We start from the raw sequence: 68,741 nt of genomic DNA, 5'->3' as shown, positions 1-68,741 counted from the left end.
AAGTCAAACCAGACTCGACCGGTTCCCGCCCATTTTTTAAATTAAATTTTAAAAATATTAAAAAAATTATTTAAAAAAATTAAAAAAATTAAAAACTTCAAAAATTAAAAAATGTAAGGTTTGATTGGAATTTGTCATCTCTTGCCTTTTTAGTGTAATTAGACCTTTATTTTCTTGCACCTCGATTATATTGCATGTTTAATTTACATATTTAATTATGTTTGATTGCACGTGCTAAAGTTTACTACAATTATGATTTTGGTTGCAAGTTGTTACTTTAATGTTTGCGCACCCGCATGATCACTTTACATGTTAGTGGATAAGTGTAAAATCAACCCAAACTGCCTGACAAAAATCTTTTCTCTTAAAATGAACAATATTAGGTATCGAAAGGGCACTAATTGGTCAATTAGTGTAATCAAGTTCCCGACTCTAGATTCTTTAGTTGCGTAGAAAGTGAGGTAGACTCCCATACCTCACTTGGTTTCTAGTCAACCCTAATAGGCTAGTGGTGACTCCTTTTTGCAAATTTTTTAAGAATACCCCAGTGTTACTGAACTTAGGGCCCAAGACAATTTAATAATGCCTTGCATGATTATTGTATGTACCTAAGTCTTACTATAGTAACTAATTTAATCTCTAATGTGCATAAATTAATATGGCCAGCCACCTAGGCCTTATTTACATGAAATTATGACACATTTACTAATTTATTTCAATATTGCTGCCCCCTAGCCAATTACAAGCCATGCAAAAATGGCTAAAATTCCAAAATATGCTTAAAATAGCCTAAACTAGGGTCATGATGAAGACTATTCTCCTTGGCCACTAAGATTTCATGCAAGAAGAGTCTTGAACAAGCCTAGATCTTCCTCCTCATCGTTTCCTATAAGTTGGCAGCCCCTACTTCTTCTTCATTTTTCTTCATCTCTCATTTCTTTTACACTCTCTCTCGCCAAGCACCTCTCTCTCCCTCTCACCGTCTCTCTCTCTCTCTCTCTCTCTCTCTCTCTCTCTCTCTCTCTCTCTCTCTCTCTCTCGTTCCCTCCTTCTCATCGCAGTTAACCAACAACCTCAGGACACTCTCAAGCTGACGGCGAGCCTAGAAGGAGGAAACCGAAGTGCTACGATCATCAAGGCAAGGAGAAGCGGCATTCTCCTTATTCCTTTGATCTTCTTGGGAATTGGTTTTGTAGAATAGGAATATTTGTTGTTGTTCCCCATGTTTGTTTGTTTTTGCGGCTTTGCACGTGTGCTGTGATGATGAAATAGAGCTGTTGAGATGCTGTGGAAGTGTGTTTTGAAGGAAAAAATGACATGCATATTGGTTTTGAGGTTCGGATTGTGCTGCATGTGGTTTTGGTATTTGTGGTTAGCTTGTAGGAGTTTTTCTATGATCGACGATAAATTTCGCATGTGCTCTGTATGGTTTGATGGTTGCCCTAAGAATTCATGGGATCCATTCGATGCAAGAATTTCATGAAATCATGCACTGTGGATTGGATTTCCTGAACTGGAAACCGATAGACCTTATCTATTTGTTAATTTTATGGAGTTTGTTGTGGTTCAAATTTGAGGCTTCCACATGAAGGTTGTACAATACATCTTGATATACTTATATATATATTAGGTGATATGATTGGTACGAAGGCCTACTGATTAGTAGGAACAGTGACCTGATTACCTTCCTGAATTTTTATAAAATTTTCCTCTTCGATTTTGGACTTGCTCCCTTCATAAAAGTTGTAAAGGACATTCTAATTTATAATATATCCAAATTTCTAGATTATTTTGATATGTTTAAGGCTGTTAGATGAGTATATCTTGAAGATCGGACGCTCTGTTCTAGTGAACCAAATTCTTTGTTATTTTTTGCAACTTGCTGCTCTTTATACAAATTGTGTTGGACTTAGTTTTCTTCATGAAAATTGTTTTTTTTTAAAGGTATCTATAGCATATTAAAATTTTAGAATTTTTTGAGTTCATTTATTATGATTTTGATTTCGATTTCGATTTCCACAGCGGTGCAATTCTGGTCGGTCTTGCCTTTGGTCCGAGTTTTATTAAATTTCTATGGGAAGACGATGGAATCTCAAATTGTGGTCTACTAATGATAGTAACTACATTCATTTGGCTCCCAATGGAATATATTTGGCTTTAATATATGTTGACACCTAAATTATTTGTTTTAAATTAGGTTTCTTTTATTTTTATTTTTATTGTCTTTTTTTAAATAAAAAAATCAGTAAAAACAAACAAAAAAGCAAAGCAAAAGCCCAGCCCTTTTTCCCTTTCTCTTCCCCTCCGCGTGGCCCCTATGGCCCATTTTCCTTCACCCTTGGCCCGGCCCTTTTCTCTCTTCTTCTTCCTCCTGTCTTCTTCTTCCTCGCCGCTTGCATCTCACGCGCGGTGGCCGGCGACGCGCGCGGGACGGCCTACGGCCGAGGGGAGTAGGCCGACGTCGGTCGGAGAGGATAAGATCGGGCACCATTAATGCCGAGCGAGCTTCGCTAGAAAGCTCGATGGGACACCGGTTCAGCCGAGCGGAACCGGTGGGCAAGCCGAGGCCGGCGACCGAGCCCCTCCGTCGACCGGAGTTCCTTCGCCTATAAATAGGTGGCCGCAAGCATCGTCGGAGGGCGTGGCGAGCTCGGAAATCCTTCACCGAGAGACATCGGGAAGGGTTGAAGGGCGAGCGCGAGAGAGCTCGAGTCGCGAGCTCGCCCACCTTCCACCGAGAGACTTTGGGAAGGCAGGCGGCGAGCGACTTCGAGAAGGTCGATCCGGCCGGTGGAGGCTCGGATCTGGCCCGAGTGAGAAGAAATCAAGGCCGAGGAAGGTCCGGCCGAGATCTACGCAGCGATCTGGTTCTTTTTTTTTTTTTTAGCTGCCGTTGTTGCCGCCGAACGCCGTTCGCCTCGACCAAGTCCCGACGCCGTTGCCTCGAAGGGTTTGTTGTCATGTTTCCCACCCCCCGCAGAGCCATTGTCGTGATCGATCCGCCGAAGCCGCGCTAGATTGAGAAGCTGAGTTGCCGCCGTCGTTGCCTAGTCTTGCCATCACCGTCGTTGTTCACCGCGACCTCCACCATTGCGAACCGCCCTCCGCCGTCGCCGTTCCTGTTCGAGAAAAGGTAAAAAAGGGCATCATTGTTCATCGTAGCCGTTTTCCGTTGACCTAGCTGTCGTTGCCGTCGCCGTTGTCACCTCCGTCGTGCCGCCACCGTAGTCGCCGCCGCCGTAGTCGTCGCCGCCGTAGTCGCCGTCGCCGCCAAGCACCTCGGTTCCCCCTTCGGCGCCGCGGATTCGCAAACCCTAGTGTTTGCGATTTCCGGTCGTCGAATCGGATCCGGGTCTCGTAACCGGGTAGGGTTTCACGAGATTCCGGGCGGCGGGAAGCCGGGTCGCGAGAAGTCGGGTTGGACACGGGTAGGGTTCGCTAGGGAGTCGGGTCGCGAGGTCGGATCGGATCCGGGTCGTCGGGCCGGGCCAGCGTCCCCGAGCGCCCGCCACGCGTCGTTTTAATAAAATAATAATAATAATAATAAATAAATAAAATGAAAAATCCAAATTAAAGGCAGCGCTTTATCCTCGTTCGGGTCGGTTTTTATTTTAAAATAATATTTTAATAATAAATAAATAATTTATTTTCCAAAAAAACAAAATATATTTTCTTTTCGAAATATATTTAAAAAAACAAAAAAATATCCAAAAAAAATTATTTTCCAAAAATATTAAAAAATGTTTTAATTTTCAGAAAATCGAAAAATAGTAAAAAATGATAAAAATATTTTATTTTCCAAAAAATCAAAAAAATCAAAAATATTCCATATTTTCCAAAAAATGCCAAAAATCCAAAAAAGGCCAAAAATTCATGAAAAAGCCAAAAAAATTTAGAAAAAGCCAAAAAGACTTGTATTTTCCCAAAAAATACCAAAAAAATCCCAAAAAAAAATCCCTTTTGTGTCCAAAAATTAGAAAAAGACCTAGAAAATGTTTTTCCTCCCAAAATGCATGGAAAATCCCTCGAACATCCAAAAAAAAACCTCGGGGTTTAAACAAGATTAGGTACCGAAAGGACATTAGTGATTAACTAGTGTAATCAAGTCCCCGATCCTAATTTCTCCGGTTGCGCAGAGTGAGCATTTCTCCCGATACTTCACTTGGGTTTCTAATCAACCCACCCCAAATCGATTAGAGGCGACTCCAATTAAAAAATTGATTTACAGGTTAAAAACTCAGACTATTAAAGTCGTGAATTGGTGGACTTGGGAGAATCCAGGCTTAATAAATTCAGCCGAGCCATTAGCCTCCTTAGGCGCCCGTAACTCGATTCCGGGCGCCGAAAAAGAGGTCGCGACAGCTTGGCGACTCACTGGGGATTTTGAAGACTTAGGCCTTCTGTCTTGTTTAATATCTTTACTGACTTAGGTTTTTTTATATATGCAGGTCGGTGGCTTAGATTTTTAATCTTGCTTAAAACAAATTATCTTGTGATTACAAACCTTGTGCATGCTTTACTTGTTTTAAACACTACACATGGCACACACAACCCGGCCGCCGGACCTGGGCCGCCATAGGATTTCTAGGATGGTGTTAAGAGAGATACGACCTCGAACGCGAGACTGCGATGTAGAGGTTGCCTTTCTTTTCTCCGAATTTCTTAGCCGAAGTTAGGAGGGTATACTGCTAACGCAAGACTGCGACTGGCGGATATCATTTTAATTTCAACAAACCTTCTCAGTTAGAAATCGAGCCACATGTCCCATTTGTATGTCTTTGTGCTTGCCATTTTCTTTAAAAGCAAAGTGATTTATTTACTTTTACTCAGTCTTTCTGGCTCATGGCAAAATACAGTCAGGTTGTGTATTCCCCACTCTTATATGCGATGGGAAGAATTGATATCCAGTTCATTCCTACCCCCAAGGGAGAGCTTCTCAGATGGTGGAAGTAGTTAGATCAGCCTGGCCAAGAGTGCGTCAAAGCAATAATCAGTCATCTCCTCCCATTGCTCCAAATCAATATCCACTCCGGAGTCATGCAGGCACTACCACATTTTTGGTGTCCTGAAACATCTACCTTTGTGTTTGGAAAGTTTGAACTGACTCCAACATTGGAAGAATACAGTCTCGCCATAGGAATGCCCTTGGGAAGGGAGCTCGCTAAACCACCATTTGGCATCGACCCTATGGTCAGTCTATCACGCTTTTTAAAAAATCATTCGGTAAGAGAAATTGTTGGAGCCAACAATAATGCTTTTCCACTATCATCCTTAACTGAATGTTTTGAAAAACAATCAATGACCCAAAAAACCAAGATTTTCATATTGGCCTTCTTTGGACTTATCATCTTCCCATATAGAAAGAATGCCATAAATCCTTCAATCGCATGGGTAATAAATCAAGTTACTTTCGGAGCAGGATATGTAAACATGGTTTTGGCTGAAACCTTTTATCCTTAACCGTTTCAAGGACCAAAAAGAAAAAATCATGAGGGCCGCTCCAGAAATTTTACAAATGTGGTTCTTTTCCCATATCAAAAGATTTGGGCACCTCATGCAGATATTTGAAATCAACGAGTTTAAACACCCATTACAAAAGTTTCAAACCTTGAAAAATATTCTCCCAATGAAGAGTATTCTCGGTGGATTAACTTGCTAAAAACCCGGTCCCCGAGACATTCCTATGGTGAGCTAAATGGTTCATTTGGGAGAGGCGCTTTGCACTTAATTATTACAACCCCATCCCGTTCTTGGGCCTCTCCGGAGCTACCTCATATTATCCATATAGGGTGGCTCGTCGGTCAGAGGTCCTCCAAGAAATCCCGCCACCGCTCAAATCGGGGGGTGTTCCGAATCTTTTCACCCGTACAGACTACAACTACTTGGAGGAGATCCGCATAATTCAGAATGCATGGAGTAGATGTCACACTGAAAGGATTGTTGTGCCCAGAAGGTTAAAGGGACAAGAAAAAGTTCATCATGCATCAACATTCTACATCCTCAACCATATAATTCCCAAGGAGCTGCGACCGAGTAATCCCGATGTAGTTGATAAACTTACCCCATGGACGAATCGAATCTCTTGAAAAGAGCTTGGAGACAAGGAGGAGACACGTATCGAAGCTAGTACAAAGAAGCAAGCGGCTTCACAAGACTGGAGCTTCCCATCGCATATAAAATGGGCAGCGGGACTTTTGATGTGAATATTCCTAATGTTAATATCTAGGGTCGTTTTGACTTGTGTAAAAAGCCCTTTTGGCATTGTATAAATCTCCTGTTAATAAATAAAAATGACGTGACCCTTGCCATGGGCCAGTGTTCCATACATTTCCTGGCTTATGTTCTCTCCATTTTCTTTATGCAGGTAATCACATCATAGTCGTATTCGCCAAATCCAAAAGATAGAATGGCCGAAGAAAATGTACCAAGCCGTGTCGAGATTATGGAAAGTGAAATGAAGCAAGTCTTCAATGTGCTTCAACTCTCAAAGTAGATAGATTCCATCCAAGGCAAATTGGCTCCCGCCCCAGCCTCAATCGAAGTATTGTTACCGCAATCGTCTACTCGAGGTGATCAAGGAAGAGATACCGATGATAACATGCCCGAATTGGAGGAGGATACGCACCAAATCGTAGTCGAGAAAGCAAAGCCCGACAGTTTGTCTAAGACTGAACATGACAAACGCCTTGAGAAGCTTGAAGAGAGGCTAAAGCAATTGCAGGACCTTCAAGATCCTACTCCAACAGACCTCTCCATCTACTCTAAGGTCAATATGCCGGAAAAATTCAAAATGCCTGAGTTCGAGAAGTACGATGGCACGACCTGCCCAAGAGCTCACTTGCAGATGTACTTGGTTCGAATGACCCAAAGACGTTAATAATGAACCTTTAATGATCCAGTTGTTCCAGTCAAGTTCGATAGGTCCCACCACGAGGTGGTACATCAAAAAGAACATAAACCTCATCTAGACATGGAGTGAAGCAAGTGAAGCATTCCTCAAACAGTACAAATTCATAATGGACATTACCCCTTCTCGTGAGGATCTTGATCGCACGGAAAAGAAAAAGCATGAATCTTTCAAAGAATATGCTATTAGATGGAGGAATCTCGCCGCCCAGATCAGTCTGAGCCAACCGACTTTGAATTGAGAAAATGTTCATCAAAACCCTCCTTTTGAATACCGCAATCGGATGGTGACTACGATCGCTGAATCATTCAATCAACTCATTTCGGTGGGAGAGCAAATTGAGACGGAGTTTAAGGGACGGCTGGTTCACCGAGCCCGCACACTGTCGGCGAAGGCTCAACATGAAAAAGATAAAGAATCCTTGATTGATGTCAATGCCACCTACACCGCAAACACCGGTCACCCCCCGACTGTTCAGACGAGCACAGGCCAACAACAGACTAATAACCATCCACCCCAGCGCTACAACAACTGAAGACAATTCACTCCGCTTCCTGGATCTCCCTCCCAGGTTTTGGCAATCCTTCGAAACAAGAGCCTCCTTTCAACTGAACCAAGACGACCCAACGTTGAAAGCTTCTCCAGCTATGACCCGTCCAAAAAATGTGACTATCACATGGGAGAAGTAGGCCATTCAACCGATGAGTGTTTCATCCTTAAGCATCGAATCCGAACTCCGCTGGATACTAAGGCCTTCTCATTCCAAACCGCGAAGCCGAATGTCCAAAGCAATCCGCTCCCCGATCATGCTGACAAAGTAAACATGATATTCGTTACGAAGCCGGTCGGATCGAAATGTCAATGCACATATGGTTGACATCTATTGAGGGCTAGTAGAAACTGAGTATTATCCGGATGATGAAATACCACCCTTTGCAATAATGGAGGAAAGGGTATTAAGAATGATAGAGGCCGGAATAATCGTGTACGTCGGCCACACCAGCATAGTTTCTACCATATCGCAAGTCCTCATCAACTGGGAGGAAGAATTTGCTACGCTAAATGCGGAAAAGGAGAAAAAGGACTCAACCTCACCTGAGAGCGTCTTTGAAAGGAAGGAAGCCATTGTTCAAGCATCAACAACAGAAACAGCTATAGTCATCAAGATTCCCCTGACCTTACAAATACGAGTACAACAATGCGTACCATGGTCTTATGACCTTGATGTTGGTTTAGTCACGAGATCTGGCGAACCTATGCTCAAGCAAATACTCAGTCTGCTAAGCCCGTCACTGATGAAGAAGCCAAGGAGTTTTTGGCTATAGTTAAGGCTAGCGAATATAATGTGGTGGAACAGTTACGAAAGTCACCAGCACAAATCTCTCTGCTGGAATTGCTTCAGACATTTGTCAAGCACCAGAAATCCCTCATGAAAGTATTAAGTGAAGTACATGTTCTTGAAACGATTGAGCATGACAAACTCGAGGAATTTGTCAGTACCATCCTTCTAAAGGATCAAATGGCATTTTCTGATGAAGAAATTCCTGAGGAGGGTAGAGGACACACCAAGGGTCTCTACATATTAGTCAAGTGCAACGCATCTCACGTCGCTCGAGTACTGATTGACAATGGATCTGCTCTTAACATATGTCCACTAGCGACACTCTGTCGTCTTAAAGTAGAGAGATCATGGATCCAGGTACCCAAGACTTCTGTTCGAGCATTCGATGGAACAAAGAAGGAAACAGTGGGAGAGATCGAGCTCGACATTCAAATTGGCCCAACCGTATTCAAAATTTTGTTCCGGGTGATGGATATCCCCACTTGCATTCAATTTCCTCTTAGGGCGCCCATGGATACACGTCGCGGAGCGGCCTTCGAGCCTCCACCAAAGTGTGAAGTTCGTGGTTGGAGGAAAACGATCACGGTCCGAGGAGAAGAAGATCACCGCATCTACCACGAGATGGCCATTCCTTATGTTGAACCTAGTGACAAGAGCGAAGCTAGCTATCAATCGTTCGAGCTCGTGTCTACTATACACGAAACTCGAGGGACTTTGCCCCCTCGTCCCGAGATATCAAGTGCTGCAATCATGGTAGAAAAAATCATGGTAGGATACGGTTTCCTTCGGGACAAGGGATTGGTAGGAGAGGCCGGGGCATTCGTCGACCTATTGAAGCTCGGAAGACCCTATACTATCGGTTTGGGATATTCCCCAGATAGAAAAGCAAAGAAAAAAGTCGGCCTTGTATATCCCCGTCTCGAGGAAACTTTCCCGGGCCCAGCCAAGATGATGCATGAGGAAGAGGAAGTGGATACTCCAAAATGGTTCAACCCCGAAAGCGTGAAATTGCCCATAATCCAGGAAGACACAACTTGGCCCTCACTTATGAAAAAGGAGGGGCCAGATGACATGACCACCATGTTCGAGGACATTTTCATAGGTGCCATTGAGGAAGAGCAATTAGAAGAGACAAAGATAACTTCTCGTTCATCCGGCTTCGACACCAAGTCGAAGAATTACGCGAGATCAGTACACCATTTGACAGAAAACTTTGCTCAAGCTACCCGTGCATTCCGCTCTCGTCACAATGAGGAGCTAGTAGTAAATGAAGAGGACCCTACTGGCACGACCTGGCGAGGGGCACGGCTACCCTTATCCCCAAGAAGCACACGACCATATTCGCCTCTTCCTAAATCAATGGCCATTATTTTCCCCATCCTCCTCGAGCAAGGGGTAATTGGCAGAGAACTGAACCATCCTACCTCGAGTACTTCCTTGATTATGATCCGTCCAAGCAATGTGATTACCATTCGGGAATTAGGACACTCGCTAGATGATTGCACCATCCCGAGAGACAAGGTTCAAGATCTTTTGGATGCTTTGGGTATTCACGTTCCGCTCTCCATGGCCGTGTTTTGGCAATAATCACCTCCTCGTGGTACCCGGCACCCGTACCATGTTCCCCGAGCATGCTAAGGAGGCGCATAAAGGAGAAGCAATCATAGACACTTTGGGCCAACCAAGTGGTAAATTTGACTACTATGTCAATTATTCAATTCCCAAAGTTTCTATGATCATCACCACAACATCATCCCCGATGGATGGGGAGACGTGGATGATCTCGAAATCCACAAAGCCGGGAGCACAAGGAGACGTGGGTCAAACCGGTATGAAGACTTCTTCGTGGCGCTATCAACGAGGGACCGTCGAGGAAATGGGTGCAGGCCCGCTCGAGTAGAATCCTTTTTAACTCCTTTGCATACTCCCCTACGTGGGAGCTTATACATATTTCTTAAAGTCTGGCTTGTTTTGTTTTCAACAACAGTTCCACTCAAGGAACTATTTTTTTGAAACCACCCTGTAAATTCGTCTACTAATAAATAAAGTTGAAAACATTTTGAGGGCATGAGGAGACACACCAAACCGGCCCGTTGATGATAGTCAGCCGTCAAATGAAAGAAGAAATCTGAGGCCCGGGTCTTTAATCTTTAAAAACAATTTATCACCTTTTCAAAAGAAAGAAGCATGCATGCTACTAACCTTATTTGTTCCCTTAGCCTATCTACTCTATGACACAGAATAATATAGCGGGGCGAGGTATGGGAACGATCCAAACCAACACCATAAGTAGCCACGATAGCAATTCTGATGACTCAGATGATGATTTTGATGATTCCGACGAAATTCAATGGAATTGGAAGCGCCACGAAGAAGCAAGGCCCCCTACTACTGAAGACACCATAATTGTCAATTTAGGCAAAGCACATAAGATCAAGGAGATAAAGATTGGCGCAAACCTTCTGAAGAAGAAGCCGCAAGCTTAATTGCCCTCCTAAAGAGATATCAAGATGTATTCACATGGTCTTATGCCGATATGCCAGGCCTTGATCCAATGATCGTGGAGCACAGCTTGCCAACCAACCCTGATGTGGCCCCTAAGAAGCAGCGGCTAAGAAGAGCTAAGCCTGAATTGTCAAAAAATATTGAAGAAGAAGTAATGAAGCTCCTGGCAGTAGGCTTCCTCGAAGTCAGTTGGGTGGCAAACATTGTACCAGTAAAAAAGAAAGATGGTCGAATCCGGATTTGTGTCGACTATCGCGATTTGAACAAAGCAAGCCCAAAGGATGATTTCCCGCTACCTCACATAGATGTTCTTGTGGATAGTACTACTGGATTCAAACTTTTCTCTTTCATGGATGGGTTCTCAGGATACAACCAAATAAAAATGAAGGAGGAAGACAAGGAAAAGACGGCATTCATTACTCCTTGGGGAACTTTTCACTATAAGGTCATGTCTTTTGGCCTAAAAAAACACTGGAGCAACCTACCAATGTGCCATGGTCACCCTTTTCCATGACATGATGCATAAAGAAATTGAAGTATATGTCGATGACATGATCGCCAAAACCAGACATGGAGAAGACCATGTGAAGACCACGAAAATTATTCGATCGACTTCGCCGGTTCAAGTTGCGCTTGAACCTAGCAAAATGTGTGTTCGGGGCAACTTCTGGCAAATTACTTGGATTCATTGTGAGCTGTAAAGGGATAGAAGTGGACCCGTCAAAAACTAAAGCGATATTTGAGATGCCTCCTCCCTCGACTGTGAAAGAAGTCCGGAGCCTCCTGGGAAGATTAAATTACATTACGCGATTCATTTCCCAACTTTTTGAAACTGCAAAACCTTTCTTTAAACTTCTCAAGAAAGATGCACAAATCGAATGGGATGATGACTGCCGACTGGCGTTTGAAAATTTAAAGCGGTACCTGATGAAACCCCCGGTTTTAGTACCCCCGACTCCAGGACACCCTTTGACCCTCTACCTTACCATCAACAGTGAATCCCTAGGTGCAATGTTGGCACAGAAAGGACCCCATGATGGGAAGGAGCGAGCCATTTACTATTTGAGTAAAAAGTTCACAATATCAGAACAAAACTACTCCAAATCAGAAAAAACCTGTGCTGCATTGGTATGGGTGTTGCACAGACTCCGGTTGTATACCTTGCATTACCAGACATTCCTTGTAACTGAGAGTGACCCAATCAAGTATTTGCTTGGTTGCCCGGCCTTGGTGGGAAAATTGGCCAAATGGCAAATCCTAATCTCAAAATTCGACATCCAGTGATATCGCAAAAATCAGTTAAAGGTCGGGTGATTGCCGATATGTTAGCAGATTGCCCTAAAGAAGTACGCGAGGATCATTCCCAGCATGACCGAATTTCAACAAAGAGAAGAGGACACATGGACTAGTTCTTTGACGGAGCTGTAAATTTGTCGAGTTCGAGCACTGCTTGGGCGGTCTTGATATCCCCAAATGGGCAACATTATCCCGTGGCTGCAAACCGATGTTTCCATGCACCAACAATATAGCCGAATATGAAGCATGCATCCTCGGCCTACAAGCGGCTATTGGAATGGAAGTGTCAAAACTAAAAGTGTTCGGTGACTCCACCTTAATTATCCTCCAGGCGTGGCGAGTGGAAGATGAGAGACGCCAAACTAGTGCCTTATCACAACTACTTGGAAGAATTGGTAGGAGAATTCCAGGACATCTTGTTTGAATACCTACCTAGAATTCATAACCAGTTTGCTGATGCACTAGCAACACTATCATCTATGTTACAAGTCACAAAGGGGTTAGAAGTAGAGCCTTTGAAGATTGAAGTCCGACAAGACAGCCCACCTTTGCATGACTATAACCGAAGAACCCGACGGGAAACCCCGTATTACGACATCATGAAATACATCCAGAAGCGTGGAATTCCCTAAAGAAAGCACTCCCTCCGATTGAAAATACCTTACGAAAATGGCTTCGAGGTTCTTCGTCGGTGAAAATTTGTACAAAAGATCATATAACTCGGTCTCCGCTAAGGTGTGTGGATGCAAATGAAGCCACACAAATAATGCAAGAAATACATGGGGAGTATGTGGCCCTCACATGAATGGACATATGTTGGCCAAGAAAATAATGAGATTGGGTTATTACTGGTTCCCTTTAGAGAGTGATTGTGCTCGGCATGTGCGAAGCCGTCATCGTTGTCGATTCACGGGGACAAGATAAATGTCCCTCCAACCGAATTGCATCGCTATCTGGAGCCGTGGCCATTTTCAATGTGGGGTATTGATGTAATTGGCCCAATCAATCCGAAGGCATCAAATGGGCACCGATTCATTTTGGTCGCGATCGACTTCTTCTCAAAATGGATCGAGGCTGCATCCTATGCAAGCGTAACTGCACGAAACGTTATGAAATTCATCAGACGTGACATAATTGCCCATTATGGCGTACCGAAAGCTATCGTCACTGATAATGGGTCAAACCTAAACAACAAGTTGGTTGATCAATTGTTTTCTGAGTTCAAAATCCAACATCTGAACTCGTCCCCTTATCGTCCACAAATGAATGGAGCCGTGGAAGCCGCCAACAAGAACATCAAGAGAATTCTATCCAAGACAGCTGAAAATTACCACGACTGGCATGAGAGGCTACCCTTCGCACTAACAGCGTATCGAACTTCGATTCGAACTTCCACTTTGGGCAACACCTTTTCCTTGGTTTACGGCATGGAGGCGGTTTTGCTCGTAGAAGTAGAAATCCCTTCCTTGCGAATTTTATCCCAAGTAGGATTGTCCAAGGAAGAATGGACACAACAAAGGCTTGAGCAACTGAATATGATCGACGAAAAACGACTGAAAGCCCTCTGTCATGGTCAGTGTTACCAGCAAAGGGTAGCTCGATCGTTCAATCAAAAGGTGCAACCCAAGCACTTCGAGGTAAATGAGCTAGTCTTGAGAAAGACGCTGCCAATCTTTCCAGAGCCCGGAGGCAAGTTCGCCCCAAATTACAAGGGTCCTTATGTAATAAAGAAGATACTCCCCGGAGGAGCCTTGATTCTAATTGAAATAGACGAGCGGGAATTCTCCAAACCAGTTAATTCCGATGCTGTAAAAAAGTACTACCCTTGAAAGATGTTTATTGTCTGGCATTGCCAAGCACTTCTCTATCAGAATGAAAATGCCTATGCACCTTTATATATGAGTGATGTATTTACACCATCATAAAAAATGTGTGTTTGACTCAATGGAAAAAATGAATGGTGATGACCGCCTTTAAGGAAGTGTCATAAATCAAGAAGCAAACTCGATGGCATAACTTGAGCAAATCAACATTACCCAGCAGACGCGTAAGAGTAATCCTGTCAATTTTGTCCAGCTCGGTGTAAAGGATGCGTCATTCAGAACCACCTGTTAAAAGAAACCTTCGTCCTCAACAATCTTAGAATCTGGAAGCCTCACTTCTTGTTCCGGACACATGCTCTTGCAAGAAGCGAAAGAAAATTCCACGAAGAAAAGCATTGAAAATCAATCAACAACCAGCAATCATGCATACGGGGCCACAAGTAGGAAAGGCTAGCAAAAGGAAAGCATTGAAATGTAAAAGAGGCCATCAGCAACTTTCCTAAGAACCAGCACAAATAAACTCTGGGGGAAAGGTAATTTGGCATCATTTCTAACACTCACTCTCGAACTCATATTGACAGGAGGCATTGGAATTCAAGAGCCGATCAAATGGTTAAACAGGGGCAAACCAAGTGATCCAAGCAAGGAAAAAGAAACAAAGATGCCCGATCGATTCCCAACCCGGCTGATCATTCATGTGTCATATCCCTAATCAATAGGGACAACCATCGACACCCCTTTAAGAATAACCCTTTTGATGTTCAAAGCTTAAACAACACCATTCTACTAATCCTTAAAGCTGTCAACAAGGTCTTTTTGAGCAAAAACCATTCATTTGTTTTGAGAGTACAAACTCTCTCATGTTTAAAATACTGCATGTCTTTTCCAAATAGATTTTGCATGAGGATTTTGTCTGTCTAAATCACTGATTCCATTGAGAATTATTAGAATAGACAACTAAATGAAGAATATAAGATTAATTGAGCATGCCGGATGAGGCGCGTTAGAATGATGAAAGGCAAGCCATATCCTACACACAATTCCCCCCATCTATACACTTGTGAGATGAGTGCGGAAGATTCCATGGCTGCGGGGGTAAAGAGTTCTCTCGCGAATGGTACGATAACCAAAATAGTGAGAGCATTCCATCGCTCACCCAATTGAGCCCCATACATTGGTGAAGCTTCTCTCATACCCTCGTCAAGAACCACCCCACACTGGGGCAGAGCAGAAGCGAAGCAGCATCACAAGGTGAGAAGAGAGATAGAAATTTTCTTGTTCGCACTTGCATCAATCTTCAGGTGTCTTTATTGCATATGAGCACTCGCGTTAATTTAAGTGCCCTAGAATGACGAAGAGCAATTCTTTCTCTACGCACTTGTATTCATTGTACAACCCAAGTGAGTCTGTAATTTTACCCTCACATTGAGACAAAACAAAAGTTACTACCATTTAAACATCATAGCTCGGAGTGCTAGCTGAAGACGAAGACTCAAGAGTCTAACAACAGTGTCGTGATTGAACTTGCCTAGGCTAGTTCCTCTAACGACAAAGAATGAAAACAGGGGGCATAAAAAAGCAAAGTGTACTGCAAGAGTAAGGTCAATGCCCATAAAGAAGAACTGGAATAAAAATAGCGGCATGAAAAAGCAAAGGTGCTCGGTAAAAGCAAGGCCAATGCCCCCGATCAAAAATGCAGCCAAGAAAATGTTGTCTGTTGTGGTCCATAGAACCTCCATCGACAAGAAAGATCACCGGTGACAAATGCCAAGGCGATCACCAGCTCACCCTTTTACACATGAATCAAGCCTACATTACATCCCATTGTAAAAGTCTCTTCGACTAGGGGCACTTCAATTAACGTAGGATTTCATATGTCTATAAGCACCACTCGAAGAAGTACGAGCAAGACTATTCTATCTCTTTTCGCAGGGTTCTTGACTTGTAAACCCGGAGATGATCGTGCAACATTTTCGTCCATCAACTTCGACCTTGATGGTCCCCTCTGATGAGCCGTTAACCAAGACTTCATCATAGTTTCAACAAAGACCTCTCACATTAGTAAAGTCGTACCACTTGCGAGAATACTCAGACCCCTGCTGACATGATGACAGTGAGAAGTGTGGTCCTTATAAATCCTGCATCAATGGTCAGGATAGCATTTTCCATGAGAGTGAGCAAAAAGTCCTTTCAGACTGAAAGTCCCTCATCTGGCATGCTCGAAGCATCTATATTCCGAATAAATGTTGTCTTTCAAAATCTTCCCAAAGTGGAATTCGAATGATACGGGCCGACAAAATTATCATGCACGAATCTCATTTGAACTCATGAATTTATAGCATATACAATCATGTGTGCATATTGTGCAAATAGCAAACATACTCTCAGAGAGCAGAGATATTGCCAGGTAAGCATATCCCTATCCACATTTGTCTTAAGGTATCTACCACTGTCTAGGTACTCTCCTCTTGACACTCGACCTATTCGAATTGTCTATTGAGTTTCGATGCTTGCAACTGTCTTAGCATCCCATTGTCTTTGAGTACCGGCCATCGTCCGGATACTCCTTTTTCCTGACACTCGACCTATTCGAGTTGTCCCCAGAGTATCGATACTTGTGACTGACCAAGTATCCTTTTATCGTTGACCACCTACTGCTGTCTAGGTATCCATATTGTCTTTGAGTATCAGCCACCGTTTGGATACTCCCTTTCCCTGACACTCGACCTGTCGAGTTGTCCCCAGTATTGATACTTGTGGTGACCAAGTATCTCTTGGAATACCTACTACCGTCTAGGTATCCCCATATCGTCAAGTACCCACCGTTGTCCAGGTACTTCCTTTTCATGACACTCAACTTGCCCAAGTTGTCCCCGAATAATAGCAGTTGTTCAAGCATTCCACCGTTTGTGTGCCCGCGCCTACCTGTATGCTTTCTTACACTTGGACCAACTGAGTGGTCCCAGGTTGTATCATTAAATACTTGTGTTCATCCAAGTATCCCAGTACTTTGTACACCCGTGGCCATCCAGGTGTTCCACCCCTTTAAGTGCTTGCGGCAATCCAGGTAAGCCTCGTGCTACATTCAAATTCTCTTTACCAGGAGGTGAGAAACCTTCACGAATATCCAAGGTACGTCCTTGATATTCCAACTACCAGGAGGTGAGAGACCTTCAGGAATATCCCAGGTACGTCCTCGATATTCCCTTTACCAAGAGGTGAGAGACCTTCACGAATATCCTGTGCGTCTTCGATATTCCCTTTACCAAGAGGTGAGAGACCTTCATGAATAAGCGGGGCACGCCCTCGACATTCCCATTACCAAGAGGTGAGAGACCTTCACAAATATCCAAGGTATGTTTTTAATATTTCCAATTATCAAGTACCCTTCGATACTTGTGAATGTCCAAGTATCCCCCAAGAATTCATAATTGTGATCATCCAAATACCCCTTCAATGCCTATGGTCAGCCAAATACCCATTTCGACGCCTGCAAAGGCCCAAATATCCTTCATGTTAGTACTTGTGAATATCCAGGTACTCTTTAATATGCCTGTGAATGTCCAGGTATATCCCAAATCGATGCCCTGAGAAAGGTCAGCGCATCCGCCCGAGAAAGGTCGGGTTCCAACTGGTGTCTTCGACAGAAGTCAGGCACCCCACAAATCGATGCCCTGAGAAAGGTCAGTGCATCCTCCCGAGAAAGGTCGGGTTCCAACCAAAGGTCATTGACGAGGTCGACACCCTAACAAATATGATGCCCCGAGAAAGGTCAGCGCATCTCCCGAGAAAGGTCGAGTATCAACTGGTGTCCTTGATGCAAATCAGGCACCCACAAATGAGATGCCCTGAGAAAGGTCGGTGCATCTCCCGTCAAGGCGACCGAAGAAAGGTTCGGGTCCTAGACAAATCATGGATTGTTTTAACAAAAAATCAAGAATGGTTCGGGTCCGAGACAAACCACCGATTACTCCAAAAGAGCGATCGAAGAATGGTTTGGGTCCTGAAGGAGCAATCTCCCGTCAAGGCGACCGAAGAAAGGTTCGGGTCCTAGACAAATCATGCATTGTTTTAACAGGCGACCGAAGAATGGTTCGGGTCCTGGAGAAGCAACTTCCCGTCACGGCGACCGAAGAATGGTTCGGAGTCCGAGACAAACCACCGATTACTCCAACAAAGGCGACCAAAGAATGGTTCGGGTCCCGAAGAGCAGTCTCCCGTCAAGGCGACCGAAGAAAGGTTCAGTCCTAGACAAATCATTGATTGTTTTAACAGTGACCGAAGAATGGTTCGAGCCCCGAAAAGCAACCTCCTCATATCACCAGGTAAGATGACGCCTTGATACTTGCCAAAACTCAGGGTTCACACCCTATCTCGCTCACTCCCGGTAAGTAACTACAGGTATCTTCTTATCTGTCTTAGTATACGCAATGTTATATTGCTCATTTTCTGCATAGGACACTAGGTCCTAAATATCATATAATCTATTGCATATGTATAGACAAAATTTAGGTATCAGGTTTGTCTTTGAATGCAACCTCTGCGAACTCACCTTCAAAGAGGGGCGGTTGTTGACACCTAAATTATTTGTTTTAAATTAGGTTTCTTTTATTTTTATTTTTATTTTGTCTTTTTTTAAATAAAAAAAATCAGTAAAAACAAACAAAAAAAGAAAAGCAAAAGCCCAGCCCTTTTTTCCCTTTCTCTTCCCCCTTCGCGTGGCCCCTATGGCCCATTTTCCTTCACCCTTGGCCCGGCCCCTTTTCTCTCTTTCTTCTTCCTCCTGTCTTCTTCTTCCTCGCCGCTGCATCTCACGCACGGTGGCCGGCGACGCGCGCGAAGGACGGCCTACGGCTGAGGGGAGTAAGCCGACGTCGGCCGGAGATGATAAGATCAGACGCCATTAATGTTGAGCGAGCTTCGCTGGAAAGCTCGATGGGACACCGGTTCAGCCGAGTGGAACCGGTGGGCAAGCCGGAGGCTGGCGGCCCGAGCCCCTCCGTCGACCGAAGTTCCTTCGCCTATAAATAGGTGGCCGCAAGCATCGTCGGAGGGCGTGGCGAGCTCGGAAATCCTTCACCGAGAGACATCGGGAAAGGTTGAAGGGCGAGCGCAGAGAGAGCTCGAGTCAGCGATCTTAGCCCACCTTCCACCGAGAGACTTCGGGAAGGCAAAGGGCGAGCGATTTCGAGAAGGTCGATCCGGCCGGTGGAGGCTCGAGATCCGGCCCGAGTGAGAAGAAATCAAGGCCGAGGAAGGTCCGCCGAGATCTACGCAGCAGATTTGGTTCTTGTTTTTAGCTGCCGTTGTTGCCGCCGAACGCCGTTCGCCTCGACCAAGTCCCGACGCTTGCCTCGAAGGGTTTGTTGTCGTGTTCCCCGCCCGGCGAGCCATTGTCATGATCGATCCGCCGGCCGCGCCAGATCGGGAAGCTTAGTTGCCGCCGTCGTTGCCTAGTCTCCCGTCACCGCGTTGTTCACCGCGACCTCCACCATCGCGAACCGCCTCCCGCCGTCGCCGTTCCCGTTCGAGAAAAAGGTAAAAAAGGGCATCATTGTTCATCGTAGCCATTTTCCGTTGACCTAGCTATCGTTGCCGCGCCGTTGTCACTTCCGTCGCCGCCACGCGTAGTCATCGCCGCCGTAGTCGCCGTCGCCGCCAAGCACCTCGGTTCCCCCTACGGTGCCGCGGATTTGCAAACCCTAAGGTTTGCGATTTCGGTCATCGAATCGGATCCGGCCTCGAACCGGGTAGGGTTTCGCGAGATTCCTCGGGCAGCGGAAGCCGGGTCGCGAAGTCGGGTCGGACCCGGTAGGGTTCGCCAGGAGTCGGGTCGAGAGGTCGGATCGGATCCGGCCGTCGGGCCGGGCCGGCGTCCCGAACGCTCGACCACGGCGTCGTTTTAATAAAAAAATAAATAATAAATAAATAAATGAAAAATCCGAGTCGGGGCCGCAACACGGGCCCGTCCTCGTTCGGGTCGGTTTTTATTTTAAAATAATATTTTAATAATAAATAAATAATTTATTTTCCAAAAAATATATATTTTTTTCTTTTCGAAATATATTTTAAAAAAACAAAAACAAAAAACAAAAATATCCAAAAATATTTTATTTTCCAAAAATATTAAAAAATGTTTTAATTTCCAGAAAATCGAAAAATAGTAAAAAATGATAAAAATATTTTATTTTCCAAAAAATCAAAAATCAAAAATATTCCATATTTTCCAAAAATGCCAAAAATCCAAAAAGGCCAAAATTCATGAAAAAGCCAAAAAAATTTAGAAAAAGCCAAGAAGACTTGTATTTTCCCAAAATACCAAAAAGTCCCCAAAAAAATCCCTTTGTGTCCAAAAATTAGAAAAGACCTAGAAAATGTTTTTCCTCCCAAAATGCATGGAAAATCCCTCGAACATCCAAAAAAAACCTCAGGTTTAAACAAGATTAGGTACCGAAATGACATTAGTGATTAACTAGTGTAATCAAGTCCCCAATCCTAATTTCTCCAGTTGCGTAGGAGTGAGTATTTCTCCCGATACTTCACTTGGGTTTCTAATCAACCCACCACAAATCGATTAGTGGCGACTCCAATTAAAAAATTGATTTACAGGTTAAAACTCAGACTATTAAAGTCGTGAATTGGTGGACTTGGGAGAATCCAGGCTTAATAAATTTAGCCGAGCCATTAGCCTACTTAGGCGCCCGTAACCGATTCCAGAGCGCCGAAAAAAAAGAGGTCGCGACAATATAATACTATTTCTTTCGTGAAATTTAAGCTAAAAATGTGAGGATTTTTTTTTGAGTGTGCTGTGAGTCAGTGAATTGTTTGTGATGATTTAGTGGTCATTTTGGTGTCACGTGTATCCCATGGGGTACATTGTATAGTGTATGATTGCGATGTCATTGCATTAGTGCAATATGCTTGTGATACAAGAGATGGATTGATATATGTAATGCCCAAGGCTAATGGACCTTGGATGCCCAATGATGGCGTGGAGTGGACGTCAGAGGTGAATGCCTTGACTAATAACCTAGATGCCCAATTATAAGTAGGGATGCCCAGGCTGGTGACAAACTCCCTTGACGCTCAACTCAATTGTCCAATGATGGCCTGGAGTGGATGTCGAAGGCGAATGCCCTAACTAACAATCAAGACACCCTGGAGTAGGGATGCCTGGCATATGGGAACCGTGAATGCCTAGTTAGTGAATGAAAGGTCACTACTAGATCCGCCTACATGTATTGGTAGAGCAGTGAAACAGGGATGGACCCCGATGATATTATGCACGACAAATGAGAAGTGTGGTGCATCCATTGCATAGTAGTGTGACTCATGTGATTGAACATGACACGTGTTGCATAAGTGCATGCTGGCACTACTTGTGTGATTGTAAATGGCCTAAGGTATGTTGTGCGGTCATACTTGTGTGCTTGCTTACTTAGATATCAGTTGTGCCCTAGGAATCAATACTCAATTAGATTGAGCGGTTTATGAGTTTACTGTTTCTCTTGCTAAGCATTAGCTCACTCCTGTTATTATTTTTCAGATTAATAGCTATGTCGCCAATCCCTTCATCCCCCATCTCCCACTATAGAGTGCCCGTGGTGTTAGAGGGTGAGCACCATGAGTTCACTAACTTGGATTTTCCGAGCACGATGGTTGTTTAGTACACAATTGTATTGTTAGTGGACATAGGACAGCCTAACCTGATTTCGTACCGTTTTGTTGCCATATTTGTGTTGATGGACGGTTGACTGATAGGACCCGGTGCAGGTAATGGGAGTGATGTAAAGGAGTAGGAGATGGTGTAGATCGGAGCGTGGAGAAGTATTCATGCTTGTTTGTTTGACACGACCGTAACATTTTGGGGCATAGGATCGTGTAGTCGGGTTGGATGGATGGATGGAGAGTAGCGAGGTGTACAGCAGGGTTAGGGAGATAGACATTTTTTTGGAGTTCTCCCAGTTAGGTCCTCTCTTTTGATATACATTCCGTCGCCCGATGTAAATATGAGTATGTAAGTAATGAAAGCATGATTCCATTTACTATTGATGTCTTTAGTGACACATGTATAATTCATGTTATAAATGCTAACCTTTAGAAAAGACTTCCACTTACGCGATAACTTAAAGTAAAGACAGAATAGGGATTGGCGATGTGGCAGATTGGGACATCACACAAGCAAGGTTGCGGCTAACATGATCTTGGCGAGCTCAAGCTTACCTGAGGCCGGCAACTCGAGGCTCACCAAATTCTGCCAATTCAACGCTCGCCCGAGGTTGACGAGCTCAAGCTTACCTATGCTTGGCACCGCAAGCCATGAACCAAAATATGCCCAATCATTTAGAAAACAAAACATTATAAATGATTAAATTAAGGACAGCACTATTTCCACCTCTTATATGACTAAATCCATATAATCTTCACCTAAAACACAAAATTACCCTCTACATTTAATTGCAATTTAAATCAATGGTCCTAAATTCATTTACTTTCCTTTTCTATCTACCATTAGTTATGAATTTCATATGTTTAGTTTTGTTTATTGTAGATTTTCCATATATATTAAAGGCATGATGTCTTTTTTTTTTTATTGTAAGATATTGCTTCCATAAAATTTGTTTTGTCAAAGATTGAATTTTCCAAAAGAGAAAGTTCACTTCTTTTCTATGTTGTCGATTAAAATTATGGATAAATTTTAAGTAAATGTAATATAATTAAATCAAAACATTGCATAAAGTAAGATTTTTTGTTGGGAAAATGGAAATGGAATTTCATTTTTTTGGATTGATGAAAATTAATGAAATCCACGAATCTTTAAAAAAAGAAATATCAAGATACCTCATTGTGCGTATTGTTTTGGTGTACTCCTAGATATTCTTCTAATGTATTACATGCTCTATATAAAAATATCTTGCCAATATAGTAAGGAAAATATAAATGTTTTGATATAGTCAAAACAGAGACTTGATATATATTTTAGACTAATGAAATTAATAAAAAATTTACTAAGAAAGTGAGCTTTTTGATATAAGATTGACAAAAAAAGAGAGGTTGCTATAAGATCAATAATGAAGAAGAGACTTTTCAATTTCATACTATATCAAAAAATATATATTTTTCTCTTCCTATTAGTAAGATAATTTTACATGTAAAATGTTAGATGAATATATGAGAATTTACTTTTCTTTAATACACTAAAAAACAAAATCTGTGAAATGCTTAATTATGGTAACTATACTAAATAAAAATTAAAAAGAAAAAACAAAAAAGAAGGAGTGGGGCCATTTCCTAAAACTGCAATTGAAAAAGTGATGCCAGTTTATCTTTTTTATCAAAGGGGGTGGATTTAGTTATTTATGGGTGAAAATAGCATCACCCTAAAATAAATGGAATTTATTTTTAGGCAGATTTTTCACTAATCGTTTAAAAATAAATCCTTTTTTTTTTTACAGAGTTAGTAACACTGATTTAGGCATTGTCGAATCTTTATTTCTTTGATTTTGAGATTTTCTCTTTTTAAGACGAAAATCATTATTATGCGAAGCAATGATCCTTGCAGGAACTGAATTGGTTCTATCCATCCAATTAGATGCACAAGACAAAAGTGCTAAACCAAGGGTTTTGTATTAGGAGAATACTAGGCTTACTAAGATTAGTTTATACAACTAATTTATTACATGAGGTATTGGGCTATTATTGATCCCAATATATAACGGATTTTTTAGAGGATGGCCTACAATCTTACATATTTCTTTGTAAAACAGTTTTGTAAACTAGTTTTAATGAATCTAACTCTGCGGTTTGAGGTTTTAACTTGTCGAACATGTATTACTTTTCCTCTTTTGATCAATAAAAAGGTTTGTTTGATCAATATGGACAATCGTTTGAAAATTAACTATGAGCATTCTATTGTTTCCTTCAGCCGTTGTGCTTATCTACTCTAATCAGATGAGGTCTACGGTTACGACAAAGTTCAAATATGCTTGGATTTGGGAGATTTCTATGGCTATTGAACCCATGAAAAGCTATGGGAGAGTAGAAGTGAAGCTTAAATTTTCAACAAAGCAATTGTGACTTGGATTAATAGTCGAGTCAAGGTGGCAATCATTGAAAGCATGTCTTGAATTTGGGCCCGTCGATCAATATTCGGCCTGATCAAAGTGAAGTACATGGAACCGACTTCAATTAGGATTACACAGAATATACGTTTTCATGTTAAAGTTCGCTATTCAATACTATGCTTGGCTGTCAATTAAGTTCCTTACACTCATATTTTCATGTGGCCTCAGTCTTCCCAAATTTACAAATAGTACCGTGAATATTGGCGAATTCTCATATCTCATTCTGTAATTTTTGAGTTAGAGTCGATTCCCAATTCCCGAGCATTCCGTTAAGGGCGCGTCGTAAGCATTTTATTCAGTTTGGACAATGGTGGTGCTGCTTGGCTGTGAACAGGTTGGTCAAATTGTCAGATTTCCTTTAGTCCCATGAATTGCCTTTCAGAATAGCAAAAGGTATTTTCAAGTTGAACTTCGTCGGTTACGCATCTGACCATATTGGGAACGGGAGGGGCTTAAATAGATAGACTATTCAAGTTAACGGACCAACAGTAGACTTTTGTACAAGCTTATAAGGACTAAAAAGAAAGACTACAAGAAAATCTCAAGAATCGGTGGCAATCAAGGTTGTACATCAACATAGCCCAAGAGCCCGAAAGTTCCGCTGAGAGCTGACAGAATAGCATTCCTTACTTTTAAGTATCGGTACCCGCATGTCTCGCTCTCAATTTGGGAAATATTTTTTCTTTCCTCTCTCCAAGGGAATACCCCAAATTTTACGTGCCAGAGTTCAAACGGTACTATTGAAAGTCATACTTAGACCACAAGCTTATAATGACTAAAAAGATAAGACTACAATAAAATCTCAAGAACCAACTAAAGCCAAAGGTAACATATCCATCAGAGCATGAGCTCGTCCTTTACCATCTCCCTCCCTCTTCTCTTCTCCATCAATTTGTTCATCGGCAACTCTCACACAAGCGAAGCAGCACTTACTTATACCGCCTTCAAATGCTCCGGCACCAAACAATTCCTTCCTGGTTCTACCTACCAAAAAAACCTCAATGAACTCCTCTCATCACTTTCCTCCGCCGCCAATTCTGCCGGCAACAACAGCAGCGGCGGCGGCGGATTCTCCAATGCCGCTGCTGGCAGCCCACCAGACCAGGCCTACGGGATCTTCCTCTGCCGTGGCGACATCGATGCCCTGACATGCAGCAACTGTATAAGCACCGCAGCCCAAGATATTGGCCGGCAGTGCCCCGGCAAAAGAACCTCCATCATCTGGTACGACGTATGCATGCTGAGGTACTCGAATCATCCCATTTACTCGGTCATGCAAACAGCCCCTGCGTCGACACATGCGAACAGCTCGAGCATCACAGACGACCCATCTCGGTTCATTCAACTCCTGAAAGAGGCCTCGGAGGATGTAGCACGGAAGGCCCCGAGCAGCAGATCGGGGAAGAAAGTGGCCGCTGCAGAGGCGGAGCTCACGGACTCACCACAGCTTTACATGCTCGCTGAGTGCACACCCGACTTGACGCCATCGGACTGCCGCAAATGCCTCCGTTGGGCAATCGCACATCTCCCTCAGGTGACGCCAGGAGGAAGAGTGTTGACTCCCAGCTGCAACGTGAGGTTTAGGGAGGACCGCTTTTTGCAATGCCACCGCGTTGGGGACTGTGGTGGCGGTGGGAGGGCCACCACCGGTCCAGCATCCTTCTGCTCCTGCTCCGGCAACCGGACCTAAAGGTACCTAGTTTCGTTCTACATTTTTTTCTTTTTAGTTTCTCTCTCTTTGCAGCAATTTCGGAGATTAAAATTACTGTTTTTTGCTTGGGAAATAGTCAATTTTCTTTTACAAGAGGTGTTTGATCGCAGCTGAATTTCCATCGTCATATTATGATATTGTCGTCAATTTAATTTCATTTAATAGGACAAAAGTAAAAGATAGACTTAATCTACCTAAACGAACACAATAATAATCATTGATCATATAAATCTTATCATAATATCCACACATTTAATTGTTACGATGATCATTATATGAATTCTCTATTATTTTTACCAAAAAAAATGCCATCTTAAAGTCAAGTCGTCAGCGAGTGGATGCATACATTTCCCGGTAAATACGGGCACGAGTGGACCACAAGGGACTGACAGCAATTTGCCATTGGTGGATTCCACTCAAAGTCAAGTGACCGACTAAGAAGAGCCCTTTCAAGGTGGCTTCTATATATATATATATATATATATTTTCCGAACAATGCACGGGAAACCAAATCTCCCTTATAAATTGATTTACAAAGTAATTTATCGGACAATTTCTCTTTGTAACTTGTTACAGATACCGATACTAATAATGAAGAAATTACATATATAGTACTTGTAATCTCCATTTCCTAATTTTGAAATGGTGTTCCACATAAGAATTTGTCTTTGATTTCTTCTCTTTTATGTTACGCATTCACTTTCATCTAAAAAAGCTTTTCAGATTAGTTTGTTAATTATCTCATGCACGTAATGATACTCGCGCAGGAAAAAGTAACAAATCTACTACGATAACTATCGCCATTAGTGTTACTCTTGGAGGTGTTATGGTACTTCTTTTCTCACTTGTTGTGTCCTTCGAAGTAAAAGAAAGAAGAGACGTGAAGTCATCAAAGGAAAGAATGGTAAATTGACTATTTGCCTTTTTTTTTTCTCATAAACTATCTATATAATGAAAATTTCATCTTCTGAAAATTCTTTATTTTTCATAAGGAATTAGATATATTAATCATACAAATTAAGAGTCTGTTTGACGTAAATGTAACATATGTAACAAAAAGATCAAGGACAATATTCAACAATGGAAAGATCAGGTTCTTCATGTTCTTTCAACTTTCAAAGGTATACTTGACTCCACAAGCATGTGTAATGCCATCAAGAAAAGGAATAGTTTGGAAATGTAATAGCTCGTTCCTGGCCTTTTAGATGAAATAGAGGCATCAATTCCACAAAAATTTCACCATGGACCTATGAAAATCTATCCCTGTCAAGGTTGGTGCATCAGAACAATTCAAATTCCCAACCACCAATATCCCTAGGAGGAAAACAAAGCTAAAGGGCACCTTCCAGACTTGCTCAGAGAAATTGCACCCAAAGAACTATGGGATCTAATCTCAGTGCTTTCAAGATACAAAAAACAGAGAGTTTGGCCTTGATCAGAAGATTATCTATTAATTGATAGACATATAGGTAGTTTATCTTGTATAGCCAACCAAAATATGAATCCAAACGAAAGTACCTAAGGTCAAAGCCAAATCAACCAATCCCATTCAGCTATCGTGCCTCAATTCCTGACAATCTCCCAAGCTGAAGCAGAGGAAAGAATGTCATTCGAAGCTGCAAAAAGAAGACTAGGGAAAAATTACACCACAAATAGCTGCCTGGATTAATATCAAGTCTTCAGCTCGCATTGAGCCATTTCCATTTAGTGTGAGAAATTATATTTTTTAAGAAAAGTAGAATCACAGACTACTCTCCTTAGATATGTATTTAGCAAGGTCCCATTAGGATGCCATCATTCATGCCTGAGTGATATAGATTTACCATTACCAACCACATAACAAGGCATTAAAACACTCCCAATCTTTAACGATTCCCTCCGACCATAGGTAGCATCTGCACTACAATTAACAAACCTAACACTACCCTCAACATGAAGAAGTGATGATGACATGTGATTCATCTCATTACTTTGTTTCCTGTAGTATTGTAGAATTTTTTTCCCTTCATGACCAATCAAGAGAGGAAAGATTGCTTTGGGGACACGACCATGCCAGTCTAATCCGGTGCCTTCATTGTGATTATGTTGCCAAGCACTGGCAACCCTATAAACGCCATAAGGAGCCACTGTTGATGTAGTGTGATAATCAAACTATGTTGCTTGGTAATGTAGGTGCCAAGGGGCTTACCACTGTGGAGTCCTTGCAATTTGACTTGGCTACAATACAAGCAGCAACAAATTATTTCTCTCCTGAAAACAAGTTGGGTGAAGGTGGATTTGGTGAAGTTTTCCAGGTACGTATAACATATCTATCAAAAACAATCAAGAATGCTTTACATGTGAATTGTAAGTAATGATGTCAAAGAAAAAGAAACATGTGAAGCTTTTCTATGTTAGTTTTTAAGTTGTTATAAAGGAATTAACAATACGTACAAAACACTTTAGGTAGACTTCCTAATGGACAACAAATTGCGGTGAAGAGGCTATCTCGAAGGTCAAGACAAGGTGTTGAAGAATTTAAGAATGAAATTCTATTAGTTGCAAAGCTTCAACACAGAAACCTTGTACGACTGCTTGGATTTTGCTTGGAGGGAGATGAAAAGTTGCTAGCCTACGAGTTTGTGCCAAATAAAAGCCTCGATTACTTCTTATTTGGTATGTTGCAATTGAACCTTCTTATGTGCATAATGTATAATTTTCTTGAAATCATATATCCAAAACTTTCACTGGTTGTGGAAACTTTAAATTTAAGCCATTTTTGTTCTTTCAACTGATCATAGTTTAAGCTACCTTTGAACGAGAATACATATATTTTGGTATTGCGTGATGAAACTTCACCTTGAATTTTCTAATAGGTGCCAACTGCCATGTGCTAGATCATTAACGAATTTTGGTGCAAAGGTACAGATCTCGAGAAAAGGAGACAGTTGGATTGGCCATTACGTCATAAAATTGTTTTTGGGATTGCAAGAGGAATGCTCTATCTACACGAAGATTCTCGTCTCCGGGTCATCCATCGTGACCTTAAATGTAGCAATATCTTATTAGACAGTGAAATGAACCCCAAGATTTCAGATTTTGGCATGGCAAGGATTTTTGGAGTTGACCAAACTCAAGCAAGCACAAACAAAATAGTGGGGACTTTGTAAGTCTTGGTTTTAGAATGGATGACTTTGTAATTGGATGCCAAACTTGCTCATTTTATATATTTAAGAATGCTCATCAATCTACATCAAAATATGCAATAATACATATGTCTAATGTTCGAATTTGTAGTGGTTATATGTCTCCAGAATATGCGATGCATGGAGAGTTCTCATTGAAATCCGATGTATATAGTTTTGGCATAATACTTCTAGAGATCGTGTGCGGCAAGAAGAATAACTACTACCACCAACTGGACGAGGGTGAATATCTTACTAGTTATGTAAGTTTCACCATGCTACCGCAACAAATATTTACACCGCATTTTTTGTAATTTTTGGCAAGTGAAATTGAAATTTCTTCGTAAAACATAGTCCTTTAGCCTACATAAACACTTTTACAACTATTATTCGATTCCTTGGTCATATATGGTTTTTTCGCAAAATTCAAATGTCTTGCGTGATGAGTCGTCGAATTAATGCCGTGATTCTATGAAGATTTTCCCAACTTATTATTGCAGGTGTGGAATCAATGGAGAGATGGCAAGCCCTTGGAAGTGTTGGACCCGGCTATCATGGATTCATATTCAAGAGATGGAGTGCTTCGATGCTTGCACATTTGCTTACTATGCATTCAGGAAGATCCGACTATTAGACCCACTATGGCAACCGTAGTTCTCATGCTCAGCAACAATTCCTTTACCTTGCCATCGCCTCAACATCCCGCCTTCTTCGTCCAAAGTAGCTTGTCTGGACCAAGCATTCAAATGGAAGAACTTAAATTGAACCAATCTCCCAGGAGGACTATGCCTTCGTCAACAAATGGCATGTCAGTTACTGAATTGTGCCCCCAATGAATGGTGGTGTGACCAAAATCCTTCTTAATGGACAGTCTTGTTGTGACAATTCTTGGCCTTCCACTGAGATTTATCATGTACAAAAAGCAAAATCTAGAAATTTGGAGAATAAGCTGTTCATTGCTAAAAGGGGTTGTGTGCACTTAAGACTACACCCGTTATTGATTATAGTTATTAAGATTCGTCTAAGGTTTTGTTACTATTTGAGGCTAAATCGTACGTAGATCCATTGTAATTAAGCATATTTGGACATTATTGTGCTTCTATAAGACTCAATCCCACTACTACTGTCTGGAACCAAATAATCATATAGGAGTGTTCGATATCCGACCCGATAGACAACCCAAATCTTTACTTATGTAGGTGCTCTATCCACGATGTATTGAATTCTCTTAAATCGATGACCTTTTGGAGAGGTTGTTATTGTACTTTCCTCTCTTCTTCAACCAACTTTTAGGATATATTTGTTTAGCGGAAAATTAATTATTTAAAAAAATATTTTCCTAAACTTATATCACTTAAAAAATGAAATAGTAATAAAATATTATTATTCATGAAAATATTTAAATATAAATTATTGTTGATAGTGAAATATTTTTCATTTACTAATTATCTCAAGTGATAAAAGCCTTCATTTTTCAAAAATATTTTCCAAATCATTCATTTTCTATTAAACAAATAGAGTCTTATTATCCTTTTGTACCTATCTAATTTCTTTTCAAAGTTAAATAAGTTATTGATCTTTACATTGAAAATTCATTTGATGGTGCTGATTATAGACCATCTTCTTCTTTCGATGTTACTCATTCAATATAAGACGTCTTTCCATGAAAGTTTTCTTCGGTTGGTCGCTAAGTTATGACTATGGAGGCTGGCTTCAAACCCATTGGTCTTATTTCATTTCTCTGGGAGGCCAATGTATATATTTTCCTTTATTCTAATACTTACGAATCTTCTGAGCTTCTTATTTCTTTGATTGATTCAAGTAACATTTTAGTTAGATGTCATGGTATTTAAATAGATTAATCTATCGCTCTTTTATTATTGAGTTGACGGGAGAGCGTCTAATTATTATCCTTTAGGGACATGCGATTAAGCCGTCCCTAACATTTTTGGCAACAGGTTTGACAAAACCCTCATCAACGACAATTGATTGTGTACGAGCCATCACTAGAGAGAGCTTAGGACCTATTTCGACTTTTGTGTACGGTTTTGCCCATCGCTTATCGGATTTTCCTAGTAGTGTTGTCTCATGTGGGGAACTACGAGACCAGCATGATTTTGGAAGACTTAGGGTGCGTTTGGGAGTAGCTTTAGAAGGGGCTTTGGGCATCAAAAGCCCTTTGGGCAAAAAAATGGGTGTTTGGGAACCAGCTTTCGAAGTCTCTTAATGGGAAAGCAAGTAACTTGGAAGGCTTTCAGCATTCTCGGCATGCTGGGAGCTCACTGTTCATCTTTTTTTTTTTTCCAAAATTATCCTCACGAATTTTTTGTTTTTCCGGTGCGTGTCCTTGTATGAACACTGCTTCATCTTCTTCGCGAGCCTCGGGTTCGGGCGACCTCCAACGAGGGTCCGCCGAAGGTCGCAGGAGTCGGCCGGAGGTCACGGGATCTGGTCGCGGCAACCTCCGCTGCGCGATCTCGCATTGCCCAGATCTGGTCGCCGGAGGTCGCGCGACCTCGCGCGACCAGATCTGGTCGTCGGACTAGTTGCCGCGAGGTCGCGCGACCTCCGGCGAACGCATCTGGTCGCGACGTCACCGCGCGACCTCTCGCGCGACCGGATCCCCGTTGCGCGACCTCCGGCGACGCGCAGAGGTCGCGAGACCTCGCGGCGACCAGATCTGGTCGCCGGACTGGTCGCCGCGAGGTCGCGCGACCTCCACGCGACCGGATCTGTCGCCGGAGGTCGCGCGACCTCTCGCGCAACCGGATCCGGTCGCGCGACCTCCGGCGATGCGCGAGAGGTCGCGCGACCTCGCGGCGACCGGATCTCGGTCACCGGATTGGTCGCCGCGAGGTCGCGCGACCGATCTGGGCCGCGGACTGGTCACCGCGAGGTCGCGCGACCGGATCTGGTCGCCGCGACTGGTCTCCGCGAGGTCGCGCGACCGGGATCTGGTCGCCGGACTGAGCCGCCGCGAGGTCGCACGACCTCCGCACGACCGGATCTGGTCGCCGGAGGTCGCGCGACCTCTCGCGCGACCGGATCTGGTCGCGCGACCTCCGGCGACGCGCAGAGGTCGCGCGACCTTCGGCGACGTGCGTGAGGTCGTGCGACCAGACTGCCTCCCACGACCCGATCCGGGTCGCCGGAGGTCGCCGACGGCCGCCTGCCCTTGCCGCCATTTTATTTTTTAATTTTTCTTTTGATAATTTTTTTTACCACAAAACTCTTTTGTAAATGTAATTTTCCAAACACTATTTTGCTCAAAGCACTTCACAAAGAGCTTTCAAAGTATAATTTACCAAACACAGTTGCATTTTGAAAATACCTTTAAGTCAAAGGTTTTTGCATTTTCCTAAAGGCTTTCCCCAAAAGTAGTTCCCAAACGCACCCTTAGAAAGGAAAATGACTTAGCTAGTCTGGCTCATGTTCGACATGTAGTATTCAAGCATTGGTACATGACTTGTTCAAGCATAAGATTGTTGGGATCCATTTATATTGGACACAAAGATTTTCTCATGGTATCCATTAACTTAATGAGCTATCCATTTCTTGATCTCCACACACACACAAAAAAAAGGATAATAATTACCCTAGACTTTGACACCCCCCCCCCCACAAGACTTTCTTTCAAGAGCCATCCCTGCTTCTGTGTATACCATTCGTCATACCCAACTTGGCCAAATGCATAAGTATTTGGATATTACTTATCACCACTTTATCAATTAAATTTCCTACAATAATTGACAATGGTCCATCAAAATTCACAAGCGGTATCAACTGTACCAGCTGCCAATGACAGAAGGTTTTGGCAACTTGTAGCCATAAGAGTGACTAGAAGTCTAGATGAGAAGATCTCAAGTCAAGACTGGGAGCCGAGGCCCCCTATGCCTGAGCATTCCATTAGAGCACATCGTGAGTATGCTCCAAGCAAGCATGTAATAGCAACTTGATTATGTTGTAATAACTGTCACTATAAACTTTATTTGCTTTATGAAAAATGAATGATATGAAAAATATTTTTAAAAAATAATTATTTATATCATTTTGAAAATATTTAACGAAAATTTTTTCTATTATTTATGAAAATTTTTAAATAAATTATTATCAAATGACACAAGTGATATTTTTAAGAAAATATATTTTAAGTTTTTTATATTTCGCCGGAGCCTCGAAAAGGTGATGCGGCTTGGCTGCGAACATGTCGTTCAATTTGTCAGATTCTCTTTAGTCCATGAATTGCCTTACAGACTAGCAAAAGGTCTTTTCATGTTGAACTCTTGTCGGTCACGCATTTGACCCAATTGGGAACAGGGAGGGGCTTGTATAGAAAACTAATGTCAGATCGAGAAATCGATTAGGCAAATCAAAAGTTGAAGGACACGATTGAAAGAAAGACGAATGTAAGGACCAAAAAGTGCACTTTTTGTACAAGGTTATAATGATTATAGAGATACAACACAAGAAAATCTTTAGAACCAACGAAAGCCTGTGGTAATATATCCATTAGAACATGAGCTCTCCCTTCACCATCTCCCTCCTTTTTTTCTCCATCAAATTGCTCATCAGCATCTCTCACGTCAGTGAAGCGGCACCTGTTTTTATCGTCAAAATTGCGCCAAAACCAAACCCTTCCTTCCTAATTCCACCTACCTCAAAAACCTCGAGAGTCTCCTCTCATCACTTTCCTCCTCTGCCGCCAATTCTGCCGGCGACAACAGCAGCAGCAGTGGCGGGTTCGCGAATGCCACCGCTGGCCAAAACCCGACACACCTGACCTTATGGGATCTTCCTCTGCCATGACGACATCGATGCCCCGACATGCAGCAATTGCATAGCCACCGCAGCTCAAGATATTAGCCGGCGATGCCCCGGCAAAAGAACCTCTGTGACATCCCGATTTTCCGATTCTATTTTCAATAAATTGAGATGGGCATTTCTGTTGGCACGCATATAGTTCTTTTCCTTGAGTTGGCCACTCATGTGGAAACTAGCTTATCGGGCGAAGCTATTAAGAGTTTATAATGCATCAGACTCGAGAATTTGACCAGGAAGCGACCTTTCGACCGAGCTAGTCTGCAAGGATCATTACGGCACAATTAAAATCGATTAAAGATCGGAGATAGGTCGACTCGACAGAGGCATGTGATCGGGTGTGGGTGATTCCACCAGATCGCACAATTCGTGTCGATCGGCACTGGACCGACTTTTCTATCGATTAGGTACCCTGTGTTCGTATTTGAAACGTCGAGAGTATCCCGACAACCGAAAGTCGCCAATGTTTCAAAGATGTACATTGTGGCTTGAGATGATCAATCACAGGTCAAATGCATGAAAATCTCTAAAGGCTACTCGGTAGGTTGGACCGCGCTAGTATCATGCCAAAGTGAAATTAACCGTGAAATTGAGATCGAATTCAGAATTGAAAGTCTGGGTGTGTCACAAATCATTTTAGGACCATTGACTTATCTTTGGAAGATTTTTCATGAAATCAGAGTTTTTCAGCAATTAAATCAGAAAATGGCTAATTTGGCTCGAGAAATTAGTAGGCTTGTCTTTGGTCGCGCTTTTGGGACTTAAGTTGGTTCTATGGACAAGTGAAGATATGAATTAAAGTGTGGTGACATTGGATTTATTTTATGGACTTCAATTGGACTCAATTGGGAGAGAATATATTGGAATTAAAGGAATTGATGTACAAAGTTTCATGCCTCGGCGGAAAATAAAATGGACCCATTGGAGAATTGTTGTGGGAGATTTGAAGTTAGTGGAATGTGAGGTCAGCTTATGTCATGGTTGGGGCCAAAGCAAATGAGGTGTTGACAAGTGTCGAATGCTCATTGGTCCCCAAAAAGCACCTCTCACTTCAATCTTCATCTTCTTCCTTGGGACTTGGAGAGAGAAAAGGTTGTGCGAGGCTTCAAGGAGGAGCTGCGTCCGCCCGACCACCGCTCGGCCATCCGCTCGCTCGTCGCCGGAACCCATCGTCGCTGCGCACCATCGCCGCTCTGCCTTGGCCGCACACCCTCCGTCTTCCCCTTTCCTCTCCCCGTCACCTCTCTACATCATTGTTGTTGTGCGAAGATCATAAAAATGGCAGAGAAGAAGCCGAGGAGCAGCCATGGCGCCCGCCCCCTTCACCATTCGCCGTCGCCCGCCAGCTCACCGCCGGAGCCGCCGCGTCGCCCGTCGCCGCGTCGCCGTCGCCGTGCGTCCGCGCGCTGCGCGCCGCTCGTCGGCCGGCTCGCGCCAGCCCGCGCCTCCGCCTTGTTGACCGGGCTGTCCCGAGCTGCCGCCAGCCGCCGCCGAAGGGTCGCGAGCTACCGCCTCACCCGCATAGCCGCCGCCGGCCTCCTCCGCCCATTCCGCACCGGATCCGCCTCCTCCAGCCCCAAATCGCAGCTGCAAAAATGGATATTGCAGCGGTTTTGGCCCGTTTTGCCGCCTTCGAGCCCGGATGCTCGGCTTGCTTTGAGGAAAGTTGTTCTCCTCGCGTCCCCATCGTTTTGGTCCGCTCGGCTTGCTAATCCGGTGAGTTTAACTCACTAAACCTTGATTAGACGGTTAATGATGCCCTAAGTGTGCTTAGCCTAAGTTAAGTAAGCTTAGGTGGTTAAATTAGTTTATTTGGTTGATGATTAGATTATGGTGTTTAATTAAGTTAAAGTGTGTTTAGTTTAAAGTTAAGTATGTTTATTTTTAATATAAAACCTTGATGTGACATAATAGGGTTTTAATTTTGAATTATTTAATTGCTTCAAAATTCTGGAAATTTATAATATTATATTAATTCCGAAATTATTAAAATATTATTATTTAAAAACAAACGGAAAATTTATTTTTGATCCCAGTTGCTCAGAATTTCGTGCCAATCGCTCTGTGTAGTTGGATTTTGAAATTGATGATTGGATATTATAAATTGAGTGTGGATCGTGAAAATATGAATATTGTTATTTAATTATTTTCGGAATAAATTTAATTATTTAATAAATTCCGAAAATTTTGTCGACCCTAAACTCTCGAATTTTGTGTCGATCGCTCTCCAGCATTTAGAATTTGATATTGATGATTGGTTGTGGCAAATTGAGTGTGATTGCGATATATAGAGACTCTTTATAAAATCCTAAGTGTGGAAATGAATGAGCGATTGGCCGTGATATGCCACCTATAAAGGTCGCGCCTGGGCAAAACTGGGGCCGTGATATGCCACCTATTAGAGGTCGCGCCATGAGCCGTGATATACCACCTATTAGAGGTCGCGCCCAAAGTGGGGCCGTGATATGCCACCTGATAAAGGTCGCGCCCAGTTGGGCCGTGATATGCCACCTGATAAAGGTCGCGCCCAGTGGGGCCATGATATGCCACCTGATAAACGTCGCGCCCAATGGGGCCGTGATATGCTATCTATTAGAGGTCGTGCCCCGGTGGGGCCGTGATATGCCACCGATAAGGTAGCGCCTGGGGCCGTGATATGCCACCTATTAGAGGTCGCGCCCGGGGGGTGATATGCCACCTATTAGAGGTCGCGCCCAACCGGGCCGTAATCTACCACCTTTTTAAAGGTCGTGCCGAGTGGGGCCGTGATGCCACTAATTCTAATTTAGTGGGGCCGAGTGGGGCTGTGATTGGAGGCAATGATTGATTTGTTAGAATGACATGTAATCGACTGAGTCGATTGATCGCTGAGACGATCCAAGTAGTTGAATTGTTCCGATGATGTGATTGTATCATAGTTGTTTGGTTATCATAATTGCACGTGGTTGGTTTATATAAATTATGCTAACCTGCAGATAAAAGCTGAGGCGAGGTAAGTCTTCTGTGTGATGTGGCTAGGCCACCCGGGACGTATTTTCTTTCTAATAGGGGTTTAGGGGGTTGAACTTGCTGAGACATCGTCTCATCCCGGTTGTGGGATTAAAATTTCAGGTCCCCGGTGGACGAAGCAGCCAGATAGCTTTGGTTGGCCTTGAGGAGTTGCAGAGGTGAAGTCATAAGGATTGGAGAGCGTGTCCGACTTGTGGGTCGTAGGACAGTTCATTTTTAGAGCCGGTCTTTTGTAGACTTTTGGCTGTAGGCCTTCGTCTGTAACTCCGTTGGTTTGTGTAAGTGATTGGTTGTGAAATTGTTTCCTGCTTTTCTATCCCGTCAGAGGACAGTTCATTTTTAAAGCCGGTCTTTTGTAGACTTTTGGCTATAGGCCTTCGTCTGTAACTCCGTTGGTTTGTGTAAGTGATTGGTTGCGAAATTGTTTCCTGCTTTTCTATCCCGTATTTTATTGTTAGGGGTTTTATAATACGTTCCGCTTGCGCAATAATAAATCAATAGGGTCGGCAACACTACTTGGGAATGTCGCATTTGATCGACCGCAGTGGGATGTGCTCGCGCTCGGGGTTCGGGGCATGACAACCTCCATCATGTGGTACGACACATGCATGATGAGGTACTCAAATCAGCCCTTTTACTCGGTCATGCAAACAGCCCATGTTGATACATGCGAACCGTTCGAACATCACAGACGACCGATACCGAGCTGGCGGGCTCGCGACAGCTTTACACGCTCACGGAGTGCACACCCAACTTGACGGCTTCGGACTACGGCACAGGCCTCCGGTGGGCAATCGCACGTCTCCTCAGGGGACGCCGAGACGAAGGGTGTTGATTTCCAGCTGCAACGTGAGGTTTAAGGAGCTCCACTTTTTAAGACACTGCTGCGTTGAGGACTTTGGCGACGGTGGGGTGCCTAAAGGCACCTAGTTTTGTCATTTTATTATTTATTATTTATTTTAATTTCCCTCTCTTTGGGGCAATATTACAAATTAAAATAGCTGCTTTTTGCTTGGGAAATAGTCGATCTTCTTTTAGAAGCGGCATTTGATCATAGATATGTGAACTGCAGCTGAATTTCCATGATAATATATGTTATAATATTGTCGTTAATTTAATTTAGCTTAGTAGGACAAAAGAGAAAGATAGGCTTAATCTATCTAGATCAACACAATCATAGTCATTGGTCATATACTCATTTTAATATCCACACAATTTAGTATTACGATGATGTCGGCCTGCATATATCGATTCTATATAATATTTTCCCCAAAAAATGCCATCTTGAAGTCAAGTCGTAAAACGAGTGGATGGATAGATTTCCCGGTGAACACGGGCCTGAGCGGACCACGAGGGACTGGCAGCAATTTGCCATTGGTGGATTCCACTCAAAGTCAATTGACTTGACTTACGAGAGCCCTTTTAAGGGGCTTTTGAACTCGTATTTTTTGTTTGTTCAAAAAAAAAAAAACTCATATTTTTTTTGGAACAACGGACGGGAACCTGAGGGCCTGTTTGTTAATAGGTTAAATAATAACTTATTCTATTCCTTTATTTCCTAAATTTGAAATAGAAAATTATTTAGTAACTTTTCTTCTTTTCTCCTTCTCTTTTCTTCTTCCCCCACCAGTCATTAGTCATTGTTGGTCACTGATGCCGGCAGCCGGTGACCAGCTAAGTGAGGTTCGCGATTCTTGTTAAAGGCTCACCTAGCCATTGCGAGCCACACCCAAATCAAGCAATAACCAAAGCTCTGATACCATTTTAATGAGAGAATAGTAACAACTCAAACATATCATATTAACACAGCATAATAATCTCTCCTCTTATGTAAATCTAATAAAAACCGATATAGAAGAGTAAAATAAATTTCAAGCATGCAAACAAAGGCGATTTTTTATATGGAAAACCTCCCCAGTGTGAGGAGATAAAAAAAACAATGGGATTAGAATCCACCTAAAAATTTTCACTCTCAACAAAATTGGGTAAAAAATGTTCTTCTCTAGTAAATACTAAAGGTACATAGCAGCAAAGACCTCAAGAACATCATTATTGGCAACACGCATAAATTTTTTTAAGAGATCAAGGATAAATTTGACAAAAACACAAGTTTTTATTGACTCAAGAAAATCTAGTGTAGGAGCTCAAACAAAATCAAAACATCCAGATTCGAGAACAGTGTACCATGAACACGTTGACAAAATTTCAGCTTAATCGGACCACGAATCAACGCCTTGATGTAAATCAAATTGACCCTGAAACTCCATATTTTTTTGCTTTCTTTTCTATTATTACTATGTCCATAATAACTTATTTGGTGGTTACCACTTAAAAGATAGTGAAAACTCTATTTCTTCATGTGATTTATCATATGGACTCAAGTCCTTTTGGATTTGCTATTCATTAAGCTTTTTTCACATGAAAGTGAACCCAACTAACAAGAATTGATCTTGGTCGAGCGTGAAGGTCTTAGTGTTGTCAATGCTTGTCTTCCCCTATTCTTGCTAGTGTAGAGAGAGGAACGGGGGATAAGACGAGAGAGAAGAAGAAGGACAAAAGAAGGAGGAAGAGAGAGAAGATTAAAATAGGGGAAAGAGGTGTGCTTAGCGTTCTGGGGAGGGACTCGACCTGGTCGGTCTAAAATTGGTATTTAAGTACTTTTTCTTAAAATGCATGAAAAAAATACTTCAACGATTTCAAAAATTAGAAAAAGCCTAAATCAGTTTTTTGAATATTTTTTAATGCAAGAAAAAAAATCTTTGAAAATCATCCAATCTCAAGGTTTAAATAAGATTTAAGTACGTAAGGGCATTAATGGATTAACTAGTGTAATAAAGTCCTCAATTCTAATTTTTCTGGTTACGGGTTGCATAGAGTAAAATATTTATTCTAATATTTTAATTGGATTTCTAGTTGATCAACCATAAATCTAAATGAAAATGTAGGACTTGTAGGTTAAAAACTCGAATAATAAGTCATTAATTGGAGAGCTTGAAAAGCTTGAACTAAACCTAAACTTGGTTAACCATTAACTTTCCTGCCCGCAGGAGGGCTTTTTGAGGAGATCAATAGTACTCACTTAATTAGATGTTTATTTTATGATCCCATAAAAGTCCACGTGGGACATTAGGGTGCAATAGTAACATTTATGTTCTAGGAAATATATATATTTTTTAAATAGTTCTTTTCTATTTCTATTTATCGGAACAATTTCTAAGTAAAATAATGTATTTGGTAACCATATAAAATTTACATTCTAGAATAGAAAAAGAATAAAATGTGTTTAGTACAATCTACAAAAAAAATTAGGAATGTGTTTGACGGCCACCGCCGCCATCGTCATTGCTGTCGCTTGCCGCCGTAGCCACCGCCACCGACCACTTGCGGCCATCAATTGCTGATCGCCACCGCCACCCATTGCAGCCACCCTTGCCGCGTTGCCACTGACAATGGTGGTTAGCCGACGGCAGTGACGGAGGGGCAGCAATTGGTAGAAATTATTTTCGAAAACAAAAATTACTTTTTTTTTTACTTCTTATTTATATTTAAAATATATTCCTCAGCTACTTTTCTATAATGGGAATAGAAAAATAGTTGATGTCACCAAATGATTTTTTTTTTTTTTTTTTCATTTAAGGGAGTAAAAGAATAAAAGAATAGAATGTTCCCATGTGCTACCCAACTGTTCCGGCTCATAATTAGTTGAGCGAAAGTTACGTGAAAAGCACCCGTCATATGAGGCCACAATAACTTTCGGAAAATAAGGCCAAGAAGATTGACCTTGAGGAGTGGCACTTAGGGAGGTGCTTGAATAGAAAAATAATGTAAGATCAAGAATTCGATTAGACAAATCAAAAGCTCTTGGAAAGAGAAAAATACAAATCTGTCAACCAATAGTGGGCTTTTTGCTCCAAAAAAAAAAAAAAAACCAATAGTGGGCTTTATACAAAGCTTATAATGACTAAAAAGAAGAACCAACAGAAGCCAAATGTAATTATATCCATCGCAACATGAGCTCTACCTTCACCATCTCCCTCCCTCTCCTCTTCTCCATCAATTTGCTCATCGGCATCTCTCACATCAGTGAAGCGGCACCTAATTTTATCGACAACTATTGCCCCTAACACCAAACCCTTCCTTCCTAATTCCACCTACCAAAATAGCCTCAATGAACTCCTCCCATCACTTTCCTCCGCTGCCGATTCCGCCAGCAACAACATCAGCAGCAGTGGCCACCGCTGGCGAATACCCACCTGACCAGACCTACGGATCTTCCTCTGCCGTGGTGACATCGACGCCCCGACATGCAGCAACTGCGTAGCCAAGGCAGCCCAAGATATTGGCCGGCGATGCCCTGGCAAAGAATCTCCATCATCTGGTACGACATATGCATGCTAAGGTACTCAGATCAGCCCATTTACTGGTCATGCAACCTTATCCTGTGGCGAAGCAGGGGAACGGTTGAACGTCACAGAGGACCCATCTCGGTTCTTTCAACTCCTGAATGAAACCATGGACGATGTACTTGGAGGGCCCCGAGCAGTGGATCAGGGAAGAAAGTGGCCGCCGCAGAGGCTGAGCTCGTGGGGCTCGCAACGGCTGTACACGTCAGCGGAGTGCACGCCCTGATTTGACCGCATCGGACTGCGGCACATGCCTTCGGTCGGCGATAGCTCGTCTCCTCCGGAAACGCCAGGAGGAAAGGTATTTACCCGAGCTGCAACGTGAGGTTTGAGGTCTACTCCTTTACGACCCCGACTTGGTGACTGTGGTGACGGTGGCAGCGCCACCACCGGTCCGGCTTCTTTCTCCTCCTGCTCAGGTGACTGCACCTGAAGGTACCTGGTTTTGTTTTCTCTGGCTTTTTTTATTATTTCCCACTTGTCCCGCAATATTATAATTTTCTTTTTTTCCGTCGAACAGCAATATTATAAATTAAATAGCTGTTTTTCGCTTGGGAATAAGCCAAATTTATACAATTGGTGTTTGATCATTGGAATGTGTACTGCAGCTGAGTTTCCACGATAATACAATCTCGATTAATGTAATCATAGCCATTCAATGTGTAACCTTTTTATGGTGTTGACGGACTATATATTAATATTTTTCCAAAGAAAATGCCACCTTAAAGTCAAGTGAGGAGATGTTGACGGACTACATATTAATATTTTTCCAAAGAAAATGCCACCCTAAAGTAAAGTGAGGATTGAGTGGATGCATACGACTCCTGGTAATTTGGTAAACACGGGCATGAGTGGACCACGAGGGACTGGCACGGGGATTCCACTTTGACTTGCAAGAGCCCTTTTTTATGGAAACTTAGTCCAAAATACAATTATCGAGTATGGAAACTTCTAGATGTCACATAGCCACCGGCAAGATAGGTGAAGACCTTACCAAATGAAGAGTTTGACCCCTTGCCACGAGATGTTATCTTGACCATGGTCAATATCTAAGCACAAGATTGGCCACCGAAATGGACCATTGGCATGTGATTTTGATGACATTGATCAAAGGATAAGACTATTGATATTTGTTTTGATATTATTGTGAAATGGATATTTATACTATAAATATAGCTATGTTGAAGCGTATATAACTCATTTTCTTTTCTTATAAGTTTGTTATATCATGAAATTCAATATAACAAGTTATGTTTTGTGTCTTAAACATGCATAGCAAATGTTCAATTTGCTTAGAAGAGATACACACTGCTCATTGAACTGATTACCCACGCCTTTCCTTCCTAAAATTTTTGGTTTCCTTGGTTAGCGGCGTAGAGTAAAAGCGCTACATGAAGACTTATGGGAGTTGATTTTTGTATGGTTTGAGACTACATCTTTTTGGGTGGAATGATGGCTGTGCCATTCCCTATATTTTTCGTCCTTTTTGGGTTGAAGGACAATAATTGCAAATATATCTTCAATCCGAGGCTTCCAAGTAGAATTGTTTGAGACATTTAACTAAAATATGGTACCACTAGTTTCCTCCATCAATGCTTGCCCGATACTACTTTTTTGGGGAGAGATTGACAACAATTCAATAGAGACTAAGCCTATTTTAAAATCAATATCTTCCTCAAAACTCAACTTATTTATATCAAATCAACCTTAGATACGGCACACTCTACCTCTTTTCTTTCTTTTCTGCAAGAAAATGCTGCTACTCTCCCTTCTCCACCGCTGAGAACATTTGGCCCTCTTTTTATTTCCTTTTTATTTCGACTTTTCCTTTCTTTAAAAAAGGAAAAGAGCATTAGAAGTCCTAAAACTTGTGACAAAAGTGTGATTGAGTTCTAAAATTTTTTAAAAGTGCAATCAAGTCTTAAAATTTTTCATGAGAGTGCAATTAAGCTTTAAAACTTTTAAAATGCCATCATGTCTTAAAACTTGTCAAATTAATCCATCTAAGCTTGTATTGATTGCACTTTTGAAATTTTGACCGGTTGTATTTTTGTTATAAATTTTAGGATGTTGAGTGCACTAATTTCTTTTATCAAAGATGTGATGGGACTATGCGGCATACTTAGCCCGTCACAGTGCACACGTTAAATGAGATCCAACCTGTCCTTGACTTCAATAGAGCAAGTCTTCTTGTGGACAAAACGAGGAAAACTCCAAATTCAGTTGACTTGACTGACTTATGGTATAAGCAACATTTCTTGTATAATCAAATGTCTTGTAGAGTCAACTACTAGGAGGTCACAATAGGGGCCCAATAGGGGATCATCACCTTGTACACGCTCAATGGGATCCAATGTGTCCTTGATGTCAATTTGCTCTACAAGTCTTCTCTTGCTATCAAAACAAGGAAAAACTCACAAGTTAGTTGGCTTGACTGACTTATGGTACGAGCAACCTAAGTGGCTTGTATAATCAAAGTTTCGTAGAATTACCACCAAGGGTTGCAATAGGGCCCAATAGGGGAAAAGAAGGATCCGCAAAAAGAAAGTCTTGTAAATTTCCTTTGTTCCTCCAATAATAACTACATCATGTATATTTAGCTGAATTGCAAGTGTAGACTTGTGGTTTATAAAAAAAGCCAAAGTTCTAACTAGACACACCCCCATATAAATATCTTCTGAATATCTCTTCTTAGCCATCCAATCATCAATACCTCGTCTTATAATTCACTATGTATAGACACACCCCCCATACAAATATCTTATGAATATCTCTTCTAGCCATCCAATCATCAATACGTAAATTTTTCCTCCTTCTTAAGTTTTACCAAACAATAACTACAACTCATGATGGCCCAAACAATAACTGCAACTCATGCTAGTCCTCAGTATATAACTAGAAAATTCCTGACAACCTTTTCTAGAAAACCTTTATTTGACCAAGCAGCTTCTACATCATATAAACACCATTTTACCAAACAATAACTACAACTCATGCTGGCCTCAAGATAAAAACTAGAAAATTTCTTACAACCTTTTTTTCTAGAAAACCTTTATTTGACCAAGCCCTTCTACATCATATAAACACCATTCACATTGGAAGATCAACTTAGTTATTGTCGCTTGTATGGTTGGTCCATCTTTTGATCTAGTCTTCCCTTACACACTTGCAAACGGCAAGTGCGAACTATCATCCTCCTCGCAAATTAGATTTTCAATTTAATTTTTAGTGAACATTTGTCATTGTCTTATAAAACTTTAGGTAGATTTCATTTGATAGTTGGTGTTTTAGAGATGTCTTTTATCTAGCTATCTATGTGAGTCTCCAAATTTAGCCCCACAATTGCCTTCAATTTAAGTGCAGAGATCAAATCCAATGATGTTAGGATTTTTCAATGCAAAAATCGCTGATCTCCTTAGAAATGACTAAATATTTATGAATTTATCAAAAATAATTGAGGTCATGAGATAAAAATAGGGCTTATCGATCTATTTATCTATTGTAGTGAAAAAAAAAGGGGGTTTTAGACTTTTGACTAGACAAAATATTAAACCATCTACACATTGCACTTTGATTATGCCAATGTTACTTAGATATAGTGTCAATTGAGAAACGTGTATATGATGGAGAAGGGCAAAATACTAAATAACTAACAAAATTGGTAGTCAAATACCCAATAACTCAGCAAAATATTTCAGGATTAAAGTCCAATTTGTTCTTGTTTGCAAATCAATTCTAAATATTTTAAGTAGTAAGTATATTGGAAGTCCTAAAGCTTGTTATGAAAATATAATTAAGTCCTAAACTTGTCACGTAAGTGTAATTGAGTCCTTTGTAAAATCATCAAAAAACTATAATTAAATCCAAGACTTGTCAAATTTGTCCAATAAAATCCTTCCGTTGATTTCATTTTCTTGAAAGTTTTAGGGCTTGATTGTACTTTTTTGAAAGTTGTAGGAGACATTTGCACTTTCGCGACAAGTTTTATAACTTGATTGTACTTTTTGAAAATTTTAAGACTTAGTTGTACTTTCATAATAAATTTGATGACTCAATTGCACTTTCATAATAAGTTTTAGGACTTCCAATGTACTTGTCTTATAATTTAATGTAGCAATTTCTGATGACATGGAACTCAATGTAGAGAATTCATTTTCTTTCGAGCATCCTTATTACATTGATGAAAACTTATGTAAATTTGACTATGTTATTTGTAAGTAGTCATAAATGTCTTCCATGTCTCTCTCTCTCACTCACTCTCTCTCCCTCCCTACCTCCCTCCCTCCCTGCTAATCTCCAATTTCTGTCCACATCATTATCCTTGACTTATCTTTCCAAGTCTCCACTTGAGATTGAGGACGAAACAGTCCAAATTCACTCAACATCATTCAGCTGTGAACCCACGGCAACGTTACTAGAATTTCGTCTAATTCAATCTATGACGTGAGTCACGCTCATTTGAACAAAATTATTCAGTGAACTTAGCACGTGTATATATATACATCAGATCGAATAGTTTTCTTGTGAGTTCACTTCCTTGCGTAATGAACTATATATTTATTATGTTTATGTGATAATTTCATCGCTAGACTTGTAGAATGACCATTGAGGTAGGAATAAATGGACTTGCCCACCCAGGAGGTGATAGTGTTTATGGATAATATCTGCAAGAGGTGCTTTGAAGAAATGATACTATTTAGTGTTGGAATCTAAGATATTGTTTTTTGTCAGAAGGAAACTACAATGTTAAACGTGCCTAATTGACAACAAATCAAGTTTAGCGGCCATCTTGAGACAAGACCGTGAGAGTTACTGTACGATAGATTAACTAGGGCAGCATCTAAGTATATTGATGAGTATTACAAATTGATTACATTTGTCTCCAAATAAATATGCGTCACTCATGTGAAACGTTTTGAGGGTTGGCTTTTCCTTTGACAGTCGCATCAAATTATACGAATCAATTTTCAAATTTCGAAATTATTGCTATTATTACCGTAATTTTGATGGAAAATTCAAAACTATAAGCACCACCAAAATCCCGCCCATCCCATCTCTCTCTCTCTCTCTATTTTGATGGAAAATTCAAAACTATAAGCACCACCAAAATCCCTCTCTCTCTCTCTCTCCATCGACATCATTGGTATACATGTTTTGACTTTTCCTCTTCCTGTCTCCACGTAGAGCCAAATAAGAACGCTTCAACGCAATTGACTTTGGTCAACGACCTCGTGCGAGGCAATGCTGTCTTCCGTCCTCACCGTCCATTCATTCCGTGGAGATTACAATGCCCACCTAACTAACCCCACCTCCCTGTCGCGGTAACGTCTTGACTTGGTCAACGACCGCAGACCGGGTAGTATTGAATTGTCGAAACCCCATTTGACAGAGCAAAACTTATATAATACAAGAGCCTTCACGATTTTAGATATCAATTTATATGTTACAGAACTCCTAAATATGTTGCGAGGAATAGTATTTCAAACTTATAATGCTCAAAATTATGTGCTCGAATTTTGATTTGCAATGGTGCCCCTTATATTAATTTAAGAGCATGATGGTGTGGTGTGGTTGATACTTCTCATTGATAAGAAGATATGGGGGTCTTGCTCTATCGTGCACGGACAGGGATCTAGGGGGCCACCTTGGCAGGGGTAGTAGGGTGCCCACGCCAAAGACTTTTCAGAATTTGTGGCTCATATTTTATTGATTGCTTGGGTTTAAGTCTGTAAATAAGTACTAAGTATATATAATATTTCTCTTATAATTGACAGTCGTAATAGAGATGTGCGGATATTAATTATAGTAAAATTTTTTACTAGATTTAGCCTACTTTAAAAATGAATCAAATAAATCCCGTGTCTTGATTTTTCTTTCTTGCTTTTACTCTTTATTTCATTGCCTTTACTTTATTTTGTTGCCCTGAATTCTAACGCATGAAAATAACGGTTTTCTGGACCTGGTACTGTTCATGCTGCTATTACTTATCCTAAGAATTGATGTTCATCAAAATTGATTCTCCGCATGCTCTGTTCTTCCTACAATCTTCTGCCCGTACTCGTGCGCAAGCCCAATCAATTCATCAGCCTGGCAAACCATGAGTTCTTGCTTCACCATCTTCCTCTCCCTCTCCTTCTCCTCTTTCTTCTTCTTCGTCTTCGTCCAGAATTTCAGTTCTGAAGCTGCCCCCACTTATCTAAAGCATTTTTGCGCACGCATTAGTTTCTTCACTCCCAACTCCACCTACGAGTCCAACCTCAACACCGTCCTCTCTTCCTCTCCTCCAACGCCACGACCAGCACCAACGGCTTTGCCACCGCCACCGCTGGCCAGGACCGTCCCGACCAAGCTCATGGGCTCTTTCTCTGCCGCGGCGATGTCAGCATCTCCACGTGCAGCGACTGTGTGGCCACTGGAAAGCGTGATGTCCTCCGAAGATGCGGCCTCCAGCGAGTCGCCACGATCTGGTACGACGAGGGCATGTTGAGGTACGACAACAGGTCTTTCTTCTCGTCCTTCGAAACGAAGCCTACTTACACGATGCCCAACACTACGAACGTCACTGATCCGACCCGGTTCGTACAAGTCCTGGGACAGACCCTGGATAAAATCAACACAAGGGCTCGCGACGGCGGGTCGGGGAAGAAATTCGCGGTCGAGGAGGCGAATTTGACGAGCCTGCAGAAGCTGTACACCCTCGCGCAGTGCACGCAGGACTTGACGCCGTTCGACTGCAACCGGTGCCTTCGGGATATGATCTCGAACCTCCCCCAGGATAAGCAAGGTGGGAGGAGTTTCACTCTGGTCTGCGGCGTCAGGTTCGAGCTGTTCCCGTTTTATAATGCCTCGGCCATGGCGGCCCCGGTGCCTCCGCCATCCCGGCTTCCGCTTCCTCCAGCTCCCGAGACCAGACCTAAAAGTAAGTGTTTGATTTTATTATTTTTCTTCCTCTATACAATAAATATCTGATCTATTTAATTTTTTGGTAGACTGGTTATTCTACTCAATAGTTCAAATTCTCAGATTCAACTTTTTTTAACAAAAATAAAATGTGAAGCGCTGTCAATGGTTCAAACATATCAAGTTTTGGGATGGATTCTAGGGGCTTTCCTGAGTCTCGTTCTCTCTCTCTGTCCTCTCGATTTGATTGGTGATGTAAATTTTTCGTGTCCTTTTTTCCTTTTTCTGTTTTCTGAATTTTACGGAAGTTCATTTACCTTTTTGAGCAGTTCTACATCCACTCACGAGATTAGACTTTAAATAACAATTGGTTAAATGTCGCTCTTAATCAATTAATGGTTAATCTCCTACAAACAAATGGTGCACTCAGATGGGAAGGATAATTACCGAATTAATACTAGATTTCAAATCAGATCTAAATATGTCAATTTTACCAATATAATATTTCCGATCAATTACTAACATGATGATCAGTCATGTTGAGCCATTTTATATGGCATACTAATGTGAATAACTTTACTCTAAACTATGTATTACACGAACTACCGTATTAGTGATCTCTGGCAATAATTGATTAGAAAATTATATTGAAATTTTATGTAAAGATTTATGATTACATTATCGATATCATGAAAAGGTTATGTGCAAAACAAGAACTTAGCAAATGCAACTATTTAGTCCCCTTGCTGTACTTAGGCCTTACCTTATCGAGATCGACTTTTAGTATCCAGTTAAATTCTTATTTTGAATATAAGGCCTTCTTACCTCAGTTTTTTATGCAAAGGATTATGAAGGCGAGTGCATTGTTAGGATTGATTTATCCCCACAAGGAAATAAGGAAAATAATGGAATTATGAGAGATGGACAGTTATGGATTAAAGCTTAATTTCTTCTAAATATTTGCTCTTTACGCGTACTCATTATCTTTGTCTTTTGGCCCGTATTTTAAGGCACCTTTTTGCTTGGTAAATTGCCAATCTTCATGCGCTGGTCTTAGGTCTAATTCCGACCTAGTGAAATGAAGTGTTAGAATGTATAAATATTAAACATGTTTTCATCTAAAATGTTTTAAAATTAGTTTGGCGATGGTCTCATATATGTAATGGTACGTGTGCAGGAAAAAGCAACAAATCTACCGTGATTACCATCACCACTACCATTTCTGTTGGAGGTTTTATAATAATTCTCTTTCTCACTTGTTGGATGCTTCGGAGAAAGGGAAAGAGGATGCATGAAGTTTTCAAAGTAAAAGGCGGTAAATCAACTATTTGCCTTTATTTTTTCTGCAAACTATCTATGTCATATAAATGAGAAAATTATTAAATTTCTTTATTTTTCTTAAGGAATCAGATATACTAATCATACAAATTAAGAGTATGTTTGATATATATGTAGCATATATAATAGAAAAGATCAAGGACAGAAATCTGATTCTTCATGCTCTTTCAACCTTCAAAACTATACTCGACTTAAAAGCAATCATAATGCCACCAATAAGATGAATACTCTGGGCATGTAACAACTCATTTCTGACCTTCTAGATGAAATACATGCAGCAATTCCACAAAAATTTCACCAAATACTAATGAAAATCCCTCCCTTTCATAGCCCGCTGCATTAGGAAAACAAAGCTGAAGGGCACTCTGATAGACTTGGTTAGAAAGGCTGCATCCAAAGAACAAATGGGATCTTATCTCAGTGCTTTCATGGCACAAAAAACAGAGAGATTGGCCTTGATTAGAAGACTATATGTCAATTCCTTGAAATATAGGTAGCTCATCTTGTATCGCCAACCAAAATATGAATCTTAACCTCAACAAATTAGATGAAAATCAAATTAGCTGATACCATTCAACTCTTGTGCCTCTTTTCCTCACAATCTCCCAAGCTGAAGAAGAGGTAAGAATGTCACAAGAAGCAGTAGTGTAGGTACCTTAGTCTTGTAAAGAAGACTTTGGACAAATTACACAAACAGCTGCCTAGATTGATATCAAGTCTTCGTACCTCGAAGTGGGCCTTCTCCATTCAGAGCACAAATAATATAAGCTGCTTTTGCAATTCAAAGAAGAGCAGAATCATAAACTAGTCTCTTTGGAAATACATCTAGCAAGATCCCATTAGGATGCCATGAGTCATGCTAGAGGGATATAGATTCCACATGACCAACCGCATAACGAGCCCTCAAAAATTTCTAGCATTTAGCAATTCCCTCAAAGCATAGGTAGCATCTACACTGCACTTAACAAACCTAGCATTACCTTCAGTATTGATGATAATTTAATTTTTTTTTCTACATGACTAACCAAGAGGGGAAAGATTTCACTGGGGTAATGGGACATCAATGCTAGTCTAATCCAATACTCTTAATTGTGATCATGTTCCCAAGCACTGCATTTTTTGGTAATGTAGATGAAAATGAACTTACCACCGTGGAGTCCTTGCAATTTGACTTGGTTACAATACAATCTGCGACAAATGATTTCTCTCCTAAAAACAAGTTGGGTGAAGGTGGATTTGGTGAAGTTTTCCAGGTACGTATTACATATTAGTGGTAAACAATCAAGAATGCTTTACATATGAATTAAACATAATGGTGCCGAAGAGAAAAGGAAACATGTAAAGATTTTATTTGTTAGTTTTTTGAGAAGTTGTGATAAGGAATTAAATGATAAATTCAAAACAATATAGGGTAAACTTCCTAATGGACAACAAATCGCGGTGAAGAGGCTATCTCAAAGTTCAAGACAAGGCGATGATGAATTCAAAAATGAAGTTCTATTAGTTGCAAAGCTTCAACATAAAAACCTTGTACGACTACTTGGATTTTGCTTGGAGGGAGACGAAAAGCTACTCGCCTACGAGTTTGTGCCAAATAAAAGCCTTGATTACTTCTTATTTGGTATGTTGTATTTTAACTCTCTTATGTACTTTGCTTGAAATAAAATGTTCCAACCTTCACTAGCTGTGGAAAACTTGAAATTAAGAGATATTCTATCCTTTCAACTATTTATAGTCTTTTGTTAAGCTACCTTTGATCGATAAGAGAAAATATATCCGCCTTGAGTTTTTGAATGGTGCCACATGCTAGCACATAATGAGTTTTGGTGCAACAATGCAGATCCTCAAAAAAGTGATCAATTGAATTGGCCATTACGTTATAAAATAGTATATGGGATTGCTCGAGGAATGCTCTATCTACATGAAGAATCTCGTCTCCGGATCATCCATCGTGATCTAAAATGTGGCAATATCTTGTTAGATAGTGAAATGAACCCAAAGATTTCAGATTTTGGCATGGCAAGGATTTTTGGAGTTGATCAAACACAGGCTAGCACAAATAAAATCGTGGGGACTTTGTAAGTCTTAGATTTTGAATAGATAATTTTGTAATTGGAAACTAGACTTGCTCATTTTATCTATTTAAGGATGATCATTGATCTACATCTAAATTTTCAATGTACATTTGGCTAATGTTTGGTTTTGTAGTGGTTACATGTCTCCTGAATATGCCATGCATGGACGGTTCTCAGTGAAATCCGATGTTTATAGTTTCGGTATACTGCTTCTAGAGATCATTTGTGGCAAGAAGAATGGCTTCTATGACCAATTTGATGGGGGTGAATATCTTGCTCGATATGTAAGTTTTGCTATGCTACCCGGCAACACACTTTTTGTAATTTTGGTCAACTAAAATTGAAATTCCTTTATAAAAACTTAGTCATTCAGCCAACAGAAACACTTATGGTTCTATTCCTTAGTCATATATGGTTTTGCAAGAATCAGACGTCTTGCTTGTGAGTCATTGAATTAATGCAACAATTTTGTGAAGATTTTTTGTAATTATTCATGCAGGCATGGAATCAGTGGAGAGACGGCACGCCCTTGAAAGTGCTGGACCCAACTATTGTGGATTCAAATTCAAGAGATCAAGTGCTTCGATGCCTACATATTTGCTTACTATGCATTCAGGAAGATCCGGCTATTAGACCCACCATGGCAACCGTAGTTCTCATGCTCAGTAGCAATTCCATTACCCCACCATCACCCCGACATCCAGCTTTCTTTGTCCAGAGCAAAGTGAGGGGACTAGGCATCCCAATGGAAGGGCCTGGATCAGACCAATCCACCAATAGGATTAAGCTTTTGTCAAACAATAACTTGTCGCTTACGGAACTGTACCCCCGGTGAATGGCGGTGTAAGCGAGATCTTTCCTCTTGGATGGTCTCATGGTGAGATTGCTTAGCCTTCCACCATGATTTTTTGTGAACCATAAGCAAAAGTATATGTATTTGGAGAATAACCTGTTATTTGCCAAAAGGGGTCATGTGCATTTTAAAGAAGACTCTACATGTGTTATCCATCATAGTTGTTATGATTCTTCTAAGATTGTGTTACTACTTGAGGCTAAATCATACATCAATCCATTGTAAATTGGAACATTTGTACATTATTATGCTTCTATAAGGCTCGATACTACTCTTGTCTAAGACAAAATAATCAAATTCATTAACTAACCCACTAGACTACACATTTCTTCAATTGTGAAATTAGTTGGGCTTCAGTGTTGTTAAAGCTATACTTGCATGTTGTAGGTGCTCCATCTTTGTTAGGCTTTTCTCTAGGACACTAATCAACTAGGGTGGGATTTGCAAGCCCTTTATTGCAGAATGCAAATCTCACCAGGCCCTTCTCTTGTAAAATCCAACTTGTCTACTATTATTGTGAGGCCCATCATTTAGCAGATTGAATTATTAGGGCCCAAAGAATTGAAGCCCTCCCTTGAAACCGATTGTCTAACTCACCTCAACCCTTGTGGGCTATCCTTTGTTCGGAAACCCTTTTTTGCTGTTCGGTGATCATACTTGAAGAAATGAAAGCGATATGTTCGATTCTTTGATAATAGTATAGCTCGAGGCAAAGATTATCCATTTGCTTTGTGGTTGCACTTTCTCTTGCGATATCAACAATAAATTTGTTGCAGCTGTATCTTCTTAGTTATTTGATCAATTGAGGTGACTTTTTAGTTAGTTGTCACGGTGCTTAATTAGATTAATTCTATCAATCTCCTTATCATCTCAACGTTTTTGGCGGCAGGTTTCATGAAAACCTCACCAACCACAGTCAGATGATGTAAATTCGTCTATAATGAGAGTTTAGGACTAGCTTTGACATTTTAGTAAGCTTTTGCCCATCGCTTATCGGTTTCTTCTAGTAATGTTATCTCGTTTCAGGAGAGTAGTAGTTTTTTGGAAGATTTAGAAAGGAAAATGGGGAAGCAAGTGGACTGATGTTGTGGACGTGTTGTATTGAGACTATTATATATATATATATATATATATATATATATATATATATATATATATAAACATGTAAATGTCATTAATCATATGTAGTATAGAAGCTTAGAGCATACCCCGGCATTACAAACTTAACTAATGATGCGAGAATAGGGAGGTAGGAAGCCTCCACATAGTGGCCAACAAATATTTGCCACAGAGGGTCTACAATTTAGATAGGTGAAACCTTACCTCTTACAATTTTACGTGTCCTAGCCAAAAAGAAGAGGCCTCTAAATTGCTTATTTTGTAAACGTCTATGGTTACACTTCATCCAAATACAATACATAGTTGCTAAGAAGGATACCTTGAGGAGCCATGTTCCAATTTCTTGCCCTTGGTGGCTCTTATCATTAGATGAAGTTCAAAATCCCATCCTCTTGAAGAATGCCAAATACCATTCTATGCGAGAGGATACTTTGCCATATACTCCCATTCTAGTTATACTCGAAGAACAAATGAGTTCACTCTTCTATAATAGAGATATAAAAGTTATATTGAATATCAATTGAAGGCTTCCATTGTGATACAGCCATTGCCGTTGTATTGACTCTGTTGAGTGTTGGTACATCACTTGTTCAAGCATTAGATTATTGGGATCCATTTACTTAACCCGGTAATTTTCTCATAGCATGCATTAATTTAAGGAGCTATCACTTTCCCAATTTCTGAAAAGAATCACCCTGAACATGATGCCCCTACGTTGGATTAGGAATGCTAGAATGTACGGTAAGCAGCTTTTGTCATGAACTTGCACCCCTACTTTCGACCTTAGCCTCTGAGGTACGGAAATTAAGCTTCAATGGGATACCAAAATTTGAAGTTTGTCGCATTCTCCACGTCACGCTCGAAGCATTCAAATAGCTCCCGCTAACTCATTATATTTGTCTCCATTGCATATTTGTTGCGCTAGGGTCTCGTCCGGCACACCCCTCATAATCTGGCAGATACAATGAAGACTAATAACGGTAGCCAACGCTCTCTCAAGAGAATCTATAATCGTTTCTATGTACCTGTGCTTCTCCATCTGCCTTGAGTTTTCTTTGTTGTTTCACTTGGACAAACCGAATTAAGTTTGTAATATTGGAATGCCTCGGCCTTTCAAAATGTTGAGGTCTTCCCTTAATAATTATAGCTCGTCCCTAGCTTTATTTTTTATTACCATGCATGAATCTTACTACATTATAATCTTCCGACTGAAACTTATTCTTGTAGGGTGCATTTATTTCCCAAAAATTATTTTCATGAATATAGTTTTCACATTTTTTTGATGTTTGCTTCACTTAGAAAAACAAGTCAATAGAAAAAAGGCTTTCCTACAAAAGTTTAAGTTTAGAAAAATGATTTCCCCTTTAAATGAGCCGGAAAATATTATCCCAAATATTTTCCTAGTCTTTGGGTCCTTGGTTAATAAAAGTTTGTTTAAATATATTTTTAGAAATATATAATTTTTGAATTTTTAAATAAAAATCATTAATTTTCCTTTCTTTTTTCTTTTATTTCTTTTCCTTTCTCCTTCATCATTCATCAATCTTGTGCCTTGGTGATAGCCAACAACCTAGCGACCAGCCATGACCTAAGTCACAAGCTCGAGGCTCAATTGATCTAGGCAAGCTTGAGTTGGTCGAGGCTTGTGACACCTACTTTTCAACTGCATATAAAAGAAAGTTAAAAAATTATTTTAATTAAATTTAAAAAATAAACAAAAAACAACAAAAAAGAAAAAAAAAAAAAAATTGCTTAAGAGGGATTGGGTTGGGCACGATCTCAGCTTTGGCTCGGCCCGAGCCCGCTCTTCCTCCGGGCTCATCTTTGCATGTGAAACCCTAGAGAAAGGAGAGAGAGGAGAGAGTAGAAAAACCAGAAAAGCGGAGCGGAAAACGAGGAGGAGAAAGACAGCATGGTAAAAATGAGAAAAAGCAAAAGAGAGAAACCAAAGAGGGAGAGTGAGGACCGGAGAGGAAAATGGGAGTCTCCAGCACCGTCGTCGTTGTCGGCAACCCCGCTTGCCCAGTCGAGGCGGCATTGTCACGACCCTAACTAGAAGGGTCGCCCGTGCTGCCACCAACCACACCTCTCCAACAACTACCATCCTCGATGACTGCCGCCATGCTAGGTCCTTGCCGTGTCGAGTCATCCCCCGTCGTAGCACCAGCCTCGACCCACCACGAGATCCACCGTGCGTAGGTGTTGTTGCCTCACTAAGGCACGTCGTCGAGCACTCGTCTTTGCTTCCTCCACCGTCTGCTTGCCGTTTGGCCACTAGATCTTTTGCCGTTCGCCATCGCTCGCCGCGGCTGTTCCGCCACCAGGCTGCTCGAGTCTGCCATTGAGCCCCCGTTACCGTGCCGTCACTTGCTGTCAAGGCCGTCGTCGCCATCGCCGCCACCAAGCCCATAGTCACTGTCCATCCGCCCAGCGACGCCTCAACCGCAAGCAAAGAGAAAGATGTCCATCGGGTTGCGGCGGGGTAGGGTTTTGGCCAAAAACTAGGTCGGGCGGATCGCGAACCGGTAGGGTTTTGATTTTCAGTAGGTCGCATTTGGGCCAAAGCAAGGTCTTTGGGCTGGTTTAATATTAGTTTCTTCTCTTGTGTTGGGCCGTGCTTATTTTACTTAGGTTTCTTTTTTAGGTGGGCTCATTTTTTAGCTAGACTAGGCCCAACGTTCAAGCCCAGTCCTATTGGGGCCTGCCAAATTTGGCCCTCCCCCGACTAAGCTTGAACCTAGGTCGGGTCAAACCGGACCCGACCCAATTTCCCATTTATTAAATTAATTTTTCTTTTAAAAAAATTAGAAATAATTATTTTAAAAAATTAAAAAATTAAAAACTTTGAAAATTAAAAAATGTAAGGTTTGGTTAGGAATTGCCGTGTCTTGCCTTTTTAGCGTAATTAGACCTTTATTATCTTGCATCTCGATTATATTGCATGTTTAATTTGCATACTTAATTATGTTTGATTGCACGTGCTAAAGTTTACTGCAATTATGATTTTAGTTGCAAGTTTTACTCTAATGATTGTTCACCCGCATGATTACCTCACATGTTAGTGGATAGATGTAAAATCAACCCAAACTGCCTAACAAAAAAAATTTCTCTTAAAATGAATAAGATTATGTACCGAAAGGCACTAGTTGGTCAATTAGTGTAATTAAGTTCCTGACCTTAGATTTTCTAGTTGCGTAGGAAGTGAGGTACACTCACATACCTCACTTGGTTTCTAGCCGACCCTAATAGACTAGTGGCAACTCATTTTTGCAAAATTTTTAAGGATACCCTAATGTCACGTGAGGTATGGGCTTGGGAGAGCTCACACCTAATCATGCGCCTTAGGTCCGTCATTTAGGCAATACCCTAAACCTACTTGGTTTTAAACCTCAGAGGACTTAGGCCAAAATTAATTTTGTTCAAAAATATTTTTATTTGGTAGTAGGGATTCCAGATACGGCCCTAACACTAAAGGTTTTTTTTTTTTTTGGCAGTATGGGAGGTATAAGGGGAAGTCTTCACTTACCTTTGTCTTGTAGGGAGGTGTAGGAATGTATGGTTTATTTTTTATGTACGGAGTGTTGTTTGCTTATAAATTGTTGTGCGTGTATCATTTGCATTCCACTACACTCTAACAAACACGACTTGCCTCCAGACCTGGGTCTCATAGGATCACTTAGGATGGTGTTGAGGTGAATACCACTCTGACTACAATCATGTAGTACGAGTCGCACATCTCAACCTCGAAATTTCTTTCTTAATGTCAAAGGTCCCTATCTTGGTTTGCGATCATGCGACACGGGTCGATTCTTTGACGATGCTGGAGTCATGGGTTACGCAACCTAGCAATAAGTTTGATGGTTTGGTCCGATGATCCTATGGCTCCATTTTGAGCTGTATAGAGTAGAAATCGAATCATATCCCATGTGCATGTCTATATAATTGAAAAAAAAAAACAAAACAAAGACAAAGGTTGGTGCCCATTGTAAGTATCATTTTCATTTCTATTTGCTTATTTTGTATTGAACTTTCATTTTGAAATTCGTGAATATCAATCGATTGCCCTCAGTGCTGTAGGCTTGTAATTGAAAAAAAATGGCAATCACTTTTGACAAGTGAACATTGAATGCAAGTTCCAAACACTTTGATTGGGCCATGTTGAACACATCGTTTTGTTTAAATTTCTAGTTATGGGCTCGAAATCGCATTCAAAAAAAAAAGCTTGCAAGTTGTGATTATATATTTGGGCACAAAAATTGAGATTACATTTTTAATCAAATTCTTTCCTTTTCACATTTTGGGACAGAAATGCAAATCACATTTGGTGTAAAAATTTCTCAAAATAGAAGTCACTTTATTTTTTGCAAGAGTAAAATCATAAAATCAATCTCTTCAAAAAAAAAAAATTAATGCCACTTTTGCATATGAAACTTTTAGAATAAGAGTGAATGTTCCATTGATAGCCATTGATCAATCTTTTAATGATGTCCCTTCTCTTATGATAAAATCTTGGTGAAATGCTAAAATCTTGTTATAAGGACTATGGAGCATGTATCGTTGCCTTGATTTTGCTGTAAGAAGTGACCTCATTAAGAGATCATTTTCTCTCATTCACGTACTGACATCATTTTCATTTTGCAGATTAGGCGTGATACTCCCGGACAAGAGTTGATTCGTGTTTGACCACATAAAGAAGTTAATCTAGAGTTAGAACAAGAGTTGATTTTACTCTTATCTGTACAAGAGTTTCTTGTATTTTATTATTGTTCTCATTCTTGTTAAGAATCATGTTTCCATTTTGAGTTTTGATCGTGAATCTAATTGTTGTTTTTGTAAATCACGCGACTCACATTTTTCAATAATGGAATTCGGTTTCAAGAAACTCATTATAAAAAAAAAAAAAAAACACACACACACACACACACACACACAAATTCAGAAATGTTTCAAGCGAACCTTTACGTCTATCTTCCAAAATGAATTTCAAGAAAACGTTGCTTAAGGCCCTCTCTTCACGTGGTCGCTTTCTCGGGAAGGACGAGGAGTTTATCTGAGATTGGCATCAGCCCCTTCTAAAAGATAAAATCGTAGGCTCACAGAACTTGAGGAGCAAGCATGCATCAAAGTTTCGTCAATGCCAATCTTCCATAAAGGTGAAACGAAGTTGAATTCCATTCTAGGAAGTTTCTTTATTACCAAATGCCTTAGAAGTCAGAATAGCCTGTCGATCTCGTTCACTTTGCATGATGAGACAAATGAAGGGAGTTGCCAAGCATGGCAAATTTGAAGGAAGAGTAAACTGTATCAATTCTAATTATTCATTTATAATACCGTTTCTAACATGACTTTCTTTTTATTGTCAAGAAGACATCAAGAGTAGTAAGTTTTATAACATTCCAACAAATGTGATGGTGCATTATTAAGTCCTATTCATCTTAAACAAAGAAAGATTCAAATGAAACAGAGGGCAATATTATCCATTCTTAATTATAGGCAGATTGAATCATGCGATTGTTGGGGTAAGTGCTCCATTACCTAAATTGATGACCTATTTGACCAATTGCAAGGAAGTTCGGTCTTTTCTAAAATTGACTTAAGGTTAGGATATCAGTTAAGGATTAAGAAAGAAGACATTCCTAAGACCGTGTTTAGGACTCACTATGGACACTATGAGTTCCTAGTTATGCTATTTGGATTGACGAATGCCTTAGCTGCATTCATGAATTTAATGAATAGGATATTTAAGCCTTATTTGGATCAAATTGTGATTGTCTTCGTTTGATGATATCCTAATATGTTCTAAAGGACCTAGAAGAACATGCGTGGCATCTAAGCGTAGTGCTGCAATCAAGGCTTAAGAAATGAATTATGGATAGTAAGTTATGAATTTGAGGATTAAGTTATGATCATTTGAGCTAAGTAGTGACTTCCTATTGAGGATCTCATTGGAAGTCTTGATGCATTACATGGAGGCATTTAGTATGTACCTAGATGTGAGTGCCCTCGTCTAAGGCTGATGATCTCCATTGGCCCTTTCGATAATGGGTGGCAATGACGACAGCACCCACTAGCGTGCCCTACCCTGCCCTACCCTCTTCTCTCTCTCTCTTAAGTTTTGTTTTTTTAAATAAAATGTTAGCTTTTTTTGTAGTTTTTTAATCTGATTTAAATAATATTTAAAAAGAAAACAATAAAAAAATGTCAATTAGGAGAGAGAAATTAATTTAAAAATACCACGTTAGTATTTTCTTTTAAATAAATTAATAGTGTTAACTTTATGATTTGATTATACTTATTTGATAAGTTTCAAAACTTGATTGCTCTTTTGGCAGATTTTATAACTCAATTGCATTTTTTGTGATAAGTTTTAGGACTTTAAGTAACTTATTCCTAAGCTCTATTTGTCTCACAAATATTGAGTAATTTGAAAAGTATATTTTAAAAAGATCTCTTGTATTGCTTGATTTAATTATAAAATGAAAAATGTTTTAATAATCAACAATAATTTATATATGAATATTTTCATAGATGATTAAAATATTTTTCGTTCATTAGTTTTAATAAATGATACAAGCAATCTTTTACCAAAAAAGAAAAAACGATACAAGCAATCAATTTTTGAAAAATATTTTCAAATCATTTATTTTCTGCAAAACAAATAGAGCTCTTCAACTAAACATCACACTTGGCCAATTTAAATACATTATTGACTGAAGAAGGAATGCCGTTGTACAAGACATTATTTATAGATGTTCAATTATAGTAGATGCACTTGTTCAAAATTCATCATCTTGGAAAGCAACTTCCTAAAATCACATAATTCAAGTTTTGTCTAATCTTGTTTTCATTTTAAGTCAGAACTTACCGTCTATATATTCGGATCATATTAAGAATGTGCAAAAGAATTGAGAACCGCTCGGACCGCCTAGAATTGGACCAGATCGAACCAGAACTAATGGTTCACATGGGGGCCGGTTCAATTCCGATTCCAATTTAGTGGAACCGGGTGAGTATCGGTTCGGTTCTCGGTTCTAAGCATGGAATCGTCTGCCCGCTCGCTCATCAAAGGCGGGCGAATAAGTAAGTATTTATAAAAAAGAAATTTCATTTCAATTACTTAATTATTTTATAGTTTTTTGACCAAATATATATTTAAATATATGTATATTCATAGTCATGGACATTATTGACTAATTTTGTCTCTTTAATATGTATTAGAATTAATCCCCTACTTTTTTTCTTTCTAATCGAATAATCCATTTACTTGCTTGGTTAAACAAAACAAAATAAACAATGGCTCGTTTAAGAATATAATTAGGTCTTGCCTTAGCCATTCCCATGATTAAATTAGGGCGACGTTGAAAAAGATGAATTAAGTAATTAATGTTTTAACTTCTATAGAGGTTAAGACTTTTAACGTGAAGTCTAATTCTCCATGTATTTTTGATGTTGGGAAACTTTCAAAGGACTACACCATGACTTTTGAATAAATTTTTAGCTAACAAGTATTGTCTATATGTTTTGCCTTATAATTTTCAATCATTAATCAAATTCAATGGCTCACAATTTAACCTGAATATAAGGTCGAACAAGCTTTGTAGGAATTTGAGATCAGTTCTATGGATCTACCCAGAAACCGGACTATTGGGATTGCGGATCGGTTCCATGGATCTATGCGGAAATTGGACCATGAATCAACGGATGGGTCTCAGTTCCAATTTTCGTGACCGATCCTTAGTAGACAGTTTCCAATTTCAAGACGGGAACTGCTTGCCCAAATGATGCTCATCCCTAGATTATACATCGAAACTTTCAATGTGTGAAAATTTAATTTCTTTTTTATATGCAAACAAGAATGCATACTCCGAGTTCGCTGAGCATGCATTCACATAAAGTCGAATTGTCCACATAGAGGAGGCCATCCGCATCCAACGACCTCTCTAATGTGGAGCGTGACGGTGCTACGCTACTAGGTGCGAGAGCATCTATTGTGGAGGGGTAAGCTGTTGGTAACAAAAAAGGATACGATCATCGGAGGGTTACTGTAGCTTTGCTCATGCATCGCAAGTTTAGTCCTCGGATGTTACTATTTAAATGTAACAATCATTTGGATGGGGCCATTGAATACGTCATACTTACCTCACAGATGACAAAGATCTCATTCCTTTTGCACTTGTACGTGTTTAGGTTGACTACAAACAACACGATCCTTAAGGTTTTAGGGGTTGACAAATTGATGGAGTGCGGGAAGCATTATGGACCATGCATAAAATATTGGTGAAAGTCTCCTGTTTCACGCCCATGTAAAATGGACGTTCGGAACGCACTTCTGCTCAAGTATGCCTTCAAATTAAATGACAAGTCAAGTCCAATTCGTTTAAATAGAGGACTAGCCCGTTTACACGATGGAGGGGCTTCAAATTGGAAGTCCAGTTTTGTGGTAGAGTCTATACATTTTTGGGCTTTAATAGCCCGATCTACTAGTTCATTGGACTCTAAACGGCAGTGGGGTTGACTTTAAATCGGAGAGCCCAGTCAACACTGCGTTGCACTCGGCGATAAAAGGTGCGACCTCCCAAGAGGGGAGAGAAGCGCCGGTGAGATAGATTAGCAGACTCAAGTTATCTGACTCTAGTAAGCAGTTGGGTTTAGATCAAGATTGAATCTTTAATAGATAATATTGCGGATGTAACATGCCACTTTCCATTAGAAATTTGGACGGGATATTAATGAACATGTGACTATTAAAAAACGTCGTGTTTATCTGTATCTCTTGCTAATTGAAGATATCGGTGCAAAATGAAATTTACAAAAGTTGAAAGAAGATTGTACATGAATTAACAAAGTGGCCCATCCTTTTAGTTACATTGAACAAACACAATTATTAAGCTACACACACCCTCTTCTTTTCTTGTTAAAATAAATATACATTCATTACCAAAATAATAAATGAAATGATTTATATGAAATCTTAAAAGTCATTGTAATAAGGCAAGCACGTAGGGCTCTAAAACAAACTACAAACCAAAACTTAAGGTATACCGTCAAAGCATAATTGGCAAAGCTAATCGCATGCTCATTCTTCAAGGCTAGATTTGTGATTGCATCTAAGAGAAAAGATCGATGATCAATCATTGAATCACACATCATTATCAATAACGAGCACACATCGGAATCTCTATATATAGTTATGGTTTTACTTTTGTCAGTGTGCACCTAAGTTTGGCATTCTCGACACTAGCACCATATGAAAGCAACATAAATATGTTGACAAGCTTAGATCTCACACCTATAAGAGTGAGCCCTTTAGCATATGTGACGCCAAAGCTTTTAACAAAAACACATTGAATGAGCATAAATTAGACATTGAAAGTCTCGCGAATATTATTGAAACTAGAGACATGAATATTTATTCATTAAAGCTCTTAAATCTAGAATTAGATTGGAGAAAAAACTCTCATGTCTAACATCAAGAGAGCGAAACTCCAAGATCTCAAATTAGATTGGGAGAGTAAGAAAGAAACAATAAGAAACAAACGGAAAGCAATTAGGGAGGGAGGGAGAGATTTGAGGGAGAGATTTAGATCAAATCTCTCCCCTCTAGAAGTTGAAGAGATCAAGGAAAGTTAAAACTCAGAGTGGGTGGGGGGGGTTGGAACGCTACACTCATCTTTGAAGAGACCTATTTTACGCACAAATTCGTCTTTTTCTTCTCGCGCGAGTACACTCACAAAATTCGGCCATGTTCTAGCTGATGAGTTTCTGGTTGTTGCTTCTCGAGGGTTATCTGCAAATCCCTCTCCAGGATCCATCTTTCACAACATTGTCATGTTGACGACTGCGCTCGTGGTATATTGCGTACAAGATCATTTGAGCAATTCCCAATCCTGATCAAGTGCATTCGGCACCTACATCACCATGATTACTCATTTTATCACATCAATTCTGCAATGTGGAAGTTCTTGCGAGCTCTTGGCATGTAGAAGGCTAAGTAATTTGATTGCCGTGTAATAAAGATGGTTAACTTACGATGACAAAGGGATCACTATTAATCAGGCCGAAAACGGTCCAGCTAACCGCACACAATAAGCCGAATAGCGATAGGAAAAAGGCATGAACTCCACACTTTTGTCTTGATCACTAATCGCTGCACGCAAAAACAAGGAAAAGCCAAAGTAATAAAGCCGAACACAACGTTTTGATTAGGGGTTTAACTTGGAATCACAAAGACGGCTAGGATATTACGGACCCACTTACCATGATTGAAAGAGGCGAAGCAAACATGGCAATGGCGAAAATGTCGACGAACACGCCGGTGAAGAGTTTCCTGGTTTTCCATCAAACACAAAGAAGGAGACGAGGGCGACGGTAGAGAATATGGCGACAGCGAGAGCGACGAGTCCGAAAATCTTGGTCCTCTCCATCTTGGGAGCGTAGATGACGAAAATTAGCACATATGCGGACTCAATAATGGCTCCGGTCCCGGTGATGGTTGATAGCAGAATGTTGTTCGGGAAATAAACGGCAAGCCGTACCTGCAAAGATCTAAGCTTTTATCTGGAATAAAATGATGGCAAAACTGATGTATAGTATAGTAAACATATCCTAAGTTTCCATTTACTTTTTGACCAAAGTTCACGTGAAGATTCCATTTCCTAGTTCAAAACGTGTAATCGTTTAAACCCAGAAACGCCCTTGGATTGACGAATAGATTAAGAGAAGAAACTTGACAATGACACAATTATAAATGAAGCGTTTCTGAAGAGGATGAAGTTTGTCACTTTCAAAAAATGAATCGTCAAAACGCATAAGACCTTCGAACTTTATCCTAAGCAGTCCTCCGACTTTATGTTTTAAGTTTTCACCTCAAAAATTTAGTAAAAACTTCCATTTATAACGTGCCGGCACATTGTCGGGCCCTGTTCTCCCATGAAATTCCACCATGGCGAGGTGGCATGCCCATCTCTGATCAATCACAACGCGATCAAGGTGGGAAGGTCTTAGAAGACCTCGTCATTGAGGCTATTCAAGGGTTTGAACTGTTATCATTAAGGACGGGAATCCTTTACCTCCAAAAATGCTCCCATCACTTGTCCCATTCATCTATCGAGACCCATGTATGCCGACCTTAAGGCCCGGCACAATGCGGGAGCAAACGATAACTCCCTCCACAAGCCGATGAAGTCCTCGCCTCCTCCTCTAGATTGGCGTGACCCGCCAGCTGTCGTCCTCCGTCATCATCTCCTCCTAGGTTTGCGACAAATCTCTCTCTCTCTCATCAGCGATATGGTTCGAGTCGGCGTCAATCTCATGAGAGATGGGAAGAAGGGTAGTGAGTGAGGTACATTAAGGAAGGCGAAAGAGGTCACGAGAGATGGAAAGAGGGCAGTGAAAGAGGCACCCACAAACACAGAGACGTAAGAGAGAGAGAGAGAGAGAGAGAGAGAGAGAGAGAGAGAGGCGCCGTGAAGAGGGAAAGGGTCGTCGTCCACGGAGGCTGGTTGGCTTGGCGGTGGTGAGGGTTCAGGTGTTGCGATGATGGTGGCGGTGGAAGGCACGACAGTTGTCCGCTGTTGCTTTGCAACGGAATGAGAGAGAGGATGATACACGACAGGGGATTGCTTTGTCAATGGAGACGGACCGATAAACAATTACAAGCGATCGGAAATACCAAGTTAAGCAAACGACTCATTTTCCATGCCAAGTATGTTGACTTTTAAGCAACAGCGACCCGGAAACAAATTAGAGGAACTACTAATCGTTTTGATGATGAAGGGCTTCGGAGTGTACATTGAGGGGCTTGAAAAGTTTAAAAAGGAAAAATTCAAATAAAGGCTTGAAGTGCCATTATTTTTTCAAATAATTGCCTGAAATGATCAAATCGTCTCAAATAAAGGTATTTGGCTTGTTGGTGATTACTCCGACCATTGGAGAAGGGTATTTTGATCAAAAAATTGTAACTATATTTTTCACCTTTTTGATTTTTTTCTTTTTCCTTTCCTTTTTTTTTCCTCTTCCCTCCCCCGACCACTACTCTCGATGGTCTGCCTCAAGCGAAGGACACCCTCACTGACGTGGGGTGAGGGTGGCACTCGCCCAACGTCGACGAGGGCAACCCTAGCCTAAGTTGGCAAGGACATGCGAAGGCAAGGGCTGCCCTTACTAGATTTGGCAAGGAATGCCCTCACTCTATGTTAGTGGTGGCTACCCTTGCCAGCCTAAGCGAGGGCGTCCCTTGCCCAACGTCGATGAGGGAGGCCCTCACCTAAGCTCGGTGACCTCCGCTATGGCCAACGGAAGGAAGGGGAGAAAGAAAAATAAAAAAAAAAAAAAAGAAACAGAAAATAAAAAGAAATATATAAAAAAAGATTAAATTAAAAGGCGAAGACACCCTTCGGTTTGAGAGGTTATGCCATTTTTTCAAATTAATATGGTTACTTTAAGCTCTTATTTAAAATAAAATTCATTTCAAATCCCTATTTAAGAGAATGAGGGCACTCTAGACTCTTATTTGCAAATTTTCCAAAGATTAAAAAAAGTTCGAGGACAAACAAAAGAAGGGATAATTGCTGCCACCCAACAACACTCCAAAAACTTTGGCATCGTCGCGTGATGGCCCTCGGCCATTGAACTTGGACAGCGCCGCACGAGAGGCCTCGAACTTTGGAAAATTATAAATTACCCCTATTTAAATTTGGATTTTTGTTGCGGTCACTCAGTTTTCTGTTTGCATACCAGTCAAGTATCACTAAAAAAAAAAAAACAGACTCAGCAAGTTTTCTTGACCATAATAACCTTTACTGAGTCTTCTTAACTTCATCAGTCATGCATCCTCTCTATTTTCTTAAATTCATTAACCATCTAAAAGAGGTTATTATAGTCAAGAAAAAGGAAACGTCAAATTCCATTTTTAGGTGCAACTGTGCAAACTCGGAAGATTAGCAGACTGAAGGGGGAAAAGGTAATCAAAGTTGAGGGGGGTGTTCTAGGATTTATAAAACTTTTGAAGCTATCATGCAACGATACCAAACTTCGAAAGGGTAACTTGTAATTTTTCTAAGTTTGAGAGTTATTTCACAATCATACCCAAATTCAAGGGCTTTTCAGATTTCATCTTCTCATGGAAAAAAAAAAAAAACACACCACGAAAGTTAGATTTTCCTTAGATTAGAACCTAACTAGAGTCATAACATACATGTCAAGTTAACATCTGGTCTTACCTCTATATATTCCTTGAGAGTCTGCCACGTCAAATTATTAACTAATCTAGTAAAGCTACATTTTTATACTCTTGACATCAGTTAAGGCCAAAACATATGAGCATGCGTTTGATTACATATGAGTATCAGCCCACGGGCGACAAAAGTCCATGAGTCGACATTTACGGAGGGTTGCGTTGTCTTTTACCAAAAACGATCAAATTCAGGGGAAAAGAAGAAAACAATGATATGACCATGAAACTATGCCCCAATTCTGGCATCATTAGAAGCGTACCAGCAATAGAGAAGACAATTTAGCAGAGTGATCACGTATGGAGTGCCCGAGAACTGCTCGGTCGAGCGGCTCCTTATTATCCTCTTGAATGTAATCCTACAACATCATTTCCAAGATTGTATTTCACAAATTCAAAATAGTAATAATCAACTCACAGAATATCTGCGTTAAAAGCATCCTGTATTACTTCTCTACATGGTTCATATGCTCTTCATATACGTACATATTATCTATTTCACCTATAAACTTAACTTTTTGGGTAACATTTTTTACATGGTGTTAAAGTCAGATTCTGTCTTAGTTTATTTCGTTTTTGCGGCGGCTTTTTTTAGACAATTTTCACATGTCTCATTCATTCTTAATCGGGCTTGGGCGGAAGAGTTGATGTTAGAGTAAATTCTATATTAGATCGGGGTTTCTAATAATATGAATGGAGCTAAAGTTCACATTGATAACGTTAAAACCACCTTGATGGAGCAGCAGCAACCTCTGAGGCAAACGAGGATAACAAGGTTGTCTAACGGAGAAGGAGCGACGTGACCGACATGGTTTTGTATATAAACAAGGACAAAGTGACTAGCAAGGTTGTCTATAAACAAGAACTATGCAACAAGGTTTTCTACATAGAATCAAACTAAAAAAAAAAAAAAACCGAAAGAAGATGCATTCGACACGATGCGCAGGAAAAGAAAAATTATCAAAATCACAATCAAATGTATGTCTGTGTCTGTATTAGGGGAACGACTTACGTTGGTGCCAAGTACATGAGAAGTGCAGTTGCATTTGCTGAAGAGAAAACCAAGGGAAGAGAAGATAATCAATACAAATGCTAATAAAATGACGATTATTCCTACATAAAAGTAGCTCTTTGTCGACCAAAAAATCGTGACGAACCATTTTTCTTTTTCCCGTTGGAAGTGTACATACTCTTGGTGACTAAAACTGGTTAGTCGCCTGAAATAGGTAATAGAACTAGATGTTCAGTCACCGGAAACCAGCCTGTGGCAGGCAAGGCCAGTCGGCCTAGCATGGCCGGTGGCCAGCAAAAGGAATAAGAAGAAGAAGCAAAAAAGAAAAGAAAGAAGAAAAAAAGGAGAAAAAGTAAAAAAATTAAAATTATATTAAAATTTATTCTTATCAACGCCGACAATCCTAAGTAGTATCGTTGGCTTTCACATCAACGATTTTTGGTTAAAATTGGACGCATAAACTCAATTGATAAGAAGTGAAAATGTTTATAACTTAATTAACAAAATTGAAAAGTTTAAGACTCAACTGACAAAATTGTAATAGGTTTATGACTTTTGGAAAAAAATTAGTCACTAAAACTGGTTAGTGGCCTAAAATAGGTTATAGAACAAGATGTTCAGTCACTGGAAACCATCTTGTGGAGGTGACTGAAATTTGTCGCCGGATGTCAAATTTCTACCGAATAAAGAAAAACAAAAAGTGAAAGTATTGGCAAATAAAAAGAAGAGATGTAAAGAGAAGAAAACCTACCGATGATGCCGACCGCGAAACGAAGAGGACCCATGATTATTTTTCGATTTCAGACTTGAGGTTTGACCAGAATTAATTTGGAGAGTTGGAGAGCTCATGAGCTGAGAAGAGAGGGGAATGGGGCATCTGATTTATACGGAGAAAAACAAACCCAACTGGCCATGAAGAGTTGAGCGCAGTGCGAGTGCGTGGCGGGAATAATTCCGATACCAAGGGAATAAAAGTGTTATGAAATAATAAAAAAACTAGCGTAACCTTGCAAGTCAAACCGAATGCGAGATGACAAAATTGATTGTGGGAAATAGCAAAGATACCGGAGATTTAAGTGGTGTGGTTTGTCAGTACCTACTTCATAGGAAG

At 40.7% G+C, this 68,741-nt stretch overlaps 3 protein-coding genes and 1 pseudogene across 3 annotated transcripts; 3 read left to right on the top strand and 1 right to left on the bottom strand.

The window, feature by feature from the left end:
- Window positions 1–24,804: 24,804 nt before the first annotated feature.
- Window positions 24,805–25,687, top strand: LOC120294054 (cysteine-rich receptor-like protein kinase 25). Its single transcript, XM_039313930.1, has one exon. The coding sequence runs from the start codon at window positions 24,842–24,844 to the stop codon at window positions 25,685–25,687; it is 846 nt and encodes a 281-aa protein (XP_039169864.1). The 5' UTR covers window positions 24,805–24,841.
- A 2,174-nt stretch (window positions 25,688–27,861) lies between these two features.
- Window positions 27,862–29,708, top strand: LOC120294053 (putative cysteine-rich receptor-like protein kinase 31). Its single transcript, XM_039313929.1, has 4 exons — window positions 27,862–28,054; window positions 28,154–28,363; window positions 29,002–29,135; window positions 29,373–29,708. The coding sequence occupies exons 1-4, from the start codon at window positions 27,862–27,864 to the stop codon at window positions 29,706–29,708; spliced, it is 873 nt and encodes a 290-aa protein (XP_039169863.1).
- Window positions 29,709–47,199: 17,491 nt separating this feature from the next.
- On the top strand, window positions 47,200–52,380 carry LOC104447661 (cysteine-rich receptor-like protein kinase 10). The gene is given in 8 exon segments (XM_039313928.1): window positions 47,200–47,374; window positions 47,377–48,021; window positions 49,180–49,317; window positions 50,472–50,593; window positions 50,751–50,961; window positions 51,181–51,418; window positions 51,549–51,699; window positions 51,915–52,380. Coding segments are annotated over 8 exon segments (2,016 nt in total). The 3' UTR covers window positions 52,251–52,380.
- Window positions 52,381–63,170: 10,790 nt separating this feature from the next.
- Window positions 63,171–68,415, bottom strand: LOC120294052 (annotated as a pseudogene).
- Between the last annotated feature and the right edge of the window lie 326 nt (window positions 68,416–68,741).

The sequence above is a fragment of the Eucalyptus grandis genome, chromosome 5 (assembly GCF_016545825.1).
Source record: "Eucalyptus grandis isolate ANBG69807.140 chromosome 5, ASM1654582v1, whole genome shotgun sequence".
Classification (NCBI taxonomy): domain Eukaryota; kingdom Viridiplantae; phylum Streptophyta; class Magnoliopsida; order Myrtales; family Myrtaceae; genus Eucalyptus; species Eucalyptus grandis.
The sequence above is the reverse complement of the archived record's forward strand: the minus strand, read 5'-3'. Positions and strand labels throughout refer to the sequence as shown.

What these genes read in the sequence shown, in the direction of transcription:
- LOC120294053 (XM_039313929.1), top strand. Translation starts at nt 27,862, where the DNA reads ATGTTGCTTGGTAATGTAGGTGCCAAGGGGCTTACCACTGTGGAGTCC. An exon ending in CCTCGATTACTTCTTATTTG is followed by an intron (nt 28,364 to 29,001) that starts GTATGTTGCAAT and finishes ATATGTCTCCAG; the next exon opens with AATATGCGATGCATGGAGAG. An exon ending in GTGAATATCTTACTAGTTAT is followed by an intron (nt 29,136 to 29,372) that starts GTAAGTTTCACC and finishes TTATTATTGCAG; the next exon opens with GTGTGGAATCAATGGAGAGA.
- LOC120294054 (XM_039313930.1), top strand. Translation starts at nt 24,842, where the DNA reads ATGAGCTCGTCCTTTACCATCTCCCTCCCTCTTCTCTTCTCCATCAAT.